We start from the raw sequence: 71,178 nt of genomic DNA on the forward strand, positions 1-71,178 counted from the left end.
GTGTTCTGGTTAGGATGGCTTGGACCTGCAGGCTTCGCTGGGGCTGGCACCGATGGCCTTGTGCTGAGCTCCTGGGCAGGGCTGTGCAAGGACACCCAGCGGGGGCTGACACAGAGTCACGGTGCTGATGCACATCCAGGGAGCAATTTGGGGAACAAAGTGATGCTGTGGACCTTACACAGGTGACTCACTTTGAGATGATTCAGATAGTGAAGTGCAAACCAGCAGAGCTCGGTGACTTTTCCTTCTCCCACAGGCAACTCTGGGTGCTCTCCCTTCTACAGCGGATTTTGTTCATTTAATTATCCCGCAAGGCTGTGATTCTATATGTCCAAGAAAATCTAATTTCTTTCCTTATTGTCTCAAAGCCATTAATTGCTTCAGTTGTAATTAAAAACCGAAAGTGTAGGAAGCACATTCCTGAGAATTACTGCTGCCAGAGCCTCTCCGGTTTTTCTGTTTTTCCCCTGAGAAGAGCCTGGTCCTGCCACTTGCTGGAATGTGTTTATCAAACACTGGATTCATATGGATCAGTTGTGGGGACACGTGCAGAGGGCTGGGATGCCTGAGGGAAGGACAGCAGCTCCTTGGGGCAGCTCAAGGGCACGCTTGTGATTTGGATGCACTTATTTAGCTGTAGCTCATTATGGGGACATTACCTGGGCAGCAGCTGTGACATTAAAATGTAGAGGATGTTACCAAAGGAAGTACTTGGCAAAACTTTTTTTCGGCTTCTCCTGACAAACAACAAATTCTCTCCCCAATGGTTGGTTCCGGCTGTGAGTCACTAATGTCTTTAGAAGGATGTGCTCTCCCTGCACGGGGCAGACCACAGCCAGCTAAATTAAACCAAGACAGGGTAACCTTTGTGGTTGAGGGGCACAGTGGGGAATTCCCAGATGGTTTCCTGAAATCTGGATATTATGCACCACTGCTGGTCTGTGTGAGAGCTCTGCAGGAGCTCCCTGAATCGGGCAGGACAGATTCTCCAGTGCTACAATTTCTGTGGCTCTTTGGTATCTGTACAGGTAATCTGATTTATGCCAGCTGAAAGCTCCTCTTTAGAAGTAGGCCCTGGTTTCAAATGTTAATGAAAAGGTGATTTGGATGGGATCCTGAGAAATGATGATCAAGTGAGGGGATGATCTTTAATGTTCCTTCCAACCCAAACCAGTCTATGGTGATTCTATGATTTAGTAATTTCTAGTAATTCTAGTAGTTTAAGTGAGGTATCTGTCATGGAATTAAAAGGGGACTGTGAGCATCCTGTGGTTATCTGGAGAGAAAATTTAATCTTTGTATCTGATAAACCTTTTATGAAACTTTGATTTCTACTTTTGAACTAACCTAGTGCTCAGGAGCTTTTTTGTATGCCCCAAGCTGTAGAATAAGTTCTTTATGCTACTTCCAAAGAGAAAGCATGGTGAGGATGAGGAATCATAATGGGCTCAGAACAATCCACAGAAAAGTTCTGCATCTTGGAGAAGTGAACCTTCATTCCTGGGTGATGCAGTAACAGCTTAGCTTGTACAGCTGATTTTACAAAAATATTTATTTCAGTGAAATTAATTCCAGCTCACTTTTAGTTCCTTCTTTTAGTATTTTTCCTCGTTCCTTCATTTGGCTGGTGATGAGGTGAGAGCTGCAGCGATGGCATGTAGAAACTTCTCTTTGCAGTCACTCTAACAGTGCTGTGGTGAGGCTCTGTGCAGCCATAGGCACTGACCCACCAGCACTGGGATGTTGAAATCCAACTGGGAACGGCTTCACATCTGCCTGGGAAGGTAACAAAGCAATATTAACATTTTCATAAAATGTTCTGAAGTCAGTTTGGCTTGGCTGGCCGAGCAGATACTCAAGCCAAGGAGACTGTCCTGAGCATGGTGTCAGCAGAGAAGCAATGCAGAGTAGCAAGTGAAGTTGCAGGATCTCCAGAGACATTTTAATAAGGCAGTTAAAGTAACAGAGCTTTGAAAAATCCCTTGTTTTTCTGCCTGTGCCTACATGAAAAAGGTGTGAGAAAACCCTGCACACACCACTATACAGTGCAGGGACATTCTGATGTCTTTGTCCTGATGCCCCATAGAAATTCATAGGAAGTTCAACCTTTATTTGATATTTTTCCTGAAGTTCACCTCAACTCTCCAATGTTCAGAGAAAGGTGCTGGTTGAGTACTGTGAGTGTTGAAAGAGGAGGTAAAGAGACTACTTGGCTGCAAGGTGTGCATCACAAAAAGGTATCAGTGCTGATTTGCAATCCAGCAGTGAAAGAAATAACTTGAACTGATAGGTGGGAACATGACTAGGATCGCTTCTGAACAGGAAAATGTAAGCAAATAGCAACAGTGAGTAATTAAGCATTGCTGCATTTTACTAAGGGATGCCTTGAATGCTTCATCACTGAAAGCCTGAATAGCTGTGCAGGGAGGATACTGTAATTCAGCCACAGTTTAGCGGGGTCAGTGCAGGAGTTAGAGGTTGAAATCCTGTTGCTATTGGACAGCAGTTTAATTAGAGTGGCTATAACCATCCCTTCCATGCTGATACTTTTTACTCCACCTGGGCTTGCCGTACTGGGGCTGTCAGTGTCCTTGAGAACTCTCTGTTTATGCCTGGACAGATTTTTATTTGCATGCTAGTTTTGGAATTGGGTGTTCTTTGTATCTGTACTTGCATTTACATGTGAACAAGTATATTTGTTCTTCATCAGCCTTTGTTCTCCTATTTTTAAAAGGCTTACTCATCTCCTCAAAGATTAGCATCAGTACCATCTGATTTAGGTGACAGTTCTCACCCCATGAGCAGCAAGAAATTGAAATGAACTGTTTCTGGAATGAGCCATTGTTGATCCAAGCTGTCCAACAAGTACTTGAATAACAAATATCTCTTACCAAACCAATGCTGGTTCGTGAACAGAGAAACAGAATGAAATTCACTGCATTGCTTGTTTGCAAAACACAGTTCAGCCCTTTCTTTGCCAGAGCTGAGCTGTCAGGAACTAGATCCTTAACTGCTATAAACCAGCTTAAGTCAATGACTTGGGTGCCTGGTGACAATTTACATTAAGTGATCATCCAGCCTCAAAGTGCAGTGGGACAACAGTGTGAAAAAAAAAAAACCCAAACCAGTCTATGGTGATTCTATGATTTAGTAATTTCTAGTAATTCTAGTAGTTTAAGTGAGGTATCTGTCATGGAATTAAAAGGGGACTGTGAGCATCCTGTGGTTATCTGGAGAGAAAATTTAATCTTTGTATCTGATAAACCTTTTATGAAACTTTGATTTCTACTTTTGAACTAACCTAGTGCTCAGGAGCTTTTTTGTATGCCCCAAGCTGTAGAATAAGTTCTTTATGCTACTTCCAAAGAGAAAGCATGGTGAGGATGAGGAATCATAATGGGCTCAGAACAATCCACAGAAAAGTTCTGCATCTTGGAGAAGTGAACCTTCATTCCTGGGTGATGCAGTAACAGCTTAGCTTGTACAGCTGATTTTACAAAAATATTTATTTCAGTGAAATTAATTCCAGCTCACTTTTAGTTCCTTCTTTTAGTATTTTTCCTCGTTCCTTCATTTGGCTGGTGATGAGGTGAGAGCTGCAGCGATGGCATGTAGAAACTTCTCTTTGCAGTAACATCACTCTAACAGTGCTGTGGTGAGGCTCTGTGCAGCAAATAATATTAGCACAAGTGATGCAGGGTGGGGAGATGGACAACCTTCGGAACAGAAGCTCTTCCTCTTGAGAAGGCTCTTCTCCCAGAGGATGGTGGGGCCCTGAACAGGCTCCCCAGGGAATGGTCACAGCACCAAACCTGCCAGAGCTCCAGGAGCATTTGCACCATGCCTCAGACACACGGTGGGATTCTTGGGGATGGTCCTGTGCAGGGCCAGGGGTTGGGCTGGATGTTCCCTGTGTGTCCCTTCCAGCTCAGGATATTCTGTGATTAATTTTTGCTCTTCTTTGTACCAATTGGTTCAATAAAGATTAGCACTTGAAGCCAGAAAAATTGCTGTGCTCATGTTGCTGGGTCATCACTGTTACAGGAACACTGTCTGATCAAGCACATCATATTTTCCACTGCAGTTGAGTTTATGGGCTCAGCTGGGCAACTGGCTCCAGTATAAAAACCCCAGAGATTTCAAAAGTTAGAAATGGAATCATTTGCTTGATCTTCTCTTCTGTGGTTTGGTCATGAGACAGTTTTACAAGGAGGCGTCATGCCCAGGATGCAGGAACGCTGAAATGCTAAATTTTATCAGACCAGGGGAGCACTGTGTAGTTTCTGCACCTGTAATGTTTGACATGTTCCTCTTTGGATAAACTTTATGGGAAAATTTTGCCACCTGGAACTCAAAACAGATCTGAAGTGAGCCAAGCTGGGGTTGGCTGCTGCATGTACTGATGGGTGTTGAGTTAGTGCAAAATCAAACAACAGTGTAAGGAGGATTCAGTCATCCAAAACATAGAATCACAGAACCATTTAGGTTGGAAAAGACCTTTAAGATCATTGAGTCCAACCATAAACGAAACAATCTTAGGAATAAAACAGCTAAAATGTTCTGGATTTAAAGTGAAAATGGGTCTCTGGGTGTGTAGAGGTGTGAGGGCCTAAAAACTGAATGGGTCAGCTGTGGATTCAACTGGGCTAGAGAGGAATCTTAATGGAGGAGTTCCCCTCCTCCCAGAAGGGCAAAAAACAGCCTTCAGCACTAAGCAACTTTCCATTAACATTTTTAAAGCTAATTTGCTATCATTTAGCACATTCATTTAGCTACATTCATGGCACTTGGAAACAGGAATTAAATAAGGCCCATAATTAAGGGTTATTAGCATTATTTACTGCCGGTGTTGTAGTGTTTAGAGGCTCTTCTCAGGCTCCTTTTTGCTCTAGCTTGTACAAATACATCAGAAGAGGCAGTTCAGAATATTTCCATTTAGGAACTGGTAGCATTAACAGAAATACCCCCAAAAGTAAAGCAAGGTCTCCTTTTTAATGCACAGATGACAGCAGCTAGGCCAAGGACTTTACTTTTTGCTCACTTGCTACTCTCGTTTCATGGATGAAAAAAATGTAAGTATGAGATTTTAAAATTACTTGTGCAGCAGATGATGCCAGTGGAAATGTTTTGAAAGAATTAATCTGTAAAATCTTGTAAACGCCAGGGCAGGTGATGCCTGCTTTAATCTTTAGTGCCTTGGTGAATCCTGTAGCTGTTATCTTGTCCCACATGCAGGAGGCATTTCTAATAAACCTCTGTGGAAAACAGGAAAAAAAATGGAAACTGGCCATAGAGTTTTAAGCCATCTGAAAACCAGAATATTAGTGAATAGCTTCTCTGACATGCTGTTAAATTTCAGGAGTCCTTCAATGTCTGTAATTGGGAATAACCTGCCTCACTCCAACCAGTTGAAGATTTGGCCCACGAGATGTATCCAAAATACTGCAAATTCCTGCAAAAAGGAATTCTTTGTCTCCATTAGCATTTCAACACACACTCACTACAGAGATCTCACTGGGGGTAAAGCATTAAAACCCTTTCAGAAGTGGTTTAGTTGGCTAATTAGACAATAAGCATAAACCTGATGCATCCAGCTGTACAAATAAAACGTGACTTTAAAGTTTAATGTCCTGAGCACAGAGTAGTCGTGAACTTGGAGCCAAGAGGGGCTGAGAGGAAGGTGGCTGGCTTACAGCTCGGTAGTGGTGTGTCTGAAGGCTGAAACCTTCGGAGAACTCAAAGAGAGTTTATTTTAAGTGTAACTAAAAGGAACTAAGTACCAGTTACCACAAATAGGGTGATCTTTATCTTCCTTTGTTGGCTTGTGCGGAGGGAAAAAGAATCTTAAAAGACTTCTGGCAGCCGCAGGCTTCCCAAAGAGGAGATCTCCCTCACATTGCTGACATGTCTCTCATTTTTTGGGTGCTACCTTAGCGCTGAAGGAAATTAAGAGGTCATTTTAATGCCCCCTTACGCCCTTGGCTCCTGGGTAGGTGTGATCAAGTAGCTAAACACATTACTGACATTTCTCCCCTCCATCCTGGAGCTGTGGAAGGAAAATCAGGCTGCTCTTGTGCAGTTTTCCGCTTTGGCTATCCGGGAGCGGCACCTGTAAGCGCTCACTTTGAGGGATGGTTAATGTGCTAATTACCCAGGACCCAAAAATGCAAGCTGTAAACAAATGAGGACTGTATTTATAATCAATCAATTTTATGACCTTCTGATGGTGATGATATCAGTGGAGTTTACATTGAGAGCCCTTTTACTCCTCCAGGGCAGCTGTGCCCTTATGTTTTAGTTACAGCTTGAAGAAGATTTTGCTAATTTACTTTATGGTAGGCGTACTTAAGAAAAATATTACCTTCCCTAAACAGCTGAGCCCGTTACCAAGTCTCATTTTTAAATAATGAAAACACATGGACTGTCAGTACCTTCAGGGTGTATTGTCAGGTGACGAGCTGTTTTCCAAACATCCACGGCAGAAAGTAATGACTTCAGAGCAAAATATTGTTCTCATTGGTATAAGTTGCTGTGAGACAAATCCCACACCCTCTGATGTCAATGGAAAGACTCCATTTCACTTCAAAGAAGGCTGGATCAGGCCCTAAAAGAAATGTTGCCATCATAAAACACCAAAAATGCTTTATGGTTTTTATACATTTTAAAAATGCTCTGTTCGCTGGTGATCTTCTGTGCAGTTTACCTGGCTATGCATAACATGTAATTTCTGTGTTTGCTTTGCAGTGGATTTATGAGAGAAGAATGTCCATAAAGCCTGATTTGTGAAGTGTTAAAATGATGTCCTGGAAAGCCACACAATGCCAAGGTATACAAGATGCCCTGTAATGCCGCAACCCCAGGAAGGCTCTCCAACTTTTCTGATGTTACTAAGTTCTCACAAAGAAAAACAATGTTGTTTAACTGTAGACAGATGTGTTAAAAATAGTTTGATTTTGTGCCCCTGTTCTTTTATTGGAATTGCTAGCTTTTTAGTAAAAATTCAAGGACAGAACTACTTCCTGCATTTCCCAGAACTTTGCTGGGGTGATTGCTGGTTTGAGCAACTTATAAAAATGGGGCAGGATGGGGGTACATTGTGTCCCCTTAAGCTGGAAGAGCAGAGATAAGCTCCAAACCAGTACCAGATGCAAGTTATTCTGTGTAATTCCTTTCTCTCAACATTGTACCCTTATTTAAGCAGGGGTTATAAAAGATTTGTTCCTTAGGGTTGTGAAGGGTGTGGCTCTGCAGAGAGGGTGACAGTCCCATTTTTTCCTGTGTCACAGCTCCTGTGATCAGATGCCTGAGAGGACCATGCTGGACCATGGGTGAAATCAGTCATCCAGAAGTTTATAGAACCATAGAATCATTAAGGTTGGAAAAGCCCTCTAAGATCATTGAGTCCAACTGCTAACCCAGCACTGCCAAACCCACAACTAACCCATGTCCCCAAGTGCCACATCCACGCATTTTTTGAACATTTCCAGGGATTGTGACTCTACCACTTCCCTGAGCAGCCTGTTCCACATCAGCTTTTGCTACAGAGCTGGTGAACAGCTCTGCCTTCCTGAAATCTCTGCTGAGCTGCTGCTGCCCATGGGCTGGCATTGACAGGGACATGACACAGTGGCCCCTGGGGACATCCCAATTCCCTGGGCTGCTGGGAAGCAGAAGCCAAGTGACAGAGCCAGGCAGGGGGTGCAGGAGCCCCTGAGAGAGGGCTGCCCTCACCTGCCAAAGCTGAGCTCTTGTGGTCCTGCATGCAGGGCAGGCAGCGGGCCAGACAGCTGGATTGCCATGGCAGAGACAGTGTCTGGCCTTTTTAAAAGAGAAACTTGCTGGATTTATGTGAGGGAATGAACATGGTACTCCTGGAGCTGACATGGTCTAATGAATGAGATGGGGAGTAAAATACTTTATACTCGCTATCAGGGGTTAACGACTCCTGCCCTCTCGGTTTTCCCCTGCTCATGTTTTCCCTCTCTCCCCCTCCTCCATGCCCAGGCCCCCGCTGTGTCTGTATTTTCCAAGCAGTGGCACCACCTGGTTTGTTTTCTGTGTCAGGTATATTACAGACTGTCTGTCAGAGGTTAACTGCCCCAGCCAGCTCGGCCTCTCCTCTTCTTGGACCCGGTCTAAACTTCCTCCCTGCCTGCATGCCTCTGGTTAGGCTTCCCAGAATGTAATGGCACCTGGGGAAAGAAGATTTTGTGATCATTTTTAGTTTCTCAGCGGTTAAACAGTCTGGTGAGGATGGTGGCTCTGCCTGCCCGTGGTTTTGGGAACCCACTTGGGGTGTCCCCATAGCTCTCCCTGTGTGCTAGAGGCCTGACGTTACACATCACAGACTATTTTTGCCTGTTCTGCTTTCTAAAAAACCTCTGATGTGAATTTTCCTCTGTTCATGCCGACTCTGGCTGTGTCCCCAGTCCATATCAAAGAGGTCAATAACCCTCCCCAGCTGTCTACATGGAAGGGAAACTTCAGCCTGTGGCTCAGATGGAGCCCTGGGGTGGTTGTACAGGTGCTTGGCCTTAACCCTGGAAGAAGCAGGGCCCCCTGTTCTGGGCCACGAGTGTATCTGGGCCCCAGAGAAAGGACAGAAATCCTGGCTTCTTTCAGGACTGAGGCCAAGTAAAGAGGAAATTTAATACAAGTGTTTGAAGTTCAGCTGCAGAGATGATGGGATCAAACTCTTCTTGGTTGTGGCAGGTGACACCGTAAGGGGGCAAAGGCCATGGATTGCAGTGTGGGAGCTTCATGTTGGACATCAGGGAAACCATTCTTCCTGGCAAGGGCAAGACTGAAAGAAGCTGCTAGTGGAGGAGGAAAGGAGGGAAATCTTTATCCCTGGAAGTTTTTAAGACTCAGCTAGAAATAGATCATCTCACACATGGCTTTTCCTCAATGGGCACTGGCACAAACCCAGATACAGACTTGCTCAGCAGTCTCAGGACTGTGTCTGTCTTAACAGTCTCAAACTACACACAAATTCATCCCCTTGGAAAACTGAACATGTTTTACTGCAAATCTGAAGGGCCAACCCAAAACTTTCATTGTAGCATCTCTCCAGACTGTGAAGGAAATATCAGCATAAAGCTGCCCTTGATGCAGCTCCCCTGGCATAGAGACCTTTCAGTTCATCTCCACAAACTATTTTTCCCTCAGACCACTGTCTTTTTCATAAACGGGAGAAATGCCTGGTGAACAATTTTTATTCTCATACTAATGTGGTTATTGTCTGCAAGATTCTGCACTGCTGGTGCAGCAACTGGAAATTGTGTGATGAATGAGCAACTGGATGGTCCCAAATTCAAGGTGTTGTCATGCTCACCTAGGAAAATAGGGCTTTTGTGTCCCTAGGTGGGACCATCCATCCCTTAACTGGATATTTCCTGGAGGTCACTGTTTGCTGCTCACATTCTACTGCTCACCTGACTTAACAATCCTAAAAATTTGATATGAAGTGCATGGGACCATCAGCAGTCATATTACTCAACAAGACCAAGATGCTGGATGCATACAGTAGTATTTAATGCTAAGTACCATGAATAATCATGTCCAAGGCATAGCAAATTGGCCTCTGGAAATTAATGAGCACTTTTGACTTCACTCGTTTCTGTGCCTCAGCTCCTTGCCTATAAAATGGGAAACGTACCACTCCCTCATTTTGCAGGGTGAATGGGAATTGATTACTATTGAGCAAGCTCTCATATATTGCATTGAAATGCTCTTTAGGAAAACCTATGGAGAAATCATTAATCCTGCCTTCAGATCAGGGTTGGGGTTGCAAAAGAAGTTATAGAGGCATAGTGTGTAATGAGGGTGGAGCAAAATACTAAGTAGCTGCTCATTGATTCAGGACTGTTCACTCTGTGGATTAAGTGATGTAGAAATGGTCTGAAATGATGCTGTAATTGAAGACCCCATCATGAAACATAAGCACAAGAGAGCTGTAGTGAGATACCTGCTTTCCTTAATTGCCAGGGCTTGATTTTGAAGCCTAAATGCAGATTTTTTGAAAATTTCATTTTAAATATGGCTCCTCAGGACAGAAAGCTTATGTTTGAACAAAGGTTTTAACTTGATTAGTCAGGAATCAAATTCCTTTTCTCTTGTCAGTGTTTTAAGTGAATGAATTCATAAAATCGTAGAATATCCCGAGTTGGATCGGGATAGCATCAGTTGTAGAAGACAGTGCCCAAGAATGAGGTGCTTAAAACACCATAGAATATCCCGAGTTGGATGGGAACACTAGCATCAGTTGTAGAAGACAGTGCCCAAGAATGAGGTGCTTAAAACACCCATCCTAATGTGACTTCAGAGAAGGAATCAAACCATAGTTTTGGAAAGAGCCTTCTATCCATATAGCTTCAGTCACTGAATCAAAACCAGCAACCACATCAGGTGGCTCAGAGTTCACAGTAAATGCAAATATTTGGATTAACAGACACAGGAATCAGCTCAAATCAAATCTGTAATTCAAGTGTATTTATGCAATACTCTATGAAATGTTGTTAAACACCAAAATCTGAATGCAAGGTATTAAGATTGATTCAAGATGAATAGAGAATCCCACGTACTCTGGGTTGAATGTGAAATACTAGAGTTAAGTTTCCTCAGTGGAGCATAGGCAGAAGGATGGAGGTTTGTGATGCAGAACAGATGAAATATGAATCAGAACCAGTTCTCAGCTCAAAAGTACCAGCTGGACTATAGCTGCAATAAACAATGCTGTTGTTGACAGGCGTTTTACAAAGGTTAGGATTGATCTTCATGGCCAAAAGTATTTTATCTTGGCCTTGCATTTGCTGCATTTTTTCCAAGTATTTCACATTGCCTGTGGAACACCAGAGCATCTCCAGCATCTGAGTGTCCCTTTGCCAAGTTCCAGGAATAGAAGAACAGCTACCAAGAAAGGTCTTTGCTTGTATTCCAATTTGTACATTGAAATGCAAAGCATTTGAGAAATAAGTCTGGGAACTTGGTTGGTGCTCCTTGGGGATTACCCACCCATTCCCTATTCCCTGTGTCACAGACCAAATGGCAGGATTGAAATGAGAAGAATAAGTTCCCTGGTTCCTGGTTCCCTGGCTGGTTTCATGCTTCTCAGTGGAAGAGTAAGACCTCCCTGAAATGTTCACGGTACCAGATTATCTCCTGCCATTCCTGTCCCAGGCATCTGGCTGGCAGATCCTCCCTTCCACACATGGTCAGGGAGCTGTTTCCCATCTCTTGGGGTTGTGGTGCTGTCAGTCCCCAAAGCACAAAGCAAGACACTGCTGAGCAAGGCTCCTGAGCTGCTGCTGCCTCAGCCGTGCTGGGATGCTGAAGGGCATAACATGAGACCATCTTTCAGGTCTCATTGATACCCAGAGATCAAGAAGTGCAGGCTTATATTTGCTGGTGTTTGGCAGGAGTAACAGCAGTTTCTGGTATGGAATATTTTTGCCCTGCATTTTACTGTAACTTAGAAGGGGAAGAGTTGTACATACCCCTTACAGTAGGTTCAGATCTCTTCTGCCTTTCTTTTGAGGGCTTGGCAGGCTGGGAGCTTCAAATTTGTCTTGACAACTGAGTTTATAAATTTTACTTCCAACCAACTTTATCACCGTGAGCTAAACCTGATGCCAGCCTGGACAAAGATGTGAACCTGGGGCTGGGTGAGCTCTGGCTGTTTTTCTCTGCCCTGCTTAGACTCCAGTGGATGGACTGAGGTTATTCCTTGGGTCACAGGTTATGCAGAAGTGCCTCCAGCCTGGATGGGAAGACAGCATGTGCTGTAAAGGGGGAGAACAAGCTGATGAGCTGCAGGCAGTGTGTTCAAAGCACTGCTCTCTGTGTTCCTGGAGGAGTATCTCTGAGGCATTCAGTATGCACAGCATTGGCAGGAAAAATCCCTTTTCCATACTTTTTCTTGCTAACTTGTTCCAGAGTCCTCACAAGGAAAGACTCTTACTTATGTCAGTGGTTTTGCTGCCCTTTCAACTTGAATAACAACAGAGCCTTTTCTGGGCACCCCTAAATAACAAAAAGGTGACCCATGGACTGAACTAATAAACATGCCCAACCCTGTCTGAAGGATCAGACTTCAAGTCTCAGCTTCACCATCACTTTTGGTTACTCCAGGCACGTAGAATCAGGGTCCTAAATTTTTCTCCCTTACTCTTATTTCTGTGCTACATTTAACCAGCCTCTCATTAGTCTTCATTTAGATATTAATTTTTCATGGGAGCTGATTTTGTTGACCCACACAAGCAATTAATGGTTATTCTTAGAGCTTGAGTGTAATGTCTTGCATGCAGCTGCCTTTGATTATCAGGTTTCTGAGGCCCTCCTATTATTTTGCCTCCTCAGTAAAGCCTTAAAGGATGCTATAGTCACTGATAGCACAGCAGAAACCTTGAAAGTCTGGAAAAACAAAGTAGAAATAATTGTTGGGAGCTGGAGGTTTCATTCCTGTGGCATGGTCAGGAGTTCAGTGACAATGAAGTGCTGAGGTTCTGCTGATAAATCTGAAGTCCTGGTTCCCACCACCACCATTGCTCCTGAGTGTAAATCATTCAGGTTTTCCTTTTTGCACATTTACCAGATGGTTGGGTAGGCTTGTGGATCTAACACATCAAACCAAGTGGCTGGAGAAGGGCATAGCTCACCTGGGTTTGTTTGATACCTGTGAGATCAAGGCTTTATTTTGGAACAATCATTTGGACTTCCTCCTGCAGAAGTCTGGAGGAGGAAGGCTGCCATGAAGTTAATTTTGAATTTTTGAATTCAGCTTGAATTTGTTTCTTTCAGTTTGTTAATTAGGTTTTCCTTAAAGTTCCTCTTCTTTAGTAAACCCTTTTATCCATCAAGGAATAACTGGGACTTTGCTTGGTCCTGAGGTGATGATCTTAAATTGTCCTAAACTTCTTTTTTCCTAAGTGAAGAAGCAGAAATAAATAGGAGAATGGCCCTGCATTATTTGGGGGGTGAATGAAGGAGGAGCAAACACTGCTGGGGGCAACGTCTGGCTCAGGTCAAGCGGTGCAGAGCTACAGATCCTGTGCACTGTTAGCAGTAATCCCACAGCTGCTTCTTTTGCTATATGAAACAACTTCCTGAGAAGTTAAAAGAAGTCCATTTCATTACTAAAGCAAGGTTTTGAAATTGTCTTTGGATAAGTTACATATAGTTTTTAAACTCTGACATTTCTGACTGAATTCTGCAGAGAAGGTTGCCTTGGTGGGTTGCATTAAAATAAGCAAGTACTCCAGTCTCCACAGAGGTGGTGTGAAGAGCTGGGTTGATAATTTGCTCCTGAAACTATTTTCAAATGGTTTAATGGCTGCCAAAACCCAACAAAACCAGTTGAAGGAGAGATATTTTTTAATTTTAAAACAAAAAGTAGGAAAATGTTAAGGTAAAGATTTTTTTTTAATTTTCCTCTGAATTTTTCATGGAAAACAATTTCCTCAGTAGTTCCAGCTTTAAAAGTATCCAGCTTTAAAAGTTTGATGAGTCAAGAATACAGCAAGCAAGGGACTTTGATTTGGTTGGGTTTTTTTCAAGCAGCCCCATGTTGACAGAGATTAACGTTGGATAGAGATGACCAGAGATTCTGTAATCCATGCACACATTTGGCAGATAAAAGCAGGAGAGTTGGAACTAGGTGGTCTTTAAGGTCCCTCCCAAACCAAACCATTCTGTGATTCCTTATGACTTTACCAAAGAGCTTAAAACTCCCAAGGAGTTTTGTCAACTATAGAAAGCCAGATGGATTTTTTAAAACCCAGATATTTTAAGTGTCTATAAGCCAGCACACAGCTGTTGATTTTGACTTCAAGGGTGTATCCTAGTGTTTAAAATGGTCATGTTTCAATCCCCAGCCTGAAGCAGTTGCACATAGGAGTAGCTTTGCCTGGTGCAGGCTCTTTGGTAGTACCCACTTAAAGCAGAATCAAAGGTTTGGTTCCTGCTCTCCACTCACATGGCTGCACACATGGGGCACATCCCAGAGGGAGCAGAAGGGCCACCTGCAGTGTGTTCCTCCCAGCTAAGCTTTCTGCAAATACTTGCATGCTTTGAGTCACCCTGCCCAGAGGCTTGAATGTTTTTATTCTGCCTATAGCATATTTTCTGTGTTTCAGAGCAGGGGGAGTTTGTTGCTCTGCAGCAGGCTCAGCATCACAGATTTTAGCAGGGCCTCTAGGTGCTACCAAATTGCAGATATTAAGAACAGTTTGCAGGCCTGGGCAGCAAAAGTTTGTTAGAACACTTATTTATTACCACTCTCATATAACTCATTCATGGTAAACAATGCAGGTTTTATTATGTGTAAGTAACAGGAGACCTTTGCTTTTTCCACTAACAAACATGCCATGGGTAATTATTCCTATATTAAAACTACATGTGGACATATTTGTGACATGCAACAGTTCCATGGCTTTGAAGAGAAGTATTATTCCAAACAAGGTTAGCCACCATTTATTTTGAGGGGCTCTTGCATTTCTGTGTTGGAAGCTCTTTGTGGCTTTCCTTGTCTATTTGATAATCATTAACATGTTCTGTCGTTAACCTTCAAGCAGCTTTGCTTGAAACTTTATATGCAGCTTCTCAAACATTTGCCTTGCATTGCAGACTGTGGTTTGCTGGAGCTGTTTTTATGATCGCTCGTGGTAAAATCAGGAAGATGAAAAATGGGTGTGTATTTGAAGAGCAGCATATCCAGCTTTCTAGGTCTTAAATTAGAGTGATGAGCATAAACACTGCAAACAGATCTTTTCCAACTCGATTGCAATTATATTTGAAATTACCTACAATTACCAGTAACCATCTCAAAGCTAGAAATTAACTTTGTAGGCTTTGCTCAGCTGTTAAACGTGCTGTCCCGTGCAGCTGAATGGAGGGGAGGAAAGAGGGTGAGGAGGCGTCAGAATGGCAACTGTGCTGTCTTCCAGCTGCAGCAGAGCTTGTGCATGCTTTTCCCTCTGAAACAAACCGATGTGCCACTTCTTGAGACATGGTTTGGGAAGCTGTGGCTTTGCTGACCCTTTCCTTGGGTCTAGCAGAGAGTGCTCCCTTCCTGCGTGGGGCATGGTGGGCTGTGCTGGTGGAGAGCAGGCTCTCCATGCCTCCTTCCCTTAGTCAAGCCATGAGCAAAAGGTGACATTTATGGCAGCTCCACTTACTGCCTGACCAGCTAGAAAATAGTATTTTCTAATTCTTTCTCTGCCTGATGGTTTCCTGCTGTTATTTCTTCAACTGATCTCTTCATAACTCATTTGGATAACTCCATTCCAGTTTCTTCCACAGCCACTATGGCCGGAAAAATTCAGACTCTTCTCCCTCTTCTTCCAGAATCACAGCACAAGGATGTTGCCATGGCTCTGTAGCCACAGCTAACCTGACTGATTTTCAGCTGGTGGAGCTGAGGGAGGTATTTTGCCCAAAGCATCTCAGAAATGCTTGTGATTTCAGTTTCCAGCATGACTCTGAGCTGGGGAATGAGAACGTGCCAGGACTGTCAGTGACAGCTTTAGAAATGGATTGTTTGCATAAACTTGAAAACAGTACAAGCATAAATGTATTTCCTTTGTTTAACTTTTCACTCTTGTTTACTCATCCCTGCTTCTAAAAGGCCTTGCAAGTAAACTCTGCAAATCTTTAAGTTGTGCAGCATTAATGGGGGCTGGGAGTTCTGGGATGGCTCCTTGGCCCTGGGAGCTGAGGTGCAGAGCAGGGACATAGAGCTCTGATCCAGGAGCCATCAGAACCAGCAGGGTGATCCTTCCTTACTTTGCCTCTGTGCTGGGAAGTGATGTCTGAAAAGCTCAGGGACTCTCCATGTGCTTCAGGGATGTGTGGGCAATGCAGAAAATGACCTGGAAAATCAGGCAGGGTCAGGAATGCCTTAGTACAGCTAAGGAAAATAGAGGCTCCTATGGACTGAAATGTTCCTTGCTGCAGAAACACTACTTAGGCTGTGAGTATTTGAGGGAAACAACTGGGTTTTAGTCCTGTGTTTTTCAGTATCACTGCAGTGGAGTTCTGGTCTACAAGTATTGGAGAGAGAGGAGAGGAGCTCCAGCTATACAGAGATGAAAATCTAGGTCTCTTATTGCCTTTCATAATAAAATTGCTCCTCCCCTGTATTTATCTAATTTAATCTTTTTAAAGCCATGCATGTAGCTTTGTACTTTCCTTGTTCTGTATGGATTTGAATTGGATGTCCAGAGAAGGGAAAAGAGCTGGGGAAGGGTCTGGAACCTCTCAGCAGGAGAGGCTGAGGGAGCTGGGAAGTGGCTCAGCCTGGAGAAAAGGAGGCTCAGGGGGGACCTTCTGGCTCTGCACAACTCCTGCCAGGAGGATGGAGCCAGGTGGTTATTAGGAAAAATTTCATCACTAAAAGAGTGATCTGGCATTGGAACAGGCTGCCCAGGGAAGTGGTGGAGCCCCATCCCTGGAGGGATTTAAAAACTGTGTGGATGTGGCACTTGGGGACATGGGTTAGTGGTGGCTTTTGGGAGTGTTGGGGAATGATTGGACTTGAGGTTCCAACCTTACTCCTTCTATGGATGCAGGAGTTGGTGGGTGACATTTTACTGCCCAAATTTCTCCTTGACTCTTACAACAGCTGTAGAACAATACAAACTTTTTCTTTCTACAAGAAAAGGGAGGAGCAGGACAGCACACAAAACTCTCACTTTGGAGCTCCCAGGAAAGGGCTGACATCCCCTCCCAGAGTTACACACATCACTGGAGCTGGGGAATTTACCTCCTGTGGCTGGTGCTCAGCTGTGGGAGGAAGGCTCGAAGCTCAGGCAGAGTGTGGGGTACATTGAGCAGCCTCCACCTCTTGCAGGGCTTTCAAAGCCAGGCCAGACCCAAGGCAGCTGTAAATGGGCTCTGGAGCACGGAGAGCATTGCTTTTATAGCTGCTGCCTCTTCTGGGGACTTGCAGACTGCTCCTGAGGGGTCTCTAAAAGTTAACAGGGAAAATGGTCAGAAGGCTGAGATGGGCTCCACAGGGGTCCAGGCTGGTGCTGGAATGTTCACAGGATTTCTGCAGGTCTGGCATGCTGGCTGTGGCTCGCCCAGAAAAAAAGATCTGCTCTTGCAGTGCAGGCTCTGAACCTATTTGTGGGCATAAAGAGCTGGTTTTTGCTGCAGGTGAGTGGAGCCTGGCATGAACTTTGGCATGACCAAGTCCTCCAAGCACAACCACGTGTCTGATATGTCACAGAGTCCTGTGTTAAATGAGCAAAAAGCTGCACTGTGACAATGTGAGATTGTTGTTTTTAGTCTTATTTCCTAAAGGGAGACAAAGATTAATGCAGCCATGCTCTGTGTGACTGTTTGGGTATGTGGGTCCCTGTCCCTGATTTTTGTCCCCATCACTCTCTATCCATAGCCCAGTTTCAGTGACATCTGAGAGAATCTCAAAAATATTCAGTTCTAACAATTTTTATGCAAATAGATGGCCAGGCTTTAGAGAGAGTTCTAATTCCTCCTCCCAGCACAGGGAAAGCTAAGCTCAACTTTTTAACTAGACTAGAAGATGGCAGAGAGCTGGAAAGCAGGAAAAGTTTAGAACATGCTGTAATCTAAGTGGATACCAGAGAATCCACCCTTCAATTAGAGATAATTTTATGTGGCTTCTCTAGTGTTCAGCACTGTGGGTGATAATTTATAAAAATAATCCCGGCCCTCTTCTGACTGGCACATTTTGATACCACACTCCTTATAAAATAACAAATACAATTTTTACTTTTCCTTTCTCTTTTAAAGATGGCAGAGGTGCCAGCAGTCCCTTTTCCAGACAGAAACCTAGGAGTAGGATATTAACCTAGTGCCTTCAACAAGGCAAGAAGGATTTTACACACCTGTTATGGCTGTGGTAACTCTGGATCTTTTCCTTGTCTCCTGAACTATGGAGCTGGGGTACATGGCACAGACAATATGCAGAGTTTGGTGGGCCTCTAACCTTGTCAGATGTGTATTAGCACTCTCAGGTGCATGAAATTATTCAGTGTAACAGTGTGGTTGTTGTATCTTTGCCTAATCCTGCATCCTTTTCATTCCTGTATGTCACTACCACCTGCTGCTCCAAAAGCTGCACACTGGGTGAAGCCTTTCCAGGGCTCCATGCTGGATCACCCAGTGGTCATATGGGACATCCTAAGAAGTCAGGAAAACTCTTCTTGCTGCCCAGGGTTGCTTTGTTCCCAATGAGATTTCAGCTGCAAAGGGAAGAGCTGCTTCTGAGCTTGGATTGTGCCTATCATGGTAAAAAGTGGGCTGCTATCACTGCTCATGCAGATGACTGATGTGAAAGTGCTTTTCTTGAGCTGCCTGGTGGGTCCACATTTCAGCTTTGTTCAGTAAAGCACTTAAGCATGTGCTTAAAATTAAGTGTGCTGCTGACTGGAGGGCTTGGACAATAAATATGCTACTGGAAAAGTCTCTGGACCATACATTTATTAGTCTGTCTAAAAGCCCTGTTATTTCTTCTTCACTTCTGAAGTAAATCACGTCTTTCAAAAGCCACAGTTGTGGTAAAATGTCTGATTTTGATAGGCGTTGCATATTGCAGCTATTGCTGATTTTAAATAAACTTATAGATGCTCAGTGCATCCGCAAATGAGACCCAGCTTGGCTCCTTTCAGTGGTTTGGTGTTTTTTGAGAAATCTGTCTTTGAACTACCCATCTGCAGGCTTTTTCTTTTTACTGTCTGTGTGGCCATCCTGCAATTACCTGTGGGTTTATGATCCTTCTCTAGAGAACAAGTTGGTTGAACGATAAAGATGGGGGTGATAAACTGGGGCAGGGTATGATATCAGTTACAAGTGTCACGTGAGTGTCCCTCCAGATTTACACTGCTGCAGCTTTGCTCTGGATTGGGCTCCAAGGTTTGCCATAAATGGCCTTTTCAACAATTTTGGAGTTATGGCTGTTGAATAAAAATGTGCCATCGAGGCTTGAGGGCTTTTGTGACTGCAGTGAAGAAAGACTGGAGTGAGCAACTCATTGGCAAAGTCAGTGTAAGGTAAATCTGTGGGAGTGGGAGGAAGAAACTAAACCATGTTTTTAAAGGGTTTATGGCTGGCAATTTATTTCCTTAACCCCTTGTTCAGAGCTGGGCAACAGTAAACAGTGAAATTTAGTCTCATAGCTGCCTCTGAAATGAATTGACCATGCAAAGAAAGGCTGTAACTCCCCAAGGCAGCAACAGATTTTGGGAACATGCTTGAAATACTCTGAAATCATTGGGGAAGTTGAAGTGTGTGCTTAAGCCTTTTTGGAAAACTGGATTTCTATGAGGTGGGGAAAGAACAGATCTCCAAATCATTGTTTGCTTGTTCATAAATCCCATCTCTGATTATTCCCATGTGGGTCACATGTTCAGTTCTGTGAAACCCCTGGAAAATAAACAAGTGGGGATGAATTCAGGAGCTGAAGTGAGCTCCTGACAGGCAAGTCCATGGTGCTGCTCAAATCTAAAGTCAATGCAGAGCTGGGCCTTAAATCAGCTATTTTTAGCAGTCAGCAGTGCAAGAGCACAATCAGTCTATATTTACATCAGATAATATTTGTGTTTACTATGTAATTACATTGACCCTTTTTGCACATATAATTAACAGTTTGCCATTGCATCCCGCTGGGTTGACATCTGTAGGATTCAAAAAGGGTTCAGGATCTCCAAAGAGTGTTTTTGTTTCAGGTTAGACGTGGTCTGATTGTCTAAATTAAAGACATGTCAAACCACATGAAAAGTCCAGGACAGAAGGTAACCACACAGGACGTGGCATGTGGGCCAGGTAATCATAGTGGTGGAAAGAACGGCCACACTTGTGAGGAGCCTCTCCTCTACAGGCTTTGGAAAAAAAAAAAAAAAAGCAAAAAAAAAGCTCCTTTTTTGTTTTTAGTAGGAAATAAAAATTAGTAAATTCAACCCCTGGCTGCAAGGAAGCCCAAATAAAGCAAACCAGATGTTCATTAGCTAATCACTTGCAATTTTTTCCCCCCTCTTGTTCTTCATGGAGGAAAAGAAAATTGAGCATGTGGGAACTTGCCTGTTGAGAAAACATTTGGATCTTCAGTCATTTATCTGTTTCACCTCTGACTCGGTTCAGGCCCCCGTTAAAAGGCAGGCAGGGTGCTATCAGAGGGAAAGGTCAGCGGGGATCACTGCAGATGCTTTTCAGCTGGGGCGACCCTCGAGGCCATCCCGGCTTTCGCGGGCGTGGAGAGTCGGCTCAAAACAAAACAGCAAACCAAACACGAGCCCAGCGAGTGCGGCGGGGCTTTGAACTCCATCACTGCTGTTTGCCTTATTCCTAAATTGCAGTGTCATTTCTGTACAGTGCTCGTTATAATCACAGCCATCCATCAGGAAGTGTGTTTATTGCACCGAATACCAACGAATCCTGAATGGCGAGCTGCTTATTTCCCAGTGTTATCAAAGGAAAGCAACATAACCTTTATTCCCTTTGGACTGATGTAATTTTATTTTCCCTGCCTAATATGAGACAGAAATAGGCACAAGTTTGTAGTGCAGTTGGTGGATTTTATCAATAATAGATTACTAATACATAAAGCCATCTATATGCATAGGAATCATAGAATCATTGGGGTTTGAAAAGCCCTCTGAGATCTGAAGTCCCAACTCAACCCAGCACCACCACCACTTTCACCACTAAACCATGTCCCCCAGCCTCTCTGGAGCAGTGTTATTTCATTAGGAAAGATTACAGTAACTCAGTACTTGCTTCATGCTTTAACAACATTAAATTAACAGTGTTAATTTTAATGCACAATGGCCTAACAGCTTTTTGGAACCTGACACTGCTCAGCAAGTTGGGCAGATGTGAGATCTCACCTATCAGAATGCAGAGGCATCCTCACTGTGTCTTGGTTGTCATATGGCAACTTGCTCACTGCAGAATCCTAGAATGGTTTGGCTTTCACCTTCCACTAGACCAGGTTGCTCAGGGCCCCTTTGAGCTGTTTTACTTGGGAGAGTTGGTCTGGGAGAGTTCCAACAATCTTTCTCTTCAAGGGCGAGGTTTATTTGGATGAAGAACATTTTCCTAATAGTTTGGTGTTGTGCTGTGTACATGATTAACACATAAACTGGAGACTGAGCAAGTATTGCTCAGATGAGCTGAGTGACAACAAGTGTCTGGCTGGGTATGAGTGGAGCTCTTCAAGGATTTTTCTTGGGGATGGATCTTATTTAATATTTTCATGAATGACTTTGGCACAAAACATAGCATGCTGCTGAAGTCTGCTGATGACACAGACTTGGGAGATGTACTATGCAGAGAGAACAGGATGACCTTGAAGACTGGAATAATAGTAAAGAGACGAAATCCAGTAATGAAAAATGCAAAGTCACAAGTTTAGGGAGTAATAAGAATTTTCACTATAGAGACTTGCCATCTGTAGATAACAGAGGAGAAAAATATGTGGATAATTCATGGGATGGGCTCTGAAAAAGGTATGCACACCTTCATATATCCCAGGAGGAGTTTCTTTCAGGAGAAGGTGAATATGCCAGGAACTCTGGGATCCTATGGATCATTCTGGTCCCCATGTTCCTGAGGTGTGAGTTTGATCTGGGCTGCTTACAGAGAAAGATGATGGAGATGTTGGAAGGGAGGAGCTTGTCTTTTGGGAGAGGAATGAAAGAGAGAAAATTTTAACCTAGAAAATGAAAGCTGAGAAGAAGGGTGATGGTTGTACATGTAAACAACAGGATGGTAAATATCAGAGAGGAAAATAAGGCATGCAAAGTAGAGAACATGAGGCTAAATGGGTACAAATTTTAGCTTGGATGTCAGGGAAAATTTCTTCACAGAAAGGGTGATCAGACACTGGCACAGCTGCCCAGGGCAGTGGTGGAGTTCCCATCCCTGGAGGGATTTGACAGCCATGTGGATGTGGCACTGGGGGCATGGGTTAGTGTTGGCCTTGGCTGTGATGGGGGAATGGTTGGGCTTGATGATCTTGGAAGGCTTTTCCAACCCAGCTGATTCTATTCTCTGATTTTATTATTACATTGGTCTGAGTACACTGGGTTCAAATCAGAGGAAGGTTTGTGACTTAAGGGAAGCTTATAAGAACAAGCTTGACATGTTTGTGCAAAGGATTATAACACTTGGGCTTCGAGAATATGGATTTTGGAGGTGGTTTCCTGTGGAGTGGTCATGTCAGAAGTCTTTTTGTGGCTAATGATTTCCTTACCTGGACCTTGTTTCCAAGGGGGGCTTAACAGCATATGTGGTAGGGGCAGGAGGCCAGTCATGCCTCTGGGTAGTTTAGTATTTACTCGGGTTTGTATAGTTAGAGGTTGGTGGGAATCAGATGTTTTATGTTTGGCCTCCCTTAGTGTGTATGTGATTAATCTGGTTCAGTTAATGGACACTGCACTCCATCCTGTGGTTTCTGTGTGTTGATTCTGAGTGTGGTGTGTATCTTTTGGGTGTTTGAGTTGGTTTATGTTCCTGGGTGTCTACATGACCTGATTAATACTCCCAGGTTAATGCAAATGCAAACAGAGACCACAAAGGGAGGCCAGGCCAAAAACTGCATATTGAACAGTGTATGACTGGCTATCAGTTCATCAGATATATAGGAAATGGAATATATTAACCCACTGTTGTTATCCTTGCCATTGGTGGTTAAAAATTAAGTATTTAGGTCTGGAGTAGCAGTAACTGATAAATAACAGCACTGTTATTCTCAGCTGCTAGGCAAAACCAACTCCTTTTCTTTGTTGTATCCCTTGTTGTGCCCTGAGAACAAGCTCTTCACAAGGCTCAGAGGGACCTTCCATCCTTGCTTTACATGTAGCCATTTCTACTCCAGAGCTGAAAAACTCCACCTTAAACAAACCCATCTATCCTCAAACTGAGTTTCTCAAGACAGGTCAAAAAAACCCCATGTGCTGTTCCAAAAACAAACTGAAAGAGAAGCAGAGAAAGATGTCCGTGAAATCCAGGCTCTGGAGGAGCCAGCAGGAATGTCTCCAACCACTCCTACAGAATTTCACAGGTGGTTTTGAAGAGCTGGCTGTTGACTTCAAAAGAGAGGAAAATAAATGAGAAGTTAGAGATGGTTTTGGAATAGGAGATTTCTGTCCCTGCAGGTAGCCTGATGCACTGACCCCGAGCAGCCTGAGCAGGTGCTGGAGACAGAAACCTCTGCCTGGCAAGGGGGGCTCATTTCTCTGCTGTGACCACACAAACCTGTCTTGAATGCCTGTGAGATGAGGGTGCTGATGTTTCCATTGATTCCAGTGGCTCCTTCAGGGTTAAAGTTAAGCATGTGCTTAAGGGCATTGCTGGATCAGAGCCAGCCTAATCTGCCTTGCTAGATGCTGGCCCAAAGCAATTCCCAAAAAAACTCTTTTCTTCCCATCAAACAACCCCTTGATTTGCAAACTCTCTACTCCTGGGAGCTGCTTAGGCTGCGTATTATTTTCTGGTACCTGCAGTGCTGTGATTGGGAATTTGTGTAAATTCTGCTCCAGTATTTCACTTTTGGAGTCTTCCCCTGTGAAGATTTCTTTAGCATAGCCCAGCACATCTGGCCACTTTTAATAACCCTTGGGAGGACATGTCAGTTTAACACTCAAGTCTCTCTTCCTTTGCTTTGCTAACCTAAGTGTTCAGTGCTACAAAAAAAAAAAAAAAAAAAAAAAAAAAAAAAAAAAAAAAAAAAAAATAAAAAAGGGGGAAAAAAAAAAACAAAAAAAAAAAAAAAAGTATGGAATTAAGAGTTTTATTCATCATTTGCTTCTGTTTTGCTGCAAAAAAAAAAAAAAAAAAAAAAAAAAAAAAAAAAAAAAAAAAAAAAAAAAAAAAATTGCATAATGGGAAGTAAGGAAGAAGCCAAAAAAAGATTAAAAAAAGCGTTTTTAGCCTGCAGCTTTCCTCTAGCTTGATCTGACCTAAAGGACAATGACTATTTAGCATCGCTGGAGGGTGGCAAGCACTTTCTTCTGTCAATGACAATTGCCATGACTTAAGGGGCACTCTACACCGTGTAGCTGACATTTAACAACAAACCTGGATTTCCCAGTCATCTGGCATCACCTTCCTCGCAAGGAAGTGAACCCAACCTGCCTGTGAGTGGAGAGTAATACTTTTTCAACCCTTCCCTTGCAATCTCGCACGAGTGAAGAAGCACCCACGTCATCTCTAGGTGCTCCAGAAGCTGCTGTTTAAAAAATGGTGCTAATTAAGGAGATGACTGTGGGTCCCTCTGAGGGAGAGCTCAGGAAGACCAGGTGACTCCACAAGACCAGCTCCTTATTAAGGAGTGGCAGATTTAGTCTGTAAAGACCCTCTCTGTTGTTGAAGAGTCACCACTTCCCTCCAAGAGGTTCACCAGAGGGAAAGCTGTGGTGCTCTGATTCCCTGGGTGAAAAAGGATGTTTTCTAGCCTTTCTGGGAGGCTTTTGCTGTGCTAAAGAGACCAGAATTTACTAGGCAGCAGAGAGGGCCAGTGTATCTCCTGCTCCATTTGCCCAGGGCATATTGGCTTTTCATACAGGTTTTGATTGCACCCTTCATTAAAAGAGCCATTTCTCCCTCCAAATTAGGTGGAATCCAGCACTGAAAGAATCCAGCCCAAGTCCCAGTTTATTTCTCCATAAAACATCTGTATTGTTCTTCCAGGATGGCTCTGCCAAATGAGTCCTCAATAAACCCAAAACCTGGCAATAGACAAAACGCTAAAAAGCGCCTTTTTAATATGGAAAAGTATCCTGCAGTGTTGCAATCTTCCAGTGGAGACCACCCCCTGCCCCTGAGAAATGCAGAATAGCACCAGGCCCACAATTTGCCTGGGGTAAAGCAAAAGAGCTGGGTCTGTGCTGATTTGCTCCAGTCAGAGGATCTGCCCTATAGTTTCTTGGAGTTTTTTCCCTTTTGTTTTTTTTTCCTAAAGTTCCTTAACTTCTTTTTCCTCCTTTGTTTTTTTTACTATTTTTTTTTTCTTGCGGATGGAAGCTTTGCAAGTTCCTTCTTTTATTGTTAACTCATTTGGCAGGAGCAGCCAAGCAACAAAGTGTTTTATTTGGAAATAGTTGAGGGGGGAAGTCGACAATGTCCGAGCTCTATTCTGATTGCATGAGCTCTGGGAGGTTTTCACCTCTGCTTCCAGGCTGCACCAGGCTGGGATTATCTCATTTGATTTCATTGGATCTGTGTGCTGTTAAGAAGTGGGGAAAATTAAAGGTTAGTGAAGTTTGCCTTTGTGTCACGCTAGAAGCTTTTAGTTATTTAAGTGCAGAGTGTTCGCTCTCTCCTCCTTCTCTGTGGACTGAAATATCACACAATGTTCTGCTTCGCTGATTTGAAAGTGAAATGTGACTTCTACAGCTTATATATCCCATTGCAGAAGAGATCTTGAGGAAGAAGCACAGGGGAGAAGCCTTTATTGGCTAAAGTGTGAAAACTGTAGTGTGTGAAAGGCACTGAGAGCTGAACCTCCTCCATCTGAACATTACACTCAGAAATGCTCTCTCTTTTATGGCCAGCTAAAATACCTGCTATGATTTTGATCTGTGATGTTGTCCATTGATTTCTTTCCAAAACTTCCCCTCCACAAAAATTCCACTCTGCAGAGATTAAAGGCTGCACTCAGGAAAAACTCAAACCAAATGAGGAACTGTGCATGAATGTGGGCAGATCTCTCCTCTTTTCTTCCATGCTGGAGGCTCCTGTGGATCAGTTTGGATCTGCCCCCTCTTGTGTAGCACTAAATGCACATGAGAGCTGAGGTGTGTCAGTCTCGGCGCTCTGCAGGGCCAATCCAAAATACCTCAGGGCCAGATTTCTAAGAACTCACCACCCACAGTCAGGGCCAAGTTGGGAAGTCAAGAGTGATCTGAATGTCACGAGTAGGACACGTCTTGTGGCGTGGGGAGGAGCTGTGTAGCTGTGTGTGTTTGTGTGGCTGTGAAGTGATTCACCCAGGTCCAAAGAGGCCCTCAGTGTCAGCACGAAGAGCAGCCTTTTGTGGCCTGGAAGCAGATTTTCAGCCCCTCATTTTCCACCAGGGCAGTGGTGATGAGATTGTGGTGCATGTGGGCATGCCGAGCTCTTTGGAAATGCTGGCTGCTTTTTGTGGTGTATCAGTGGGAATGGACTTGCTAGGGAAGCTCATCCACTGCTGAAGTGCCGAGCTGTTAAAAAACCATCCGTGACCCCGATAGCCTCCCTGGGCTGGGGATGGGGTTTGGAGCCTCTCTGCACCTTCACAGCTTCCCCAGCCTGGGAAAACATTTTCTACTTCGCTGGTGAGTTAAAGTTAATTAATTGATGCTTCTAAGACAATGTGATGATAGAAAATGCTGTTTGCCAGATAAATATTACTATTTATACTATAAATATTACTATTGTCCTGTGGGTGTTTGCAGTTCCAATGTGCTATTCCCTGCAGGGACTGACTCATGTCATCCCCTCAGAGCTGATTAGGGAGCTGTCACTGCCTTCCACCACCACCAACCAATACCTGGTATCAGACAGTGCACTTGAATTGTTGGGTTCTCTATAACCTGTGGCTCCCCAGATCACAGGTCTGGTCCCCAGAACTGCAAAAACCTTTTAAAAATCATGACATGGTTTTATTCTGTGAATGCTACTTTTAGCCTTTAGCATGTGTTCAGGCCACCTCCTGGAAAGTGTTTCCTTTAAGACCAGAAAGACCACAGAATTTTTTTTCCTTAAAGTGGAAGTGCTGGATGGAGTGACACATCAGGAGCTCGGGTTTCACGTAACATCAGGGAAGATTTGCAGTAAAATCACAAGAGTTGGCAACAGAGGGGTTTTTTTTCTCTGAAAGGGCCGGCACAGCTTGGTGTTCCAGAGCGCAGCTTCTTGGCTGGTGCAGCTCCAGCTCTACAGATGCCAGGGGAAGGATACAAATTGATGGTTACTGAGGACCTGCCACCCTTGGGCTCAGTGCTGGTCAGTGTTTTAAGGCCCACAGAGAAGCAGCAGTTGATGTGATGCCTTGCTGAAGACAATGCCAGCAAGGGAGAACAGAATCCCTGGAGAGCTGTGTGATGGAGAGTCCCAAGCTCGACTCCCTTTCCTCATGCTCTTCACTTTGGGGGTGGCTGGTGCACAAAGTCCCATGGCTTCTGTTCAACACCACACTCCAAAAATGGAGGGAAAGATTTCAGCATGGAAAGCTGGGCCTTTGCATGAGCTTTTGCCTTCAAACAGTCACAGCCTTTTCCTGCTCTATGGACTCAGGCTTTCAGGACATCTGGAAAAGAAGGCTGGATTTGGAGAAAAAATATCAAGGCTTGCTTTTAGGAGGGAACCTTGAGAGCCTGGGCTTGGGGGATTCTCTCTGTATTTTGGGACAGGATGGCTGCTGTGCTGCAGAGCTGCCTCCTGTCCTTTCCCTGCTGAAATCCCCCATCCCATCGGGGTCGGCCTGCCAGCGTCCATCCCGCCGGCACACACAAAGTGCAGCTCTTGGAAAAGCGAATATAATTTTAAAGTTGGCCTGAGAAGCCTCCATCTAGTTTTCAGGGTTCCAGAATGTTGTTTTATTAGGATTACAGTCTTGTTCTTCTTAGGTTTCAGCAGGCGTTTATGACTGTTACAACAGGAATGAAAAGCTGGGGCTGGAATCGGCACCGCGTTCTCCTGCCAGGCGCAGGGTTCACGGTGGAGGCCAGACATATGTCTTTCTCCCACAGATGCTACTTTTTTTTTCTGGATGGGGAGGTGAGCTCTATCCTCTCCCTGGAAGAGAGGGCTGGCAGCAGCTCTGAGCACAGACATGGTGGGGGCTGCACGGGGGGCCCATCTGCTGAAGGTAATAGCCCTGTTGCTCCACATCGTTCCTCCCTGCCCTTTGTGATGAGGAGAGAGCAGGCCCTGGATCTGCAGGGAAGGTCATGCTTGTGTAGGATGCTGTGTTCTTCCCATCCCCATTCTCTTGTGCCCCACGGACACATTTTCTTGGAGGCTCTGAGATAAGCAGAGGGGATTGGTGGGGGAGAGAGTGCTCCAGGGTCAAAACCATCTGTGGCTACAGATATTTCTCTCTCCTTTTTTTTCTTCCAGCCTGCTTTCTCCAGGTCCAATACCATTCATCAATCTGTATTTCTCTCTGTGTGGGTAAAAATATCTCCTCAAGGACTCCTGAGGCAGATAGGAGATCCCTGTCTCTGTAGAGACACACACTCTTACATGTGAGAGGCACGAGCACAAAGGTGAGGGTAAAGGGAGCCCTCAACATCCATCACAAGTGCCCTGCTATCACAGAATCCCAGAATGGTTTGGATTGGAAGGGACCTTAAAGCTCATCAATTTCCCACCCCCTGCCATGGCAGGGACACCTTCCACTGTCCGAGGCTGCTCCAAGCCCTGTCCAGCCTGGCCTTGGACACTTCCAGGGATCCAGGAGCAGCCAGAGCTGCTCTGGGCACCCTGTGCCAGGGCCTGCCCACCCTCACAGGGAAGAATTTCTTCCCAATATCTAATCTAAATGTAGCTTTTTAGTTCTTGTGGCTGTGTTGATTTGGGCAGCCAAATCCCACATATTATCCCCAGAAATGAGGGAGTTCAGTGTGTCCAAACAGTCCAGCCTGGGGGAAGAACTCAGGCCTCTTCTTGGGTAATTTCTGGCTACAGGATGGTCGGTCCCTCTGTACTGTAATAATTAGCAGGCAGATCCTGCTGACTTGGGAAACTCATCTGAGGTTTTGTTTGTGTGTTTGTTGTTTTTATGAGAAGGTCCATATGCCTTTCAGATTTTGTTATTTTCAGAGAGTTGATGATCTGAGGAACAGAATGAAGAGTTGACATCGCTGGTTGTTTTCTTGGCCTGCTGTAAGTAGCAGATGTAGGTTGGTAGAAGGGCTACAGCTCGTTACTTTATACTGGGGGAATTTGATGAGTTTTATTGCAAAGGCATTAGGGCAGCTCATGACAGCCCATGACCTGGGGAGAAAAGAGAAGGCTTTGTACCTGGCAGGTACTGATCATCCACAGCGCCCCTTCATGAGCTGGAGCATGTCCAAGAGGCAATATGGGAATTTCTGTATGCAGTTAAAGTTTATGAGACTGCCTGCCTGAATGCATGTGTGTGTGTGTGCCTGTGTGGAGTGGTATGAGGATCTCCAGCACAAAACTTAGTAAAAATCCAGTTTCACCAGTGGGATAAGAGAGATCAAGCACCAACTGAATATGATCCTCAGGGTCTGCCCCGAGGGCTCAGCCGTTGTGTTTATGGCAGGCACACTAACTGCTCACACACCTGGTTTATGATTTACCCTGCAACCCTCCTTCTGACCTGGATTTTCCGAATCAGAACATTGTTTTAAATCTAAAGATAATAATGCCCAGTAATCCAGGCGTTTGCTGGTCTCTGAGGCACTTCTAGTGCAGTGCTGGCTTCTTTCTAGGGGATGGAAAGCCTGTCAAACAAGCAGTGCCTTTACCTCTGATGGTTCCTCTGAAATGTGTGCTCACTCAGGGTGTTTAGGAAATGGGAATAGAGCTTGAGCCACAACTTTATCAGCAGAGAACACACTACTCAGCTCTAAGTGCTTGCTAAGTCCATCCTGTCTTTCAGCACTTTTCTCCTCCTGCTGAATAATCCATATTTAGTGTTGTTTTTATCAGGTTTTTGAGATTAAGTCTCTCTCCCCTTTGAGAGCTGAGCTTCCCATGAGTGAGAGCAAGCAGCCTCATTTTATGTCTGTTTTTAACCTAATGAGGCTGCAGCTTCAGACTTTTGGGACTCCTCTTGGGATCCTATTTATGAACCCCACTGACATGATCCTTAGAAATCTTCCCCTTCTTATTCCTGGCCACACTTGCCAGTGTTGACCTTCCATTTACTCCATCCCTCTACTGTCACAATGTCTCCTGGATCTTGACCAGCTTTTGCACCTGTTTTCCACCTTATCCCACCTTGAACTAATCTGTTTCAAACACAGCTGAGCAGAGAATTCATCAGGAAGAACCACGAGCACCCTACACAATCAGTGACTGTAGTAGATGTTTGGATTGGTCCCTGAGTCATCTTGTGGTTTGTAGGTCATTTCCTCAGGTGTGATATTCTGATCTTCCTGGTACTGATGATATCTTTTAACTTTGTGCCTCGGGCAATTTGGATAGAAATGATTCCACGTTTAGCAGCAGCATGGTAGAGGCAGTGTTAACTGCAGTCATCCCACAGCTGATATTGAGAATTCCTCCAGTAACCTCCCTTCACTTCACTTGTTCCATCAGTACAACATGCTCTCATCTCCATTTTAGACAATTTATTATCCTCCTTACAACACTTGTCTCATCCCTCTGTTCTCCAGTTTCACTAGAAATGTTGTGTGGCAAAATATCAAGGGTTTACCTAATATTTGGATAGAGCAGCCTGGTACAAGAGCCTGACACTTCTATGCAGACTGAAGTTCGTCCCCTGTGTCACAGTTGTCTATACTTTACCCAGTGTTTCTTCAGAACCTTTGTTTAATACTGATAATGCTGTTATGAGCCTATGAGTGCTCAAATTGTTGTTTTTTTTTTTTTTTTCTCATTAAATAAAGTCACTACATTTTGCTTTTCTCTGAGGTATCAGTTTCAGTGTAATAAATCTTATCGGCAGATTTGCAGTTCCATGGGCTACTTCTTTCAGCATTCAGAGGTGGACTCACATTTCTCTTTCCCTGCTCAAGCAGGGAAATTCACTATTTCACTGTTACTTGGGTTGGTGAAATGAGTATTTCTCCTTGAGGGACCACTGCAAACTCTGTGTTCTGGGTGTTGGTCTCTTTGCCCAAGGAACAAGGGACAGGACAAGAGGAAACAGCCTCAGGTTGCACCAGGGGAGGTTTAGATTGGATATTGGGAAAAACTTCTCCATGGAAAGGGTTGTCCAGCCCTAGCACAACTGCCCAGGGCAGTGGTGGAGTGCCCATCCCTGGAGGGATTTCAAAGCTGTGTGCATGTAGCACTTGGGGACATAGAACAGTGGTGGCCTTGGCAGTGCTGGGGGATGGTTGGACTCGATGACCTCAGAGGGCTTTTCCAACCATAATGATTCTGTGACTCTCTGTACTAAATGCATCTAAGGGACTGAAACTTCACCTTTTTACTCACTCTGTATTCAACTTCTACCTTGACCATACAGACCTGCCTTAGATTTCTGCAGTCAGGAGCATCTCTGCAGCACATCTGCTGTCACTGAACTGGTGTGGGGAGTTTTTCCTGGAACAGGCTCAGCTGTACACAAAATGGGCTTAGAATTCTAGAATGGTTTGAGTTGGAAGGGACCTTAAAGACCCATCCCTGCCATGGGCAGGGACACCTTCCACCATCCCAGGTTGCTCCAAGTCCTGTCCAGCCTGGCCTGGGACACTTCCAGGGATCCAGGGGCAGCCACAGCTGCTCTGGGCACCCTGTGCCAGGGCCTGCCCACCCTCCCAGCCAGGAATTCCTTCCCTGTATCTAACCTGAATTGTACCTGGTGTTGGTTTAGTTCTTCCCAGCAGAGGAAAGCTGTATCTGAAGGAGGTAACCTTCCCAGCTGAAGGAGGGAGGACTTTCTAGAAAAGATGAAAAACATTTAAACTCATGCCAGGTTAGTGGCATTTTCCAAGCTAATTTCACATGGCAGTGTCAGGCTCAGAGCATGTCACAGGCATCAGGATTGGAGTCCTAAAGATGCTTCAGGATACTGGCACCACACAGACCCTGCACCTCTGCCAACAAACCCAGAATGTCCTCAGACTTTGGGGGTGCCTTCTGTGAGGATGGGATTTTCCTCACTGTAATTTATTTCCAAAACAATACAAAAAAGGGGGAGCTCTCTGAGCGTGGAAAACAGCTTCAAACTGGCAGTGAAATTCAAATTTCTTTCTCCATTCAGTTTGTGCCTGAGTGCAAACAGCAATTTACATACATTCAGAATTTGGTTGCATTTGGGGACAGTTTCACACGACCAGTGAAAAATCTGTTCTTTCTCCAGAGATTCCCTTGCTAGGAATTTTTAAGCCCTACCTACAAAGAATTAGGATACCAAAACATTTCCAAGCACAGGGCTCAGGGATTGTTTGAGAAACCCCTGGAGCAGTGTTTGTTCCCCTCTGAAACAGGTGAGTCATTCTGCTTGATATTAAAAATATATTAAAAAATCCTCCCCACACACAAACCAACCCTGGGGCCCATGATTAACATGGGGTATTTCACCCTTGTAGCTGGAATGAGGCAACATTTTAAGCAAATAAAACCATATCCTTGCAATAGGAAGTATTTAATTATCTTTGTAATGGACAGTAGTGTTAGTTCTACCTTTAACAAAGGGTTTCTTCTGCAAAAAATTTTTTCCCAGGCTTTGTTCTGAGAATATATATAAGTGTTGGCAGGACCAGTGACCCATGGAGCTGTAATGCAGTGGGTTGCTGTAAAACAGGGGAGAGAAATCCAAAGTTTTATTCTGGCAGCCTTAGTGGAGGTGAAATCAGGGAGGTTGAGAGTGGGAGCTATGGGGATTTTGTAGGGGAAAAAAAAAAATCCCCACTTGTAATTTTCCCATTAGGAAATATGCTGTAAAAATGTAATTTTTAAAAGATCTGGAGGAAACCCTTACTTTTACCCAATTTATTAAGGTTTTCCCTGCTTCACTTGAAAAGAGAAAAATGAGTTATTTTGCATATTTCTTTTAAATGTTTTTTTCCCTGGAAAACATTTGAAATACAGTGTGTTACTTGTGTTACTTTCTTAAGGAGAGGGTTAAAAAGTGAAAGGTTTGCATTTAAATGTGGAAAGCAAAACTTTTAAAAGCAAGATTGAAGCAATTTAAAAAATATAAGGCTTTAAAAAGAGCAAAGTACTCTCTCATATATGTAGTTTTTAAACATCACTCACTCTTGGGGAGAAATCATTTCTTTAAAAAGAGAAAAAAGAACAATTTCTTGGAATTCTTAGATGCTTAAAAATGGTTGTTATTTTTTTTTCCTAAAAGCCGTTAATTTTGAATTTAAAATCCTTTTTAGCTAAAAAAAAAATTATTTTCAGATAAAACTTGCCTTTGATAAACCCCAGATTTTCAATTAAATAACTTCAAAGTTTGCTAAGTTTAACCATTCACGGTATAAAATACAGAGTAGTGAAATTGAGGGTGGCAAATTTGACCTCAAAAAATTTGCTAAAACCTCTGGACTTTTCCTTTCAGGCTATTTAAATATATTTAAAATGTGAAATCAGAAGGGCTTTTCTCAGAGAAATGTGAGTGAAATGTGATGGTGACAGGGAGTGATGTTGCAGGAGGTGCTGAACCTGCTTAATCATCTTTGGTTCATATTCTAACAGTTTTCATGAGGTTTTATTTAATGTTTTTGCCTGTTGTTTCAAAAGCAAACTGATGAGCCTGAGATGGAGGTGGCCTAAATCAGGAGGATTTGTTTATCAGAGATGATTTTGCAGTGCTGTGTTTCTCTCTCCCCTGATGTGTCTCTGATATGTCTCCATCACCACAAGAGTGGGGGCTGCACCTCTGAGTCTCAAATAAAGGTGAATGCCCACTCTGCACATCCTATTTTGTGCTAAATGGTATCTTAAACACAACTATGGTGGCAATTAAAATAATGAGATATATAAAAGACACCTGCTTTAAATAAATACAGTAATCTGCCCAAAGCTCCCTGAGTGGGCAAGAACCTGCAACAAACCCACCCTTAACAACATAATCATTAAAGAGCAGAAACCTTCCCTTCTAATCCCCCTCATACAGGACAACATGTGGATGTTAGCATATTTGGACTGCTTTGCATTCCTTCTTGCCTGCTTTTGAGAACATACTACATTTTAAAACTTGTTGGGTTCTTTCATGTTTTATTTGACCCTATGTAATTGCATTCCTGAAGGAATAACAGGCTCCCACAGTGATTTATACCCTGTATTAAATGTCAGTTTTGAAGAGACACAGTTAGCAGTTTGGTTTAACCTCCTGCCTTCCTATGGAAGTTCAAAACTGAAGTGGAGCTCAGGATCCAAGGGGAAAAGTAAAAAAAAAGGAAAAAAAAAAAAGATGAAAATGGGCTTAGAGCTTAGAGGCAGCGTGGAATGAGATGTATGTTCCTGGCCCCGCACCTTTGGAAGCCACCGGAATGAGATTCCATAAAGGCATCTCTATTTTTAACTGTAATTTGTGTACTCCATGGCTGCCCTTGACCACTGGGGAAGGCTGTAAATTAGCCCTGTGAAAGGCTCTGCTCTCTCCAGGCAGGAGCTGCAGCCTCTCCAACAACGGGCCGGGACATTTTCCCTGCAAAGTCAACCGGAGCAAGCACCAAACCAACCCCCAGTGGGTTTGGCTTGTGTCCTAAAAAGAAGGTCAGCAAAATAAATTGTCCTTGTAATTAAGAGTTGCTCCTTTGTTTTTATGTGTTTAACTGTGCATAAATAGCAAAGCAGGATAGGTATGTTATTACTGTTTTAAATATTTCATTCCCTTTGTAGACTTCCTTATGACACAGTTAACAACTGCTTAATCATACCTTATGACCTAATTAGGAGGGATTCAGTTAAATAAATCTTGATGTAATCGTATATTCTTGATGTAATGGTGCTCTGATGGCTGCATTTATGTGCATGTGGGCATTTAAATATAAAAGGAAATGCAGCCTATGTAGAGTCTGACACAGGACTTTAATGGTCATCATCTTTAGAATCACTGCTGAAACAAGTTACAAGGAGACTTATTTAAATGAGACTACACTACATTAAAACCTATTTCCTATTCCCAGGAACTGAATGTCCCGGTGAGCACTGTCCTTGGCTAAGGTATTTAAATTTTGTAGGATCAGGCCAGGGTGTTTGTTCTGACTCAGGCAAATAACTGTAGTTTTCAGCTGAAGTAATTCAGGGCATTTCCATTGCCTTCCCCAGAGCCTCACTTGCCCATCAGATGAATGCTGAGTCCAGCTCTGATCTGCTGTTTGCCAGCCGGGAAGGCTGACAGCGATCTTTTATTTTGAAGTGAAAAAAAAATGTAGGTGACAATGTTTTCTGAGGATTGGATTTATCTTGCCAAAGACAGGTGTCTTGAAGTCATGGAATAAGTTGCCCTCTGGAAATGCATCTCTCTGCTGGGTGTTCAGGGAGCTAAAATGACTGGCTCAGACCTGAGGCTGCCTCTCAGGTGGATAGAGTTAGGTAAGATGAATCCTGCCATGAGAACTGCTCAAGGTATTGTGTATCAACTCCCCCACTCCTAGATGTGCTGCCAGATCACTGTAAATGCTTGTGCCTTGCTGGGACAGACCTGGCATAGGTTCTTCACCATCTAAATCCAGCTGGAAGACAAGAATTTCGTGTTAATCTGAGGGAAGAAGCCCTTGGGGTGCAGTTAACTCCTGGAGTACAGGATGAGATGTGCCTTTCATGGCTTTAGATGGCAGAGAGAGAGGAATCTGCTCCTGCACTTGGAATCCCAGACTGGTTTGGTTGGGAAGGGACCTTAGAGAACATCCCATTCCACCCCTGCCATGGGCAGGGACACCTTCCACTATCCCAGGTTGCTCCAAGCTTCATCCAATGTGGCCTGGAACATTTCCAGGGATCCTGGGGCACTTGTCAAATTTTGGCATCAATGGAGGGAAGCAGCACTGTCTAATGGGATTATTCCTGATGACCTTGTCATTCCAGAGCCAAAGGATCAAGTCTCACAGGTGGACACCTGTGCTTCATGGTTGGTGACTTGGGTGATGATGATGTAGGGTTTTACCCTGGCTGTAAATCTGCCACCCTCCCTGGTGGGTTGGTTCAAGCAGGAGGTTACCCAATATCAGAAAAAAAAAAAGAATTTTAAATCAATCTGAGTAGAGAAAATAAATTCTTCATCAGGATCAATATATCAATATGACTTTACTTAATGGCATCCAGCCCTACAGACAATATTTGGTCTCAGTAGTAATAATTAGGAGTCAGAGAACTTACGGATGACTATCTCCTGAATTTCTTGAATCTTTTTAAAAATATTACTATTTTTTCAGACATTTGAGACTCTAAAAGCTGAAACACCAGCAGATGGAGACAAACCCTGTTATCAAACCAGCCCAGTTGAGCAGGACCTGTAGGATTTGCAGCTTTTCTCCAGGAAGCTGAGGTGGAAACCTGAAGGAAGATCACCTTTTATGAAATGTTGAGTGCTATTGTTGTCTGCACATGTTTAATAACATAAACTCTGGGAGAAAAGAAGTTCTCTAAAAAAAACATCTCTTGGTACTAAATGCTTTTTTGGCCTAAAATAAAATGTTCCATTTATTTTTGGTGGGTTACATATACATGGGAATGTGTGCATGCATAAACCACTTTAGAAATGCAATTATGCAAACAGTTTCAAAAATTCATTTTGGATGAACTATCAGAACTTCTAAAAGAGTTCATACAAATATTCCTGCCTTTTTCTGATTTTGGGTTTTTTTTTTTTTTTCTTTTTATGGAAGGTAAATTGCAGCTGGGCTTGGCACAATAAACCTAATCAGAACTTCTAAAAAGGTTCATACAAATATTGCTGCCTTTTTCTGATTTTGGTTTTTTTTTTTTTTTCTTTTTATGGAAGGTAAATTGCAGCTGGGCTTGGCACAATAAACCTTTAGGCTTGACCACTCTTAAACTGTGTTTTCTGGTGACTGGGACAGCTATTTAAAACTTTTTAATCAAATTGAATTATAATGGTTGTCCTCAAGTACCATGGCAACCCAGACCTCCACAGGTAAAGTAATTTATTGCCATTTGAAAATAAAATTAAAATAATGAAGACACTGCATCATAAAAACTTTATTAAATATAAATGGCAGAAGATATTTTTCCTCACGTTGACTAATTTTGCTTTGCAGATGAAACACAAAAAAGTCATAAGTGGATCCAGAACCATTTTGCTTCCATGAAATGCCAAAAGAAGAAGTTTCCTTGCTGTCCATATCATCTCTTTTTCACTGGCCAGGGAGGTTGGTTTTTTACTCCATTGTCCTTTGCATTGGAGGTGACTGGTGGGGTTGACACAACTGGTATGAGCAGAGCTGAGATTAAAAATTAAAAAAAACCCCATGCTATGGGGCTGTGGGGTTGTTGTGTTACCTGGAGAAAAAGTTTTGAACAGAATGTAGACACATCATTTCATAGCATGAACCACAACAGAAAACATGTGCAGGGGCATAGGGCTGTAAAAATGGTCCTTTCCTTAATTGTCTAAATAGAAATGAATGTGGATGCCTTCAAATGCACTGCAACTGCAGATAAAACCAGCAAGAAAAATCTCAGGGAGGGCTGAAGAAAGATTTTCTCTTTCCTTTCTTTGGAACAAACATATTTTTGATTATTTTGACTGGTATAAATATAGACCAGTAGAAGAGGGGGCAGAGAGGACCTTGAGAGATGATCTATCCCTCTACCCCAAGGCAAGATTTGCCAGGTCTGAGCCATTCCTGGTGACAGTAGAGTCTGTAACTCCTTGACTAATTTATTCCAGTTCTCACCTGTCCTTCCTCTTAGGAAACGTGTCTAATGCTTGACCTATATCCTCCTTGCTGCAATTTAAACCCATTATTTCTTGTCTTATACCCAGTGGACATGGAGAACAATTTATTACCTTCCTATCTGCAACAACCTTTTACATAGTTGAAGGCTGTTATCATGTCTCCCCCTCAATCTTTTCTTCTCTAGACTAAACAAACCCAATTCTTTCAATCTTTCCTCATAGGTCATGTTTTCTAGACCCCTGATCATTTTTGTTATGGAAATAAACATCCTTTAAATCAAGTTCTGTGAATCAATCTTGTGTGGAAAGGAAGGGAAACAGAGAGGTTAGAGTTAGTATTGGGAACAGGAATCTGGTGGTGAAAGAAGTGAATTTTCTGAGGTCTACAGAGAGTACAGCCTTCCATTCTTCTTTGGGTTTAGGAAGTGTATTGAACACAATTTTCTTTCCCCAACTTTCCTGGGAAACACTTTTACCTATTTGCTACCAGAAGGAAGACAGTATTTTATTTCCACAGGCTGTGGGGACAGTGTTCTCTGGAAAAGCACAGAGCAGGGTACCAGAGAGTAATTTGAAATTGTATGGTATGTTCTTCATGCAGAATTTCTAAAATGAGCTTGCCTGCAGTGATATCAACCCTTGTTCTCCAACAAGTGTTATGGGTAATCCCCAAAATGTAGTTTCAAAGTGGATCATAACTACAGGACATTTAATGCAATCAGAGACTCAGCAAAGAAGATGCTGATGAGTTTTTGGTTTTAAATTCTCTTTTATTACATGGTCTGCTCAGAGAATGTTGGAAATACCAGGTCAAGTGTTTCAGCTGCAAAACCCATCCAAGGCATCGTCATTAGATGAGCATCCTGGGCCTTTTTGCTTTGCATCTACTGTTTTGAGGTTGAGAGAAGGTGGATGTGATGCCGCCTACAAAAATTTCATCTATTCTCTACAGTCACTATAAGCTGAATCTTGAGCACTGAAGAATCAGGGAGTTTAGGAGATCACTGACTTAAAAACTGGGGCTGCAGAAAGATCCAGGAGAAGCTCCCTGTGTTTATCCCTGTGTTAATCCTCCTTTCCATCCTTAAAACATCAAGGGCTAAGCTGAGGTTATTTGGGGTGTTTAACTAGACCTGGGATTGAGGAGGACTGTGCTGCTGGTGCTTCTAGGCAAGTACAGCCTGCAGCACATTTTTGCTTGTGGTGATTCTGATAGTTGATGCTTTGACTCACAACTTCTCTGTTCCTCAGAGCTAAGTGTGAAGTTGTGGTAAATCTAGTTTCAGATCAAAGACACAGCAGCCATGTGGTATAAAGCATTCAAACAATCACTTTTCTTTCAAAAAAAAATGTTCCTCTGAAGGCTTTATGCTGGATTCAGCTATCACCTGGCTTTCCTGTATCAATAGGAAAGCTAGCAGGAGCACCAGGCTGTGTGCTTTGGCACTTGAGAGAAATGTTGTGTGCTCACATCTGATCTGGATTCCTCACTAATGGACATGGCCTCATTGTTCAGCTTGCAGAACAATGAATTCATAAACAGGGGACATCATAAAATTTTAGAGCTAAAAGTCCAAGAGCATCTGAAGCTGAGTGCACTGATGCACCTTGAAAAAGAGTTCAGGAAGATATAAGAGACAGAGTGCAAGAGCCACAGAAAGACAAGTTTCAGTCCTTGTGGAGTTGCTGACAAGGTGACAGGTTTCCTGCTAGCTAGCGTGTGTTTTGTGAAGAAACTTCCCCAATGTTCTCTCACTGGGAACAACACTGATTTGACCTGTCAGACATGTTACATTTCAGGCTTGTCTGATCAAGATAGCTGAGAGTTCTAACACTTCAGCAGAGGTCCAAAATAAACATGGTGCAGTGAGGAAAAATGCTTTTTGCTCAGTGCAGTTTATTGGGAATGTTCTTCCATTTGCTGCCTGACCCAAAGGTAAAGGCTGGCTTGTCTTCCAGAGCCAGACTCATCCTCTGAGCCAAGTGAAGGATGTCAGGGACAAAACTTTGGCTGAAGTGAGACAGTTTTGGTCTTGAGATGTCAGTAAGCAGATCCATTCCAAAAAGGAGTTTTAGTTTGATTAGACTGATCGTCCTGATGGGATGGTATTGTAGTATAAGCCAAGGAAAGGTTCTGGTTTTAGATATTCTTATTTTTACAAATATCCAAGAAACTCTTCCCTCAACTAGTTGTAAATGGTGTTGTAACAGAATCAGTTTGAAATGCACTAAAGACAGGCTTCCAGCATCAGATACAATACCAAAAGTTGCACTTTTGAGATGGTCTCCGTGTAATTTCTCCCATATGGGCCCTAAAACCCCAGATGCTCTAAGAAGTGTTTAGGGCCCTGTAAGACACAAGGCCATCACTAATTAGCAAAGACCCCAAGCACGTGTTTAACTTTAAGCATGTGCTTTTCTTTCCCAGGAGTCCATAGAATTAAGGACTTTAAGTGAGTGGGTTTAGGGATATGCTTAAAGCTAAGCATGTGTTTAGTTGCTTTCTTGTGCTCTGGCTTTATTTGTTTTTACAGGAATAAGAGAAATGAAAGATCTTATTACAGATCAAACACAAATAAATGTCCAAGACACAGCAGGGAGGCTTTAGGTCTTGGTTTGGAGCCCAGTGAAGTCAATGGAAAAACACCCCAACACCTCAGTGGACTTTGGAGCAGAGTCCTCAGAGGATCGATGAAGAACCCACTGCAGAAACCTGTTGAATGCCTGGTGTTTCCTTGCAAGGTTCCCTTATCTTGTATCCAGATGTTGCTAACAAGGGTTTTTATTAGCTGCTGAGAAGTACAAGGGCAGCAGTTTTTCAAGTCCTGAAATCATGCACATACAGATGAAATAGAAACAGTTTGTGCTGCAGTAGCAATTGTGGTCTGTGGAGCTGTGAGTGTATTTCAAAAGTTCTCCAGTTCTTATTATAGAATCCTAGACTGGTTTGGGTTGGAAGGGACATTAAAGACCATCTTGTTCTACCCCCTGCCACGGACAGGGACATTTTCCACTATCCCAAGTTGCTCCAAGCTCTGTCCAACCTGGCCTGGAACACTTCCAGGGATGGGGCAGCCACAGCTTCTCTGGGCCTCCCCACCCTCACAGGGAAGAATTTCTTACTCATCTCTAATCTGACCCTGCCTTCTGTCAGTTTAAAGCCATTCCCCTTGTCCTGTCACTTCATGCCCTTGTAAAAAAAACACGTCTTGGTCCCACTGATCTCAAAGTGTTTGCTCTGTCTTTCATGCAGTGCAGTGAGGCAAGTGTTGTCACAGTTCCTAGGGAAAATGTTGCATCTTTGTGGAGGGAGAGGTTTACACAACAGGAAGAGCAGGTTCCTTTGAATAGCATTTCTCTTTGCTGCCTTTAGATCTCTGCAGTGTGCACAGCAACACCTGACTTACTCATTTGGATTCTCCTTTTAGGTGTGCAGGGAAATAGCCACTGCTTGGGAACAGTCTGATCTAGTTTTGAGGTTCATTTCAGGATGATGCTGGAGATGTCTCTGTTTGATCAGTTGAATTTCTACCCATACAGCTGGATTTTTGTCCTTTGGTTGAGGCTGGAGCTTTGCTTACTTCTTCAGAGACTGCCCTAACCAAGGTCAGCAGAACTGCCTGAGCCACCAGCCATCACCCAGCAGGGAAAATGATCATGTGCTGTCTTGCCAGGCTTGTTATGAAGGCAGGTGTCATTAGAAGGTGTTCCTGCCTCCTCCTTCTCCTCCTCAGAAGTCATTTGGGTCACAGCAGCAGAGCCATGGGACAAGCTTTGTCCGAGCTGGGGAGCAGAGAGCCCACCTCGAGTGTCTGCAGAACAGGTAAGCAGTTAACCCTTGCTGAGCTGCTGTCGCTTCCTCTGCTTTTATTACCTTTGTTTACCAGGTCAGACTGACACTGGTGTGCAGGGATGTGCCATGGCCACATCAGAGCACCCAGCCAGAGTCTCAGGAGGGTGGTTTGGCTGCCAGCACGTGCTGATGTCACTGCACTGCCTGTTTTTGCCTGTCTTTGCTGGGTCAAAGTGACACTGAGCCACCACGATGAGTTATGGTCACACCTTCATTTGGCTCTGTCACTCCAGGCCTTGCTGTCCCGTCAACAAAAAACTTCTGGTGGCATCCACTGGGAGTAGCTCTGGGATTTGGTGTGCTGGGAAAGGGTTCCATACCAACTGCTCACACAAAGGAGTTGTTCAGTTCAAAGTTTAATAGAGTAAAAGAGAATAAAGTGATATTTGTAGTTTGGATGCCCACTGGGTGAGCCCCACAAAATCCCTTTGATGTTTTATTCATGTTTGCTATCTGGATCTTTAACTGAGACTTTGTTTTAAGAAAAACTGCCAATGTTCACCAAATTCTGGTGCAAAAATGCAAGACCAAAATGTTGGACCTGCTCTTTCTCCTCCTCCAAGGCTCAGAGATTGCAGTGAAAAGGATTTCAAGCATTTTTTCCAGTAGCACTAAAAAAGAGTGTGGCTTTTAAATATGCATTGCTGCCGAGTGCAGAGCTGTCCTTTTCTTTCCAGTCATTTCACAGAACTAGAAGACACAAATCAACAGGTGAATGTTCAGTACTAGCAGTCTAATTATTATTTCTACTTTTCTCGTGGTTATAATGATAGGAAACATTTTTTACTTGCTTCCTGGAAGAATTATTTCTTCTACCTAGTCCCTGTCTTCAATTTTTGTAGCCTCCTGAACAGAATCTGCAATCCTTAGTAGCATTAAAAAAATCCAAACCACTCATTGGCTTGAAAGGAAAATGTGAACTTCTTCAACGAGGGCAAAAATACTTCTGTTGCTTAAACGTAGGTAATTAGACTGAGGACTTTCTCCAAAGTAAACCCTGACAATCTAACAATAATCTTTGGCTTTTGGACTGCATGGAGTTTCTCTTACATTGTTAAATGCATTCCATGTTTCAGTAAATGACACCAGGCTCACCAGCAGTGAGTGAGTGATTAGTTTATCATCCTCTTAGTGCAGCCATCTAGATCTTTAACTCTTTAAGCAGTGACATTTAAGTCTTGAGAACACCCAGGATCATGCCTGAGGCTTTAGACATTCTCAATTCAAGCCAATCTTGGCTATCTTGTGAAAATGAAGAGAAGAAAGTAGTTGCTTGCATTCTGATAACACTTTAAACAAGTCAGGTAAGGTAAATTGCAAATAAACACCTTTTTTCCACCTTAAAAAAAATCTTATTTTTATTTCTTTTATTTAGAGGATGCCAATTCCTCTCTCCTGGGACCACTTAGGTCATTAGGTGCCTGAGCAGCATAAAATTACAGGGAGAAAATCTTAACAGCATACAGAGGCTGAAAGGTGACAAATGTACATTTTCTAAGATCCAGGGATGTGGGGTAGGGTTTGTTTTATTTTTTTTCCCCCGCTGGATGTACAATTAATCTCTCATGGGGCAGTAGAACGAACAGTTTTACAAAAGATTATATTATAACAAAAAAAAAAAAATTATGTGAGCTGTAACATACTGTGCCAATTCTCTTGTGCTGAAATCTTGCTCAAAATTAATCTCTCATGGGGCAGTAGAATGAACAGTTTTACAGAAGATTTTATTATAACAAAAAAAAAAAAATTGTGAGCTGTAACATACTGTGCCAATTCTCTTGTGCTGAAATCTTGCTCCAGCAAGGTTGTAAATACATAAAGCTGGGTAGCAACAAAAACCTTTGGAGAATGAAGGGCTTCTACCTTGGAAAAGAAAGGTGCAGGAGGATTTTCAGACAGAAGGGAAAGACTTTGACCTGTGAGCTGCTGCTCAGCATCGTGGATCTCCATCTATCATCTGATCCTGCTCAGTAACGCGAGCCAGATCACTGAGTGTGCCCTCTGCCACGGGAGACATGGAGCTGCTCACCCCACTGACACAAAGTGCTTTGGGAGCTCTGTTGCTGGGAAGAGTTTGAAATGTATGAACAGAGCATTTATGTGCCTCAAGCAACAGAACAGAGCTCAGCCTTTCGTTAGCTTTTGTTTTAAAAATGCCTTTTGTATTCTGCTGTGTTTTTGGGTTTCATTTTGAGTTTGAGAATTTTGGGTTTTTTCAGACTGGACTTTGAGTTTTGCTGGTTTGGGTGAAAGGAGTTTTTGCCCAGCAGGGCAAGGGTGATCCTGTGTGGAAAGGGAAGGGATGATGCTGGGTGAGGTAAATTCCCTGCATCCTGGAAAGGGTTGAGAGTGGATTGGGAGTTCCTCTGAGACCCTGGAGCTGTGCACTTCTGCAATCATAGGTACTGTGCTTGGTCTCCTCAGTTCTGGTGACTCTTGCTCAGCCCCCAGGTCGTAGCCATTCTCAACCCCATAGCTTCATTCAGGAATCTGCTTCCAGTCCCTCTCCTCCATCAGAAAACACGATGGAAGTGATCCAGTTGTGCCATCCATGTCAAGGCACCTCCTGTGGTGGGCTCATCCTGAGCTCCTGGTGGCTTATCAGTTGGAGAACTTGTGCAAAAGGAATGGTGGCTGTTCTGGGAGCAGCCAGTGGTCCCAGGAAAGGGAAACAAATCACACAACAGATTTGCAAGTCCAAGATCTCCTTGTGGCACCACTCTGAGAGATTCTGTCAATCCCACCTTGCTATTTTGTGCTTTGGGTCTATGGTGTGTCTCCACTATTCCTCACTCAAGTCAATACTCATGGACTCTAAGTCCTCTTTGACCTTCTCATTTTAGCCTCTGCTCTTCAAACATCTGTCTTAATCCACTTCATTTTTATCCTGCAATCCCTGAAGCCCCAACACCACTCAGCTTCTCCTCAGCCTGGGATGGGGGGGACGGGCATCAGCATTCCTGCCCCACTTTGCACCTAGGAGCTATGTAGGGAAACAGTGATGGGAGATAAAGTGATTTGCTGAGGCCTCTGGAGACAGGCCAGGTGACTTTTTGGCAGCCATGGAGTAACCTCAGAGTTGGGTCTTTGCGAGGAACATTTGTGAGCTGATGCCAGTTTTACAAATGACGTTCCACATTTGCTTTTTGCAATATTTCTTCGAACTGGGGTGTGGTGCTGCACACAAAACCTGGTTCTGAGGCTTGCTGCTCTATCAGGTATGTGTACAGAGGGTGGGAAAAGGCAGCAGAGTCAGCAGGACTGAGGTGGAACAAGCAGGAATGCAGGGTGAAACCAGGGGAACAAACAGGTCCTCAGGGAAACTGTTCTAACTTAGTTCTGCTTTCCCTGACTCAAAGAGTAACTCCAGTGTGCCCAGAGGGCTGGTACAGGGAGATACCAGCCTTATGCTAACTCCAGATCCTGCACAAGTACAAACTGCTGGTCCAGACCCTCCATCCGGAGACTTATATTCAAAAATCTACTTTTAGGCCTATTTCTCTTCATGTCTGGGGGATGCTGTGCTCCTGGCAGGTGCATCATTCTGGGTTGTCACTGTAGACCAGTGCAAGCCTGTCATAACACCTTGGTGCCTCTGGCTCCAGTCCTGTTTTCTAGAATTGCACTTGGCCTTACCTTGGCCCTTTGCCCAGACTGAATTTGCCTTCTTGGTTTTCACTTCTTTCCCATATCGGTTTTCTCTCCTGTTCTGTCTTCCTGCTGATCCTCTGGGCTCTGGCTCTGTAAACCCTCAGCCCAGGTGGGTCTCTGTGGAGAGGAGCACCCCCTCACTTCCAAGGCCCCTTCATATCCAAGAAAGAGCTGTGAGATATCTCCAGACTCATTCCTATTTTGCCATTTCACTTTTTCCTTCTTCAAACTGACTTTTAGATATTCCATTTCTAAAAGTCCCTTCATTTTTTTTTTTTTTTTTGAGCCAGTTCCTTGGTTTTATCCCTCTGTCAGCTATTTGGTGGCTGGTATTTTAGGAAATAGAAAGGCTGGTTTGCCTGTGGGATGGGACACGCACGGAACGCACGTACGACGCTGGTTTGCCCACATCGTTTGGATAAGGTATCAGAGAGGACAGACTGTCTTTGCATTGAAACCTGCAGGTCAAGAAACTGGCCTCCCTTCAGTTCACAGCCCTCATGGCTGCCAGCCAGTAATGTAAAGCCCTGATGAATATTTCTGGAAAAAGCTGGAAACCCATCTCTGACTACAATGTGTTTAATCTCTCATTTCCAGGCATAGTCAGTTTTGTTTCTTCTTCCCTTCTTCCTCCTATTCTTCTCCTCCTTCTTCTTTTTCTTCTCATCTTTCTTCTTCTTCCTCCTCTTCTTCTGCCATGGGTGACAGGTGAATCACCAGGTGTCTCTCCAGAGATGGACAGGGCAGCACCACTTTTGTTCCATGTGCTGTAAATCAGAGATCATACAGAGTCTCCATGTCCTGTTATTCCTCCAATATTTTCCCAGGGCTTGGAGTCCCACTGAAAGGGTTTGAAAGACTTTGTTGGATTGAAATTCCAGGACCTGTTCAGAAGTAATATTTATTTTTTGTTTGTTGGGTTGAAATTCCAGGACCTGTTCAGAAGTAATATTTATTTTTTTATTTATTTCTGACAATGGTGCAAACTGCTCTTGTTCTTCCAGAAAGGAGGCTCTGACCTGCTTTTAATTCTAATTGCCTCCTTTCCCCATGTTTTTTAATTACTCTTCACTGTTTAATATACTCTTAACCACTTGGATAAAGTAGATTCCTGATGATTCAATCACTGCCACAGAAGCACAAAGCTGAACCTAGACCTTCTGAAGTCCAAATCAGGTCCTTCATCACTAGGACAACCTTTCTTTAGGCATCCCAGTACTTGCAGCTCTGCACCAAATCTATGGCCTTTGAAATTCCCAGGTTGCTAAAGGCATCCTTTGGGCTGCTGAGTCAGTGTCTGTACATGATGGAAGCAGGGAAGAGGAAAATAGATACTTGGTTATGCAGAAAAGAGCCAAAAATGAAATCAGGTTTCATTGCTGTTGACACAAACTGTGCCCCCACTCAAGTATTTTTTGGTCGTGGCTGTTTGGGAGAGAAGGTGGGCTTTGATTCAGCTTACAAATGGTTTTTTTCCTGCCCCACCAAGAAGCAGAGCAGGTAACAGTAAGTAAGACTGTCTCTAATTGAAAATAAACCCATCTAACACCTCACTCGTTAGCTTGCTTGATCAATTATAGAACAGAGAGCCTTGCCATGCTAGGCTGGAGTAGGTCCTGCTGAAATGTTTGTCAGGAAGGACTGCAGCTGTGTCAGGTTCAGGTTGGATATCAGGGAAAGGTTCTTCACTCAGAGGGTGCTGGGCACTGCCCAGGCTCCCCAGGGAATGGGCACAGCCCCGAGGCTGCCAGAGCCCCAGGAACATTTGGACACTGCTCTCAGGCATGGGGTGGGATTGTTGGGGTGTCTGTGCAGGGCCAGGAGTTGGACTCTGATCCTTGTGAGTCCCTTCCAACTCAGGATATTCTATGACAGAATGAGCAGGAGCCTTTCCACCAGAAACCATCTTTTCAGTGTCACGTGTCTGTGGGAGCTTGTGCTCTGCTCACACACACCCTGTGTAAGTTTATTCAGTGAGCACTTTCTAAGAATGATGATTAATTGTGAGTATGAACCTTGTCACCAGGCAACTGGTACAAACGAGCCCCACCAGTTTGTTATTGTTGGAGATGGAGGCCACAGGGCATAGCCATGTTTCCCAAGAAGGGCTCCTGGGCAGGATCCTCCCTCTCTGCTTTCAGGTGAGGATGTTCACATTAATGAACTCAAAATTCATCCATGTGCTGACATTTCCAGAACTTGCTATAGCACTTACCAGTAAAGTCCTTTGCTATTGCTAAAAATCCAATAGAGCTCATGTGAATTATTTCTGCAGCAGTTGTCCTGCTCTGCTTATTTACACCTTGTAGTAGTGATTGAGATCATTAAAGCTTCTGCTGGCAGCAGATCTCAAGCTGCAATTAAAGGACAAAGACAAATGTCGGCACCCCGGAGGTGCTACGTGGTTGTGTGGAATTGCAGATTGTGGCAGCAAGGGAGAGTGAAGTATCAGTAACAGCAGAACTCAGACAAAGCCATATCTCAGAGCTAGAGACACACGGAGTGGTTTGTAAGGTCAGGGAGCTGCCAGCCCTGTGCTGTTCTCCAAAAGCCTTCATCAGATCCAAAAGGAATCTGCTTATCTCCGGTAGCCTCGTGGTTGGACGGCACTCATTAGGAGAATGATGGTCTCTGTTAGTACCAGCCACAACTGCAGAGCAGGAGGAATGAGTTCTTCATCTTCTGGAAGTCCTCCTTGCTCCTCAGGGATGAGGCTTTGATGGAGTGGGGAGCAAAAAAGTGCGGAAGCAAACTTGGGCTAAAGACAGCGATTCTTTCCAAAAGCTGGATGAGATCAGTGCATGCTCTTCTTGTCACATCCCTCGAGGAAACCCATTGATGTGGAGATGATTTTACAACAGATGTGTTTCTAACACAGCTCAGGGGAATTTTAACAACAGGCCATTAAAATGGCTCTCCCTTTATTTTATGAGTTGTGTTGCTGAAGCACTTCCCTAATCATGGAATCATAGAAACATTAAGGTTGGAAAAAACCTCCAAGGTCGTTGGGTCCAACCTTTGGCCATTCACTACCTTCCCAAGCAGACCAGAGCACTGAGCTGTTTTTTGAACACCTCCAGGGATGCTGATTTCATTCCCCCTCTGGGCATCCCATTCCAATGCCTAACCACACTTTCTGTGGAGAAATTCTTCCTGCTGTCCAGCCCAAAAGACCCAGACCTCCGAGTTTTGAGGCCCAGCATCTCTAAATGAACAATATTTAGCAGCAGAGACCTCACACTCTCACAGCAGAAGGCAGAGAGTATGAACAGCAAGGGGTAACTTTTCTAGCCTTGCTCACTCTTGGGCATCTCTGAAAAGTGACAAAGGGAATGAGTCAAGTAACAGCAACTTAAGATTCACCCTGCGTGGGACAGCCAACCTTTTAATAGCATTCTCAAAACAATAAAAATCATCCTTCAAGACTTAAAAATAGAAAACAGCAGACAATCCTACTGTTTCGACTGCCTTGTGTCTGATTACCAAAGACTGCCTTTTTAGAACTGCATTATTTTAATGTTCCCACACAATGTTTTTGTAGGGATTTGTAAAAAAAAAAAAAACAAAACCAAAAACCTGTTTGAAATAAAAGAGCAGTGCTGAACCTGATTGTCCTCTTAGCTCAGGAGTGGTTCTAGACGTGGTCCTGACACCTCGGCAGGGACACTTTAATGTAAAGCAGAAATAAAATCCAAGTTGGGCCCAGTTCTGTGTTTTAGGAGACGTATGAATTTATTCATTCAGGAGGAGGTAGAATATTCTGGTAGAACAGGCCAGCTCTGAAGCACTCAGAGAAATCATGAAAATCTCAGAGTGGTTGTAAAAAATGTTCCTTTCCCCGTTCAAGCAGCTGCACTTGTTTTTACCAGTCAGCTCCTTAGTGAAGAGCTACTTTGGAAAACATAATCCCTTGGAGTTGTTTGCTCAGTTCCCTTTGTTTTAATTGACAAGCTTAGGCAGTTGAAAGGAAAGGGTAGGAGGGAATTGATCTTAGCACACTTATGGGCATCTCCTCCTGTAGCTCATGTCATTAAAATGTCTCTTACCTAGGCATTTATTTATTTATTTACGGTTTTAGGCTTGTTTCTGTTCAAGCACAAATCTGGTGAGGCAAGTTATTTTTGTTGTTGTTGCTTTTTTCTTTTTTTTTTTTTTCCTTTCTTTTTTGTTTTTCCCAAGGCGGGTTGTTTGCAGACTTTAGAGCCCAAAAAGGTGCAGCTGCTCTAAAAATAACACAGGATCCAAGAACTGGTTTGGGAAGGTCTGAGTCCAGAGGCATCTCCTGAAATGCTGCCATTAGAGGAGAAGTTTCCCTTGTAAACAGAGCTGGCCTAATTTCTAGAGGTGCTGAACATCGACCTGCAGTGCTTGCTGGTAGGTCCTGAGCACACAAAACCTGGAAATGGGTCAGACGTGAGTGGCTGGGATTTTATCACAAACGTGTCTGGGCAAACCCACAATTATCAGGCTGAAACAAAACTGAGCAAATAATTGCCTCTCAGCTGCTGACCCCTGCGAGCAGAGCTGGGCTCTGGGGTTCCAGGACACCTGCCAGCTCCCGGGCTGCTCACTGCCACCAGCAGTCACAGCCAAGGTCTGCACGTGATGGATCACCCCTTGGTCTGGCCAGCCTTTGCAGGGTGACGTCCCCAACACCCCGGTGCTTTGCTTCCAGAGGAGACCAATGGTTTTGCCACCCAGGTGCAGAGATTCCCAGAAGGTTTTTCACAGAAGACAGAGAGGAAAGAACCTGGCAGCAGATCCCTTAGAGTGGGACTGGGTCACAGGCAAGACCACCATGGATCCCCCATCACCCATGTGAGGTGTGATCAGGGGAGCTGAGCCTTGCGTTGAGTGCAGACACAACATTCTCTGGTTTTGATGTGCTGGATCTTTAATGTTGCATCCACCGCTGAATTAAGCAGTGTTTGCTTTTCAAACCTTCCACATTTGTATTTTTAGCTCCGTTTTGGCATCACTTTTTTGGTTGGAATATATAACACACTGGGTTGTTTAGTGTGCCTGGCCCGAGTTCAGCCGATGTGTAACTCCACGGGCTGGAGCAGAAGCTCCGTTCAAGGTGAATTACGCTCTATGGGGCCAAGGAAATACAGCTTCTGTAGAAAGGCAGCCCAGCTCCTTCAGTAAACGCTACACTATTTCCATCCATGGTTATTCCTTTGTGGTTTGGGTTATGTATTTACATTTTACGGAATAAATACTACAGCTTTCCCCATGACTAACACTTCTTAGTAACCAGGGAGCTACTCAAATACGCTCTTGCCTCCTACGAGACCCCAAACCACACTGCTCTGCCCTGGCTCTCTGGCCCCAGCTGGCCACCTCCTCACACAGGGGCACGGTTAACCAGTGTTACATAAGCAATTTTTGGGATCTCAGCTTAGCAGGATGGCTTAGGAGAGCGGGCGCTGGATGCCGTGAGATGGAATTCCTCCGGGACAAACATTTCCAGCACGGCCACTCTCTGATCCTTACAAAACCCGAGTGAAGTCTTCAGACAAAGAGAGGAACGTACCCCACAAAGAGGGAGCTGGTTGCTTTTCCCAGTCCAGAGGTCTGTTTTAGGAACAGCACTATACAGGCCCTCATGTAAACTTTGTTTATAGACTGGAGTATTTTCAATGAAAATGTTATTTAACTTAAAAAAAGTTGCACAGCAGCTACTCCCAAAATTGTTTTTCCTTGTAAAGAATAACACACAGTGTGATACATTTGAAATGGTGATAGCAATATTTCACAAATTTTGATGGATTCATAGTCCAAATACCTTGCTAACAGATGTTTCTTTTAAACTCGGAGTGGTATAGGAATAACTCAGAGATATTACAGTGTCAGCACTGCCTTTTATCTGTGCGTGTCCTTTCGGTGACATCCCTGGGCTTTTCTAATGCATGGGTCAGGTCTGAGCTAAAAAAAAAAAAAGTGAAATATGAAAAGAAGGCGTCTGTGATGGTGTGTGAGCTCTGGGGCAGTGCTGGGAGGACACCAAGACACTGGTGTGGGTTTTGCTGCACTCAGGCACAGCAGCCCCGTGGTTTGTGGCCACAGTCATCGTTTCTGAGCTGGTTTTTGGTTGTGGTTAATTGATGAGCTTAGGAGTTCCCATGGCCACTCCATGACCACATCTTTTGGTCTCATAAATTAACTGTGTTCTCACTGTGGGTGACAGTTTGCCCAACACAAAGGGATACCCCAGCAGGGCAAAGGCACAGATTTTAATGCCCTGGTGGAGCTGGCTTGATTTACCATGGGGTCACTCAGTCTACTCCGTGTGTCCAAAGCATGGTGCATCTGTCACACTTCCTTCAGAGGGTCTTTCCCCAGAGTTGCCTTCTCCACACTGTGTTCATACATCACCCCCAGTAGGTCAGAGAATCATAGAATATCCTGAGCTGGAAGGGATCCACAAGGATCACCGAGTCCAAATCCTGGCCCTGCACAGGACAGCCCCAAGAATCCCACCCTGTGCCTGAATGTGTTGAGTCCAGTTAATATGTGCTAATGGTAAACCAGTTTGCCCCAAACCCCCTCCTGGGAGCAGCCTCAAGCCCTGGGAAGTCTGGTTCAAATTCTCAGCCCAAAGCTGGCCCAGAGCAATTCTGGGGTTGAACTGCGGGGCAGGGAGCATCCTTCCTCCCGGAGACCCCTGTCCGTAGCTCTCTGGGGCCGCCAGCTGTGGCCGTACACAGCCCGTGCGGGATGGGAAGGCGCCTGCTGCACACCTCGGTGGGGTCCGGAACCCGGCCTGGAGGGAAGGGGCTATTCAGGCAGACAGGGAGAAGGATGGGAAAATCTGGAGGACGAGAGGGAATCCAAGGCAGGCACTGGGGATAACCCCCGGTGCTGCCAACCCCCGGGACGGGACCCTCGGGGCTGGCGGGTGGTGGGAGCACAGGAGAAACCCGCGCAGCTTCTGGTTCCCAAGCTCTCCCTCCCTTCTCGTCGAGGGACAGCCGACGACAGTCTCCCGAGTTTCCCGTCCCGAATCTCCCTCTCCAGCCCGGTTCCTCGGGGAGCACCGCGGATCCCGCTCCCCGCCGTGCCCCGACCTCCCCGGGGACCCCGCCCCGGCCGTGCGGGGACAGGGCAGGGCGGGGCGGGAGTGTCCCCGGGGATGCACCTGAGCGGCGCGGGGGATCGCGGGGGCACCGCGCCCACCCCGTCCCGCGCCCCGAGGCTCCGAGCGCGGCCGCTCCGCCGGGGGTCCCCGCGCTCCCCCCGCTGCCCGGGGCCTTTTTTTTTCCCTAAAGAAAAACTTTTTGTTGTTCTTATCCCGGTGTCCCCTCCCGGGGTCCGGCGGCTGCAGAGCGGGCAGAGCAGCGCGCTCCTTCCTTCCCCGCCGGGCTCAGCCGCCGCTGGTCCCGCTCCCGTCCCGTCCCGTCGCAGCGGGGCCGGGATGCGCCGGGAATCCGCCTGCCCGAGGGGGCTGCGGGGCTGCGGACAGCCCGGGCACGGCGGCCCGTCCCTGCCCGCCGGGGCGCGCCGGCTGCCGCTCGAATGGGGGCTGCTCGCCGTGTCCTTTTGCCATTTATTATTACTATTATTACTACTATTATTATTATTTTTAAGTTTATTCGGAAGAGGAGGGGGGTTTCGCTTCTCATGCTGACTTTCCTTCTTGTTTGTTGTCGTATTTTTTACACCCCAGAGACACCATGATTCCTGGTAACCGAATGCTGATGGTCATCCTACTATGCCAAGTCCTTCTAGGAGGTACTAACCATGCTAGCCTAATCCCTGAGACCGGCAGGAAGAAAGTGGCAGAGCTTCAGGGACAAGCCGGATCCGGACGCCGCTCTGCCCAAAGCCATGAACTCTTGCGGGGTTTCGAAACAACTCTGCTGCAGATGTTTGGGCTCCGAAGGCGGCCTCAGCCCAGCAAGTCAGCCGTCATTCCTAGTTACATGCTGGATCTTTATCGACTCCAGTCCGGAGAAGAGGAGGAAAGCCTCCAGGAAATTAGCCTGCAGTACCCTGAGCGATCGACCAGCCGGGCAAACACCGTGAGGAGTTTCCACCATGAAGGTCAGTGATGGGAGGCGGTAAATTCCCAGCCCCGGTAGCGATCGGGATTTCCTTGCGTTTGGAAGCTCACAAATGCCTTTAGAAGCAGGACGTGCCCGGCCCTAAATTTATGGGAGGAAAACCACCCCCCACCCCAGCCTGCCGTGTGTGGGTGACAGGCGTGCTGCTCTCTATTTTTTCCAGCATCCTGTGCTTAACCCGAGCTTGACCATATTTTGAAGTGCTTTTGCTTCTGTTGACAACAGCGAGTTTCCTTCGGTGCCTCTGCCTCGGGGTCACTGCCTGGGCTCGCGTGGATTTAATGGCTCTGGATCGGATGCGGGAGTAAAGCGAGGGCGGGATCTCGCCCCTGGAGTGTTTCTTTTGAACTATCAAAGCAGTTGCTGCCTGCTTTTACTCTTAAGAAAAAAAAAAAAAAAAAAGAAAAAAGAAAAAAAAATCCCCCCAAACCCCGACTCGAATTTAATACTTACAGCTGTGTGTTTATAAGGTTTATTCAATAGACCCTTGTAATCTGATCCAAATGTTTCCTAGCGGATGTTTCTTTTCCAAAGTAAATCTGAATTATTAATCCAGCCGCATCATTACTGCGTTGGAATTTGCTTCTCTTTCTCCCCCTGCCCCCCGTAACAAGGCACCTCTGTGCTCCGTGGCGCCGCATCTCGCCGGGGAGATGATTTCGGAGAGACTGGGGGAGGAAAAGCTAAAGGGAAAAAGCCTCCCTGAACGGGGGAGGCGAGATGGGAAGGGGTGGAGTGCTCGAGGCGCGGGCGAGCCAGCGGTGCCGGGGCAGGAGCCGCTCCCGGTGCGGCCGGCAGGGATGCGCGGGGGAGCGGAGCGGAGCCGGTGGCTGCCGGGCAGGTGAAGCGTGGGTGCGAGCTGTGGCTGTGCCGGGGCCGTGTGCCCCGAGGCTGACGTGCTCTTGTTTGCTTGTCTTACCTCTTCCCCCCTCCCTGCTCTCCTCCAGAGCACCTGGAGAGCGTGCCGGGTCCCAGCGAGGCGCCCCGGATCCGCTTCGTCTTCAACCTCAGCAGCGTGCCGGAAAACGAGGTGATCTCCTCGGCGGAGCTGCGGCTGTACCGGGAGCAGGTGGAGGAGCCGAGCGCGGCGTGGGAGAGGGGCTTCCACCGGATAAACATTTACGAAGTGATGAAGCCGCTGTCGGAGCGCGCCCAGGCCATTACGCGCCTGCTGGACACGCGGCTGGTGCACCACAACGTGACGCGCTGGGAGAGCTTTGATGTGAGCCCGGCCGTGATCCGGTGGACCAAGGACAAGCAGCCGAACCACGGGCTGGTGATCGAGGTCACCCACCTCCACCACGCACAGACTCATCAGGGCAAACACGTCAGGATTAGCCGATCTTTACCTCAAGGGCGTGGGGACTGGGCGCAGCTCAGGCCGCTCCTGGTCACTTTTGGGCACGACGGGCGAGGCCACGCTCTGACCCGCAGAGCCCGCCGGAGCCCCAAGCACCAGCGTTCCCGCAAGAACAAAAAAAACTGCCGCCGCCATGCCCTCTATGTGGATTTCAGCGACGTGGGCTGGAACGACTGGATCGTGGCACCCCCGGGCTACCAGGCGTTTTACTGCCACGGGGACTGCCCCTTCCCCCTGGCCGACCACCTCAACTCCACGAACCACGCCATCGTGCAGACGCTGGTGAACTCCGTGAACTCCAGCATTCCCAAGGCCTGCTGCGTGCCCACGGAGCTCAGCGCCATCTCCATGCTCTACCTGGATGAGTATGACAAGGTGGTCCTGAAAAACTACCAGGAGATGGTGGTGGAGGGGTGCGGGTGCCGCTGATCCCTTCCCCGCCGCCCTCTCCTCCCCTTCTCTCTCCCTCCCGTCCCACCCCAGAACTGCTTGCTATAGCTGGACTCTTCTCTAAACTAAACGTTCACCTTGACCTTATTTATGACTTTATGTGCAAATGTTTTTGACAATAATGATCATATATTTTGACAAAATATATTTATAACTACATATTAAAAGAAAAAAATAAAATGAGTCATTATTTTAAAGGTAAATGCATTTTGTGTCTCGCCTCTCAGGGTGCTGCTGAGGCTGTGCTGGCTGGGAGTGCAGCCGGGAGTTTATTTTGTCTCCTTATCTTCTTACCCCCTTCCCTCCTTCTCCACTCCTTTCCCCACCACCCTCTTTTCATTTAAAGGCTTTGCAAATTTTAGTCTTTCTATTTCTCGCCGAGGTACCGCGGATCTCCTGGTGCTGGGGCTGTGCCACGTGGGAGATGAGGGTCCCTGGAGATTTAAGAGCCGCTGGGAATAGAGCCGACCTTGCTAACCTGGCCCAAGCCTTTCCAAAGCAACCCACCAAAAATGCATTTGAAAAGAAGGTGAAGGTTTACCTGAGGGCTTTATGCTAAACCCGCTGGGTTTTATACCCTTTCTCTGACTTCAGGATTCCCCAGGTTTTAAAACTATTAACATTTTCCCCCTCTCCTCCCCTCCCCACTGGAGATTGGGAAGCTTCAAAGGTTTCCACAGGTCCTTTGAAGATCAAATCACTCCATTACAATGCCAAAAAAAAAAAAAAGAAAAAAAAAAGATATCTGGAGCAGTTAAATATGTGTTAGCTAATAGCTACCTGTGCTGTGTCCTTTCTAAATTGCTTCCGAGCAGGAAGGTGATTGGAGCCGAGCAGGTACAGCTGGAGGTGTCCAGGGCCTTGAAAACCCTGCCTCAAATGCATTGGAGGGGCTGTGTTTGGCTTGGAAAATAGGGAGCTGAAATAGGGAGCTGTGCCTGGGGTGGGTGGCGTGGGAGTGGGGAAGGGACAGCAGGGTGAAGGGTGCGTGATGCTTTCTTTCCCTTCCTTTTTGTATTTTTTTTCTTCTTTTCCTTTAATGATTGAAGCTTCCCAACCCTCCGAAAGGGGCAGCTTAGTTGAAACCAATAAAAAACTGGAGCGGAAAGCTTGCCAAAAGCTTTGGCTCCCTGAAGAGTGCAGGTGGAGAGAGGAGATGGGAGCCGCGGGGGGCAGGAGAGCGTGGCCCTGTGGTTCTCTTGGAAAGAAAAATTCCCCAGCCCTCGACCTCCTCTGTGCCACTGAGGCTTTCCCAGCCCTCCATCCCAGCGGTGCTCAGGCCACGGGGTCCCATCTGCTGCCGGGGAGCCCTCCGGTGTCCTCCCAGGCTCCCAGCACCCCACGGAGGAGCGATGGGTGTTGGGTCTCCGGGGCCCCCTCGGCCCCGAGCTGACACTCTCATTCCTGCCTTTAGAAGGGAAATGTGTGGCCTGGGGCATCGGCGACCTGCTGCCTCCCCTTTGATGCCTGCATATCAGACATAGCCATGCCAAAGAAAGAATTTCATTTTGAAGTGGCATCAGCTAAAGGCGAGCGCCTTTCAGCTGCCTGACAGGGCAATTACACACATCTCCCTCGATAACCCCGGCTGCTGCGGGGTCGGGTGGGAAAAGGGGTCTCCGGGCCCCCAGGCAGCCCTGGATGAGGGGCAGCCACTGTGGGAGGGTACATTGGGGAAAAAAAAATAATTAAAGAAAATCACTGTGACTTTACTAAAAAGAAAGAGGCTTCTCCCAGGTTGGCTTCCCTGTTGGTCGGTGCATCCCGGGCTGTCCCGGAGGCTGTGAGGGTGTTGTGGAGCTGAGCAGCATCTGCACAAATGCCTCTTGGATTTAGGTCATTCTGCTGGAGGAGCCTCCTGCTTTGCTGCGTTCCTGCTGCTTTATGGAGTTGTTTATTTTGGTGCTTCTTTTTGCATTGCGTTTCAATGATGAAATCAAAGCTTCGACCCGCTGGAGGCACAGGCACTTGCTTTTCTCTAGGTGCTCTTGTCCTGAGGCCTTTGGGAGATTCTCCTTTGCCTAGGCTGCTGAGATCCTACATGGGGTGTTCTGCTCAGAAAGTGTAGGAAAAAAGTTAACTGTTTTAAAAAAAGTATTTTAATGATGTGAAATTTATAGGAATCTAAAGTGTGTTTATAAACCTGCTGACAGTAAATGTGATCTCAGGGACAAAATACTCATGGATGCATTAAGGAATTTATTCATTGCTGCTGAACTTCTGCATTTTACACAGAACACAGGGGCTGAGGGTTCCCCTCCTCGTGTGTGTCCTTGTCACACAAGGGTGACAACTGCTGCACAACCTTGTGTGATTGGAAGGCACTTAGTGAAATGCTCAAACTGCTAAATCATTTAAAAATAGGAAAACACACCAAAACTGAAGTGAAGCCAGAATTAGTCCCTTTCTAGTTTCCATCTGACAGCCAGTGGTGCTTTTTTTCCCTCCCACTTCAATTTGTGCTGTGTTTCAATGATGTTGACCTGCGTTCCCTTCACCATCCTGGCAAGGAGAGGAGCGGGGTTGCTTTTGGGAAGGTGGGAGTGAAGCACCAGTGTGGAGAGACCCTGGAATTCCTCCCAGTGTTTCTGGCCATTGTTTTGTGCATTTCTTGCAGCAGTTATGGGGTTTAATCCCGTGCTGGAGTTAACGTGGTGACCGACCCTTTGACGAGTTTGACGAGTGCTCTGTGCCATAGAAGTGCTGGTTTGGTTTGAACGGGGCAGACCTGGAGCGTGGCTTAATCTCAGACAACCAGTGCTTATCTGTGCTTAAAAATATGAGAAGTGTATCGTGCCATCATCCCTCTGACCGTGGAACTGACTCTTTGCAAATGTGACTTATTCCAGAGCGAGAGCTGTGTTTGTGTTGGCCGGTGCAGGGATCCCTGGGAGGTCTGAGATAAGGATATCAGTTTAATCCCCCCTTGTTCAGCCCAAGCTGTGAACCAAAGGGGAGCAGGTTGAAGGTGGGTGTGCAGCCACTTCCCACCATCTGGTGTCCTTCTGGTGGCTGTGCCCGTGGAGCAGCATTCCCAGGAGTGTGAGTTGGATGGGAGATGATCTGCAGCTCACCACGATGAGACTTTTCTGTGCCTTCCCCAGGAAGTCTGTGGCTTTGGATACCCAAAAAGTACTGTCTGTGTGGCTTATGGATATAGGAAATGAGGAGAAGATCTCAGTGGGGTTTGCCAGCTCCCTGATCTCCAGTGGTCACCGTGGTGGTGGTGAGAGCCACTGGATGCTCTGGAATGATGTTTTTGCACAGGTGAGAGTGTGGGGTCAGGTGTGCTGGAAAACGGGGTCCCAGGCTCTGCCATGTGTCAGGAGCTCCCCCCGGAGACCTGTGGTTACACTGATCCCATCTCCAACCCTTTCCTTCTTGGCTTTAGGATCCCAAGAGTCTTCAGGCAGGACTTTCTTCTCTGAGCTGTAAATCCACCCCCAGTCCAAGTTTGCAGCATCACACTGAGCAAAGCTGCTGCCCCAGAGATGCCGTGGCTGAGGAGGCTGCACAGACAGCCAGGCTTTGCTTGTAGCCACAGGGGCAGAGGCTTTGCAAATTATTTTCTAAAAATGGAGATGGGTTTGGAAGAGAAGCACCGAGGTTTGCAGGTTGCTGTTCTGGGAGGGGCACAGAGGCTTTGCTGCAGAGCCAGCACAGGAAGACTGGGCCCTTCCCTGCTGCAGTGCTTGGACACCTCTGGAAAACTTCTCACCTGTCCCAAAATGATGAGCACAGTCAGGCTGGGAGGGCTTGGAAATCTTGGCATCAACAGAGGCTTTGTTCTCTTTATCCTGGGGTTTTATGAAAGCAGGTCTGAAGATCCTCTGCTGTGGAGTATTTGAAATCACAGGACCAAAACAGGCAAGAGGAGATACCACTGACCCCCTATAGATAAAGATTTTGAGCACACAGAGATGAAGAGACTTGGGCAGAGTCATGTGTGAAGAGCAGGCAGAGCCAGAAGAGGTATCTGACACCTCAGCCCCTGTCCTGTGGTATGACATAGAACTCTTCTCTGGTCTAGAGTCTGGCCTCCTGCAGATCCATCACCTCACCTCAAACCAGAGGTGGATTCCTGTATGATACAATGGAGAGGAAGCTACAAAGTCCATGTTGTTTTCTAGGCAGGAGTGACAATGACAGGGAGCATTAGGAATGGCCCAGACGATGCTCATCCACTTAATGGATCCTGCAAAGTGTAAAACAGGACTTTCAAAACCTTATTTTCACCTGGCTTCCTAAGGAAGTGCCTCAAACCTGCTGCTTAGTCTACTGCAGAGTATGCATTAAGATGCAGTCAGTGAAGGAAAAATTCCATCACTTCCACCTTAGCAGAGCTCAAGGAGACCTGAAGGTTCCACGGGGAACTCTGGCTCTGCTGGGTCAGCTGTGAGTAATTTATTCCACCCAGCAGATGAAAAAAGTGTCCTGGGACTTTGGTTCTGAGTGGTCCATCCAGAACTTGCCCCAGCTTGGAGCCCTGTGCTGTTTTCCACAGAGTCAGGGCTTTTCATCCGCTGCCCCCTGCCCATGCCTTGATTCCATGTTTTACACAAGAACAGCAGGATCCCACTGATCCCTTGTGTTCTCCCAGAACTCTGGTTTGGCCTTTGGAGAGCTGCTCTGAGCCCATTTTCTGAGCAATGGCAGTGGAGTTAACGGATCCATGTCCAGGAGAGGCATCACGGAATCACAGAATTCTTTGGAATGGAAGGGACCTTGAAAGGGCTTGTAGTCCAACCCCCTTCAATGAGCAGGGACATAAAATCTCAGAATGATTTGGGTTGGAAGGGACCTTAAATCTCATTCCACCTCCTGCCATGGGCAGGGACACCTTCCACTGTCCCAGGTTGCTCCAAGCCCTGTCCAACCTGGCCTGGAACACTTCCAGGGATGGGGAATCACTCCCAGCTCCAGAGTTGTGTTACAGACCACGAGGGCTGCCTGGACCTTTTGCTCATCACCTAAACAGTAGGATTGCATCCTGTGGTGAGCTGCCCATTACAAGACATCAGGGTGCCAAGGAAATCCTTATCCAAACCCAGCCCTATGCTTTGGACCTGTCCGTGTTCTCCAGGTGTGGCTGCATCTCAAGGTGCTTTAGCTCATCAGCATTTCTTCCAGTCTTCATTCAGGTGTTGGCCCAGAATGTATTTACAGATGCAGATTTTCCTTTCCACTTTTGGTCTGATTCTCCCTTTTCCTGGGGATCACAGATGTGCAGATCCAGGGAGACCACACAGCTCCCAGAGGAGACATTGGCTTCCAGTTCTAACAACATGGAATATGTTGAAGTTACTCCATATTCAAAATGAAAAAAAGGAAAAAAGTCTGTGCTAATTCTCTCCAAAAGTCCACCTAGTGCTGTGGGAGAAGGCAGGAGCAGAGCAGGCCTATAACAACATTTTTCTGCAGCACCCATCAGCCTCCAGCTATTTACAGGTCAGAGCTTCCATATCCAAAATCAGGGTCACTGTATTTAATAGGCCACTGTGAACTTTACTTCTAGTAATTTATAGAATTACTTTATAAGTTTTATAATTTTTTTTCTCAGTGTAATCCTGTGCCAGAGATTCCCACACTTTGTTTATCCATTCCTTTTGAACTCTTGCCTTTTATTTGTTTTGAAACCATCACCTAGAAGTTCATCTCCATGCCCCACAGTTCTTATGTTTTTGGACACAGTGGAGTCCCACAGGAAAAGAGCAAGTGGTGTTTTCCAAGTAATCCACCCATCCTCACCTGTTCCTTCAGTAATATGAGATTGTATGTTACAAAATTATTTGATGCAGACTGTACTGTTCTATGTATCAGATTTTAGGGAAGATGGTGACAAATCTGCATTGCTGTTCTTGGCTTTGTGGATTTTGTCTGGGCTGTAATGCACACCTGCTATTTAGTACTGGAATCAGTGAAATCCTTCATGCCAAGATTAGCTCAGAAATGCCAAATTGATTTTACACCTCACCGGGGGAACCCTGGACAGGATGTGCAGCTTGAAGGATGTTTAACAGGGAATTAAATAAATAGAAGCAAACACTCTGCTTGAATGCCACACTAAGTGGTTGTCTCCAAAGGAAGAGGACAGGGGAGCTCAGTGAAGAGCCACCCACATCCTTTTTTCCCTGATTTTTGGAGCAACCTGCTCTAGTGGAAGCCGTCCCTGCCCATGGCAGGGGGTAGAATGAGATGAGCTTCAAGGTCCATTCCAACCCAAACTGGTCTGTGATTCTCTGGGCTGACAGAAGCTGTCTGGGGAGCAGGGATAAAGGGATGAAGCAGTGGGCTGGGGCTGGTGGGAGCAGCACAGCCCCACCATTGCTCCACTGGCTGCTCTGGATCTGCTCCGAGGGCCCCCCACGCTGCTGGGCTGCTCCTGGGGGAGTTTCTTGCTGTTGTTCTACACCAAAGAGGAAAAACCAGGGCCTTATTCCATCACTGTCTCCTGCTTGGATGTCTGAGGAGAAGGGCTCCAACCCCACATGGCACCTCCTGTTCTTCACCACCCTCATCCAAGGGCCCTCACGTCATGAGTGTCCCTGGCAGAGGCACCAAGCAAGACATCCTGTGGAACATCCTGATCCTTCCCACTTCTGGGCTCAGAGCACCAGGAACAGGTATTTCTAGATGTCACTTGAAGAGATTTAATGCATACAGCTTGAGGAGTCACTATTTGTTTTGGTGTTTAAAAGGATTAAAAATAATCACGGCAGTGTTCCTTGAAAGACAGTTTGTAGAGTTGGACAGTTTCCCAGTAAGAAGCAGTCCCCAAGGATCATTTGCAAAGATAATATTTTTAATTTGATTAACCAATGGTAGCACTGAGCAGGACTCACGTGTGCCTCGGTAGCAGGATGGGATCTGGGAGCAAAATTTGGTGGTAGAAGCAATGAAATGTACAGAGAAGGGTTCCACAGAGAGCTGAGCAATTCTCTTGGGTATGGCAGAAAAGACCTGGGGGCTTTTCTGGTCAGAAAACAACTCAAGAGAGCCCAAATTACACTTGGGATGGATGCAGTAAGGATTTTCCCCTGGAGCTGCCAAGGCAGGGCTAAATGCTGGCTGGTTTTCTGATCCCTGCATCCACGGGGAGTTGTTTCAGACCGTACTGGACTGGTATCAGGATCAAACAACATGAGGGAACAGCCTGGTCAGGTTCTGTCAGGAAAATGGGAGGCTGGAGGGGAGTTTTGTGTGTGTCTTGGGGTAAATGAGAGGGAAGGGCTGCTCATCTCGGAGCAGGAACATTTGGGGAACTGGGAAGAAAAATCCAGTTATCAGAAATGAGATCCCAGATGGGCCAATTCAACAGGGTCAAAAATCTGCCCTTGTTTGGAGCTGGCTCCTCTTTACCAAAGGGAAAGCAAAATGTGGCTCTGAGGAGAGCAGAGAGCAGCTCTGCCCTGCTGGGGGTCTCTGCAGCTTTGGGCACAGGATGTCAGGGGAGCACCTTGTCCCAAAGTCACTCGGGGACCCCCTGCAATCCCAGGTCTCACGTGGATCTCACCAGCCACGGTCAGAAGAGAAGCAATGCAGACAAAACTATTTATCATCATCAGAATGGGGTCGAAATTCCCTTTCCTGGTTTGATGGCTGGTGGGGGGGACATGGGAAGGGGCATTTGCTGTCCCCAGCCAGTCAGAGATTTGGAAGTGGCTTATGGGGGATAAAAGAGGGTGGGGTGCTCTGCTGAGACTCCCCCAGGTGCTGGGAATATGGCACTGCTGAGAAATTCCCCTTCCTGTGGCATGAATAGCTGGCTCACTACAGCAACGTGGCTGCTGGGGCCTTGGGGCAGGATGGGAGAGAGGAGGGCTGGGTTTTCTTCCCACCTCCATCTGTGTGGTCCAGGGTGGGTCAGTGAACGGCCTCGTGCCTCAGTTTCCCCCCCTCACAAGCCAGCAATGCACTCATCCTGCTGACAGTCCCAGCCATAAATATTATCTCACAAGCAGCTGCTCTTGAAAAAAAAAAATCTTTTATTGCTTCCCGTTAAGCTGATGACTGTTAATGAGGAGAATTAAATTCACTGCCCTGTTGCCATTAGACAAATATGTGCTCCATGTCCATCCGAAAACCCCATTGTAAATAGCTGTGGAGGAGTGGGATAAACATTGTCCTTCCCAGGGCAGGGCCCAGCAGCAGCAATGAGCAAACACAGGTGTGGAAGATTTGTAAGCCTTAAGGGAGATCGGGGATATTTGGGAACCAAATCTGGTTTTGGTTAGGAGCATCTTCTGTGGAAAAAAGTCCCAAACCACCAGGGACAGAGCCCAGGGTTGATGACGGCTGTCTGCAGCTGCAGGCTGGATGTGGCGCCTGGGAACGGGGTGGTGGCAGCATCCCAGCATCCTGGGGACAACCAGGGGACAGCCATCCTGACACTGCTCCCACAGCCCAGCATTTTGCCACGTGGCATCCCCAGATCCCTGCCTGACCCAAAGCCCCGTGTGGAGAAACCCTTGTGTGGCAGGTCAGCTCCTCTTGGACTGGGGTTGCTCGGTTTGTAACTGGGGCTAGGCTGGTGCTTTCCATGCTTTCCTTTCTGTCTCTCCCCTTTCCTTTTGAAGGTGAAGGTTTTATGTGGCTGGAAGGTGTTAGGGCTCCCAGAAAAGCAGGTGAAACACCAGTGGACCTTTTCTGTTTTTGGGGGCAGATGGGATTGGTTTGGGTGGGCTCAGTCCAGAGGCCACACAAGTGATGATTGAAAGTGTTTTCTGTTGGAATGTGTCATTTGTGGAGCAAAATGTGACATCTAGGAGACCCACCAGTGCTTTGGGGGTCAGGTCCTCCCCTCCTTTCTCTCAGCCCTGCTCTGACACCCTAGCAGGGGCTTTGTCTCTACTGCAGTTAATTTTTCCTGAAGGATCCTTGGCACCAAGCTCAGCCCAGCCAGCAACTAAAGCCACCCAAAGGAGATTGCAGGAGAGAGTTTTTCCATCCTAAAGGAGGTCCCTGATGCAGAGATGGGGCAGTTTGCCCTGCATCCACCCTGAAGAGCCGTGTTTGTCCCTGCCAACAAAGAGGACAGCAGGATGTTTTGCACAGAGCCCATGGCATCCTGCACACATCCGCTGCTCTCCGTTTATCTTGTTCTGGACAGCTCACTTCAGACTCAGCAAAACCAGGGGCAGGGATGGGCTAAGCATTTCCTGACCTTGCTCTTGTGTCAGGACACAGGGCTCTTCCCTTCGCTCCCTGGAAGAGGCACAGCAGGCCGAGCAAGTGCAAGAATCTGCCACAAAGATACTGCTGGATTTTCTGCCATCCCTGCCTTGGAGGAGCCAGGACTTGGTGGACAAATTTGCCAGGAAAAGCTGGTGGGACTCCATCATTCCAACGTTCCCTGAGGCTTGTGGATGACAGGATCCATCTCCTGTGAACTCAGGGTGAGGAGCATCTCCAGATGCTGGGGCTTCTGCCCTGCCTTGGAGTTCACCACCTCTGGCAGGCACAGGAGAGGGGGGCCAAGGAGAGGATGTTCCACAGAGCTGTCTCCAGGACTGTGTGTCTGAAATCTGTCCCTTGATATTCCAAGATCCAAACTCCCTGCTCTCCTGACAGGAAAGGACTTCCCCCACGAGCAAGAAGAAAGTGGATGGCCTTGAGTCACCTCAGTGCCACAAAGCTCCAGTGATGCCCAAGGCTCCAAGCCCTGTTTGCAGCCTGGAGCTGAACCTCTCCAAAATTATTGGCAGGGTCTCCATCCACAGCTCCTGCACCTGCAGGTGAAAGGCTGTGTCATCTCAGGGCTGCAACAGCTTCAAAAATCCCCACTGCTGCTTCGGGGACCACACCACGCTTTGGCTCAGGTGTCCCAGGGAGATTGTGGCTGGCTGGGAGGAGATGTGGAATCTCCTGGATCAGTGGTGGGGCTGCTCTCCATGGTGAACACCTGCACGTCTTGGCAAAACGGGCCCTGCGGCCTGGCACAACTCTCTGCTGAATATTTTGGCTGGATCCATGAAGTTGTGCGGCTTTTGTGGCATGGAAACTGCTGTAATTTATGCTGAATACAGCCCCATATATTAAGCTGACAGTTCCAGAGCATTATAACATCATTTAGTCCTTTGAAAACAATTTCAAGCCACAGGGTAATTGTTTAATGTCAGTAGAAGAATCCCACATTAAGCCCAAAAATAAGGGGGAAAAAATCCAAAAGATACCCCCAGCCTCCAGCAACTTGGAACCCAGGATCTGTCACACCTGTGACACACCAGTGGCTTGGAATTGCAAAGGAAGTGCTGACTCCTGGGAAACTGCAGTGTGAGGTCCCAGCATCCCAGCCCAGGGATGAGGCTGGGTGCAAGCTGAGGAAGATGCCTTCAGGAAGATGAGATTGAGGAGTGAACAGCCTGGATGCCTTCAGCTGTCTCATTCTCTCCATTCACCTTGTGCTGTGGAGGAGTGTCCATATGGCATTCACCCCGCCTCAGTGCCCAAAAGTGCTCTTCAGCTTCCACAAATCCAGAGAAAATACTTTTAGTGCAGCAGCAGCCTAAGGATGCCCCAGGAAGCCAACAGAGATCCAGGTTTTTTCCTCTAAGAGCCCTCTTGAATACATCTGAGGAGATGGCATTTTCCCTCAGGGGAAGATCCTAAGTTTCCTGAGGCAGTTTCCTATGCATCCAAGCAAAGAGAAGACTGAGGTGCATGGATAACCTGTAGGGACTTGCTGGATATCCATCTGTTTGGTGTGGGTATCTTTCTGTTGTGTTGGATCTCCTTGCAAGATCTGGGTTCAGTTTTGGGCCCCTTGTGACAGCATGGAGGGGCTGGAGTGTGCCCAGATAAGGGAATGGAGCTGGGGAAGAGCCTGGAGCACCAGGAGGGAGCTGGAAAGGGGCTCAGCCTGGAGCACAGGAGGCTCAGGGGGGACCTTGTGGCTCTGCACAGCTCCTGCCAGGAGGGGACAGCCGGGGGGTCGGGCTCTGCTCCCAGGGAACAGGGACAGGACAAGGAGAAATGGCCTCAGGCTGGGCTAGGGGAGGTTCAGATTGGATATTGAGGAAAATTTCTTCCTGAGTGTCTGTCCAGCCCTGGCACAGCTGCCCAGGAGTCCCCTTCCCTGGAGGGACTTTAAGCCACTTGCATGTGGCCCTTGGGGACATGGCTGTGCAGAGGCTTTGGCAGTGCTGGGGGAATGGTTGGACTTGATCTCAGGGGTTTTTTCCAGCTTGAATGATTCTGAGTTCTCCCCAGAGGACTGAGCTGTGCCCAAGCTCTGAGCACCCTGAAGGTGTCACCTCCCATCCCACGCCTCAGTCCCCCCCTCCTGCCCTTTGTTTTCCTGCCCTTTTCCAGAGCCGGCTGCAGGTCGTGCTTTCCCTGCTCAGTTTTTATCTGTGCTGGTAGCAGCCATCCCCACCACGCAGGATTTATTTACATTGAAGGGTAAGTGGGAGGCTGTAATTGGGATGGGATTTGAAGAGGTCAGGAGGAGCCTGTGCAGGAAAAGTGCAAATGAGGGAGGGCTGGGAGTTTGCTCAGTCGTTAGGCACAGATCATTCCAGCTTCCACTCAGTGCCATTAGCTGGGGGTAAACGTGCTGTCCAGGGACATGTGTATATACATTAATGGGGTTTTTTAAACAGACCATCAGTAATGAGCTGTTAATGTTTTCCAAGTGCTCTTTCAATCCCGTGCTCTGATTTGCTTCGGCCGCACGGCGCGCTCGGGAATTCCGCATCCCTTGGTCCCTGTGCAGGAGTGCGGATCCCTTGGTCCCTGTGCGGGAGTGCAGATCCCTTTCCATGCTCCAGGTCTCTGCTCAGCCTTGGCCTCCCCAGGCTCTGTCCCTGCCTGCCCCAGGTCCCTCCAGCACTGCCACAAGCCCCAGCTCAGTCCCACACACCCAGGCTGGCCACGCAGTGGGTTGGTGGGACCGGTGTGAGCTCAGCCAGGAGGAAGGTGTAGGATGAAAATCCAAGGAATCGCCTTTCCAGGAAACCTGGTTAAATCACAAGCTGAAGGCTCGTGGCTCGTGGCCTCAGGCGCACTCAGGAAAACAAGAGCTAAGTTTCTACACCCCCTTTCCTCCCACCCCCAGCTCATCTCTGGGGCACCCTTGGGAGGCCACTTGAAGAATCAGTAATTGAGGAAACTGATGCAAACGTGATGTCCCAAAAGGTTGTGTGGGAAGCAGATTTGGGAGGGATGCTCAGATAAGTGGAATTTTTGCTTTTGTGCCTTTCTTGAGCAACACCATCAGACCTAAGGGTTTCCTGTTTATTTATTCAGCGCTCACTGCTGTATTACACACTTAGGAAATCACAAAACCCATTGTTCTGAGGACAGGTGAGGTGGAAATAAAGGCTTCTATTTAGGCTGGGGCATTTTGGCTGGTGCCGAGCATCTTGTCTTGTGACTGTTGTCATGCATCAGCGAAGGGAGCACAAACACACCCTGCAAACATCTGGAAGGAAGATGCCTCAGCTGTGCTGAGCAGGACCAACAACAAAAACAACACAGAGCGGCCCCAAAGCTGCTCTGCTCCGGGCCAGGCAGCAGAAAGGCCCCTACAGTGGGCTCTGTGGCAGAAGGCAGATGCAGAAATGGCTTTGTACCACCCTTGGTGAGTGTTTGGCCAGCGTGGAGTGGCTGTAGTAAAGCTGGAGAGCTGGAGTGGCCGGCGCTGCAGGAAAACCAGCCGGATTCCAGCGTGTCATCCGTATCTGTTCCCTCCGGGGACGTTTGCATCCAACTGCTCTCCCAAACCAGCCCACCACACAGCCTCCTCTCGCTGCAAAAATGTGCTCAGATGACTTAACTTGATGACTTTGCTGAGCTGAACCGTGTCCAGCAGCGCAGTCATGTGTTTGGGGAGGGAAGAGCTTTCCAGGGGAAGCTGTTTGCCCATCGAACCCAAACAATTTCCATGGCTGGTGGGGGTACAGGAAAGTCTGAGTGCCCTGGGCAGGGTACCATCCATGGCTCCATCCCCATGGAGCTTGGCAAGGGAAGCAAAACCCAGTAATTCAGCTCTTTCCCACATTTTCCAGCTACTGGACAACCAGCAGTGGGAAGCTGTGGCAAGTCAGGAAGGACTTGCAGGAAGTCTTTGCAGAGCCTGCACTTGGCTGTCACCCAGTGATGCCAACAGGGCTGGGCTCAGAATGTCTGGGAATTCTTCCCTTCCTCAGCAGTGACTTTCTCAGCAGCCCGGGGCTGGGCTCGGAATGTCTGGGAATTCTTCCCTTCCTCAGCAGTGACAGGGTTCCTCTGTCTCTCCCCGGTGGATCACAACTGGGGATGCTTGACAGGACAAGGGGTAATGAAACTGAAAATTTAAAACTGAAAATAGACAGATTCAGATGAGATACAAGAAAGAAATTATTTAGGATGAGGGCAGTGATGTCCTGGCACAGGGTGCCCAGAGGAGCTGTGGCTGCCCCTGGATCCCTGGCAGTGTCCAAGGCCAGGTTGGACAGGGCTTGGAGCAGCCTGGGACAGTGGAAGGTGTCCCTGCCTTTTTTTTTTTTTTTTTTTTTTTTTTTTTTTTTTTTTTTTTTTTTTTTTTTTTTTTTTTTTTTTAGTTATAACAAAATATCTAAACAGGTGGCATGATATTAGAGATGACCAATGGACTGAAATTCTGAATTTTATTCAATCCCACCTGACTGTTTGAGTCTTTTTTAAATACTCAGCAAGTGCAAAACTGCTGTGACAAGGCTCCAGGTAAGAACAGACAGATCAGTTTCTCTTTTTGGGATTTTCATTTGATCAAAGCTATAAGACTGCTTAAAAGAAAAGCAAATTTAAACATGGGGGGTTTTTTAATCTTCTTTCTTTATTTTTCTGTGTCTTGCCATAGGTTCTACTATTTAAGAACTGAAGCAATTACATACAGCAAAAAATAATAATAACAACAACAACAATGACAAGAAGTTAATACTAATAATACTAATACTATCCCCCACAGCTGCAGCACTGAAGAACTCATTATTTTTACTTCTGGCATAGTCTTGTCTAAACTATTTTATTCTGGGAACATATTTGTATGTTTATATTTATTATCTTTATTTATATTACTATTAATTTATAATTATTTCTATTAATACATTATAGAGATGTGTTTATTTGCATTATATATTTATTTTTATATTGTGGCATTTTTTACCTGATTTTTTACCTAATACCCAACCATGGGTCCCAGCAGTGGTACAGGTTTCCCAGCCACTGCAGTGAAGGATCATCCTGGACAATCCCACCTCTTCCCATCTTGTCATTTCACCAGCTCCATGTGCTGGAAAGAGAGGGAAAAAAAGGGAAAAAATAAATCCCATCCCATGATGCAAAGGTTGTTTTATCTCACGGGGAGGTTGGATGAGGCCTCGTAGTTGCTGGGAGATTTATGAGTCTGGAATTCTGCTCAGCTCTCGCTGGCTGATGTCTCCGTGGTGTGGAGGTTGTGAAAGCACCCTGGGAGACCACACGTGAGGAAATTCAGAAGGTGTGTGTGATCTCTGGGGGCAAAATGGAAACCCCACATCCCACAGGAGGTGGTTTTGTCTGTGGTGTTGGCAGGGAGCCAATTGTCCCCCCTGGCCAAAATAAAACCTGTGCAGTGACACTCTGGTGCTGCATCAGATAAGCAGCGGTGGGGACAGACTTCGTGGTCCAGGCTGCCTCTGATTCTCAGGGGTCTTCACGTGTCAGAGGACTGGGAGTGGGTCATCCACAAACCTCTTTCAGAGCAGGAAATATTGGAACAGCCAATATTCCCTCCATTCCACAGGTTCTCCCCACAAGCACAACCTTGTTGTGCTTGTGCTGGTGCCTGGGGTCCAGATTCCTTCAGGGTGGAAAGGCAGTGGGACAATCCAGAGCCACACTGGTGCCTGGGAAAGCACCATGGGATGCAGCTGGGTCAGGAAATGCCTCTTTGTCCTGGTGCCATCAGGGTGACCTCGCTGCCAGGCTGAGCATGGGTCCCATCGCTCAGGTGCAATCCCATTGTCACTGGGGGCACTGGCACTGCCACTCACCCAGCCAAGGCCTGGTGATGTCCTTCAGTACTCTACTGCCAAAAGCATCCCTGTGAGAGAATGGATGCTGTGCTGAACCCTGACCCATTTTCAGCACTTAACCTGCCTAACCTGACCACAAGCCTGCAGCACTCACCAAATTTAAGTCTTCTAGCTATTTTTTTTTTCTTTTTCACTTTCCTAAATCCCTTTTTCTTTGCTCATTTCCACATAGTTTTGTGCAGCTCTGCCTAAGAGGGAGGCAATGAGAGCTGCCTCACACTGTGCACAGGGAGGTGCTCATCATTCCTTCCAGATTTTTCCTTGCTGCTCCTGTGTCTTCTTCTGCATCCAACTTCGATGTGGTGCTTGACAAGGTCACAGAGTTCTCTTTTGCAACACAGTGAAAGAGGCATTCCAGTAAATATTTGTGGAACAGGGTGACTCTGTTTGAGCAGTGGGGTGAGCAAAGCCAGCAGAAGGGTGTGAGGATGCCAGAGCAGGCTCTGCTAGATGTGGGCTCAGGCAGGAACCTCACCTGCTGTGAGGGAACTCAGTGCTCTGCTCAGCCCTGCCTGAAATAACCTGTGTGTCTGCAGGCCACAGAGACTGACAAGTGACAGAATCACATTTGTTTTTAGGCAACAGCTGTTCCAGAACCCCAGGGTAAATAGTCCTGCTGAGCCCTTTCCCAAGGCTCTGCATCCCCAGGATATGCTGCTGCAAAGCTTCCCTGCAATGATCGTGGCTCCTCTCCTGTGTGGAGGTTGTGGATGGGCAGTGCCCAGCCTGGGCCAGGTGTGTTGTGACCTGCCCACCCTAAAGAGCTGCATGGTTTGTGTTGGTCTGGAGCAGCTGGGGATGCCCTGGGGGCTGGACTGTAGGAGCTGCATCCATGAATCCACTGTGACAGTGACAGGGCCCAAGGGAATGGCTGGAGCTGTGCCAGGGTGGGTTTAGGTTGGAGATCAGGAATTTTTTTTTCCCCCAGAGGGTGCTGGGCGCTGCCCAGGCTCCCCAGGGAACATTCCCAAGGCTGCCAGAGCTCCAGGAGCATTGGGACACCATTCCCAGGGATGCCCAGGGTGGGATTGTTGGGGTGCCTGTGCAGGGCAGGATCTGCACTGGATGATCCCTTTGTGTCCCTTCCAGCTCTATGAAGAAAAGCTGAGGGTCTGTAACACTGAGAGGAAGATGTTGGTTGTGTTTTTATAAAAGCTTTAAAGAGCTGTAGGATTTTGTGGAGCACAGCTCTCTGCAGTCCCTGATCCTGCTGGCAGCACCTGACAGTCAGTGTTGGTATTTTCACAGGGGCTGTTCCCAGG

General features: G+C 46.1%; 1 protein-coding gene across 2 annotated transcripts; it reads left to right on the forward strand.

The window, feature by feature from the left end:
• The first annotated feature begins 6,808 nt into the window (after nucleotides 1-6,808).
• Nucleotides 6,809-55,078, forward strand: BMP4 (bone morphogenetic protein 4). Of its 2 annotated transcripts, none has more exons than XM_041468352.1 (3): nucleotides 6,809-6,826; nucleotides 52,675-53,051; nucleotides 54,019-55,078. In XM_041468352.1, exons 1-3 carry the CDS (start codon nucleotides 6,819-6,821, stop codon nucleotides 54,858-54,860), a joined length of 1,227 nt encoding a protein of 408 aa, XP_041324286.1. In that variant the 5' UTR covers nucleotides 6,809-6,818; the 3' UTR covers nucleotides 54,861-55,078. The 2 variants fall into 2 exon arrangements, with proteins under 2 accessions (XP_041324286.1, XP_041324287.1); XM_041468353.1 differs by lacking the exon at nucleotides 6,809-6,826 and adding an exon at nucleotides 41,307-41,324.
• The last annotated feature ends 16,100 nt before the right edge of the window (nucleotides 55,079-71,178 follow it).

The sequence above is a fragment of the Pyrgilauda ruficollis genome, unplaced genomic scaffold, assembly GCF_017590135.1.
Source record: "Pyrgilauda ruficollis isolate IOZ18807 unplaced genomic scaffold, ASM1759013v1 scaffold219, whole genome shotgun sequence".
Lineage (NCBI taxonomy): Eukaryota > Metazoa > Chordata > Aves > Passeriformes > Passeridae > Pyrgilauda > Pyrgilauda ruficollis.

What these genes read in the sequence shown, in the direction of transcription:
- BMP4 (XM_041468352.1), top strand. An exon ending in GAGGAGTTTCCACCATGAAG is followed by an intron (nt 53,052 to 54,018) that starts GTCAGTGATGGG and finishes GCTCTCCTCCAG; the next exon opens with AGCACCTGGAGAGCGTGCCG.